The sequence below is a fragment of the Microchirus variegatus genome (assembly GCF_963457635.1).
Source record: "Microchirus variegatus genome assembly, chromosome: 4".
Classification (NCBI taxonomy): domain Eukaryota; kingdom Metazoa; phylum Chordata; class Actinopteri; order Pleuronectiformes; family Soleidae; genus Microchirus; species Microchirus variegatus.
The window spans coordinates 812,427-866,993 of NC_139805.1; the positions used below are offsets into that span (position 1 = coordinate 812,427).

The 54,567-nt window shown below is 41.3% G+C and overlaps 2 protein-coding genes across 2 annotated transcripts; both read right to left on the reverse strand.

The window, feature by feature from the left end:
- Positions 1-28,555: 28,555 nt before the first annotated feature.
- On the reverse strand, positions 28,556-42,065 carry LOC310926379 (RNA-binding protein 38-like; the record flags this gene model as incomplete). Its single annotated transcript, XM_083888500.1, has 4 exons — positions 41,705-42,065; positions 38,104-38,227; positions 36,418-36,472; positions 28,556-28,898 (listed from the first exon to the last, which is right to left on the reverse strand). The coding sequence occupies exons 1-4, from the start codon at positions 41,915-41,917 to the stop codon at positions 28,556-28,558; spliced, it is 735 nt and encodes a 244-aa protein (XP_083744626.1). The 5' UTR covers positions 41,918-42,065.
- Positions 42,066-47,225: 5,160 nt separating this feature from the next.
- Positions 47,226-54,303, reverse strand: rae1 (ribonucleic acid export 1; the record flags this gene model as incomplete). The annotated part of the gene is made up of 12 exons (XM_083888141.1): positions 54,205-54,303; positions 52,896-53,003; positions 52,678-52,782; positions 52,386-52,478; positions 52,201-52,287; positions 52,027-52,113; positions 49,820-49,891; positions 49,615-49,722; positions 49,107-49,243; positions 48,892-48,967; positions 47,415-47,609; positions 47,226-47,315 (listed from the first exon to the last, which is right to left on the reverse strand). The coding sequence occupies exons 2-12, from the start codon at positions 52,983-52,985 to the stop codon at positions 47,226-47,228; spliced, it is 1,140 nt and encodes a 379-aa protein (XP_083744267.1). The 5' UTR covers positions 52,986-53,003; positions 54,205-54,303.
- Positions 54,304-54,567: the final 264 nt, after the last annotated feature.

A 54,567-nucleotide genomic window follows, 5' to 3' on the forward strand; every position in this document is an offset into this window, starting at 1 on the left:
CTTCAAAGACAGTTCTGTTTTCTTTTAAATAGGTTGTATGGGGACACATGTTCTAGACCAGGGGTCTGCAACCTTTAGAGCAAAAAGAACCATTTTTGTCGTCTCTCCACCCAAATAAAATTCTTTTGGAGCCACAAAAAAACCCACAAAATGAAGATAATAACACGTATTAAGGTTTTTATACAGACATACTATACACAATAGCAATAGTCTCTTTCATTTATGACATTTAAGAACAACAACATGTTCAGTTTATACCCAACTTCTTATAAAGTGGAGCAAAAACAAAACACATATTGGCGTAGACCTGGTTCTTCCATTGTTTCATTGTTTGTGGCAAATCAAAGAAATTAAAATGAACCCATTTTGAAATAAACGAAGCAAATATTTGGATTGTATGTCGTTCATCTTTGGATCTTTTTCGGATCCAAAGATGGACAGGACACATCAGAACGTGTACTTAATATTGCATTTTACATTGACGTTGGATGTGATGCACAACATATTGAAACACTTTTATTTGTCGCCTTGATCTCTAAAGCTACAAGGAGCCACTGCAGAGTGGCTGAAGAGCCACATGTGGCTCTAGAGCCGCAGGTTGCAGACCCCTGTTCTAGACAGTAAAAGAGATTTTAGTCACTTGACAAAAGGCTCAGCACAAAATCTATGCCTACTTGACCCTGTGATAAAGCTGTAGTGTGTAACATTTATATGTGTATGTCTGTCATAACCCATTCACACTGGTCAAAAAACTTGTATAATCCCTGACCGTGGGAATACATTTAATCAGCATTCACTCCCGGGTCCAATCACTCTGCACCAGTGGTGGAATGTAACGAAGTACAAATACTTTGTCACTGTAATTAAAGGTGAAGTAAGTAGTTTATAGTGCCATCTAGAGGAGAGGCTGACATTTACAACAAAGAACTGCTCCTCTGCTCACCCCCTCCCTTCCCTGAGCGCTACGGTATCCTCAGCAGGTCAGACAAGAGATTCAGTACTTCTTCCACTGCTCTGCACTGCACGCAGGTTTTTATCAGAACTGACATTAGTGATAAGACCTGGGTGACCACGCTGATTTCTTCTTTGTCTGCTGAATTTTTAGCAGCTATGCAAATTTTCAGCCTCATTTCTGGGGCAACACTAACGACGCTTTTCTGTTCTAGCACTCCTCAGCTCTACTCGACTCGACGCTACACGGTTTGGGTATCAGGCGCGTCGTTTTCCATTACTTTAGCACCTGGTCAACATGGGTGGGGCCATAGCATGGCTGCGCAAAACTGCCGTGACAGCGTTTTAGATGCAGCACAAACTATTGACAGGCAAAGCAGTTGTTTTCACCGTAATGAATCGTTAGAATCTGTAAATTTAAAAGATTTGTGATTGGGCTCAGTGCTGTCACTGAATACAGACTCCAATTGAGATTTTAGAAATGTCCATGTTGATGGAGATTAACACTTGTTTTGGGATTTCAAGTCTTTTTAACTGATCTACAGTTCGGCATTGTTCTGTTGTTCTGACTATTCCAGTGACGACACTATCTGACCAATAGGTGGCCGGCAGTCTGTTGACGTCACATTTAGTATCGGCTCAGCTGATTTGGAACCTTGTCAGAGCAGGTACCAAAAAAAGTACCAGGTACCAGGTAATATTGGTTTAATGGTTTCCACTAATGGAAAAGCAACAATTTTATGTTTTACAACTTGGAACAGTGGTCAATACTTATTTTATCATCTTTCTTCATTTTTCACTCCCAATTTTTTCTTCCTCCTCTGATGTGTCTCCCTCTTTCTTATTTTCTAATATTATATATTTCTATATATATTTTTTACGTTTGTTTTACCTGTTTCTGTTGTGTATGTGTGTCTGTGGAGCACCTCGGTCATCTCAGGTTGTTTTAAATGTGCTACATAAATAAAGTTTGGAAATTCCAAGTTCAACCATTCGTTTGCAACAACAATGTACAGACGAGTCTGACTGAGTTGATTACACCAACACAATCAAGTCAATGACTTGTCTTTGGTTGTTTGTCGACAGGCTTAGACCAGATACTTTTCACTTCACTAAAACTCTCCAAACAGGGAGGGGATACATAAGGCAAATACAGTATATATATATATATATATATATATGTATATAAAGTATATTTGCATGGAGGCTGCCAGATTCAGAAGTCACACAAGAAAAGCATCAACTGCCATGCAAATGAGAGCCAAATGAGATTCAAAACATGCCAAGGGGAAAGGAGTGGCTAAAGAGGGGTAGATAGAGCACAGAATGTGTTTCTGTGTGGTGCTATCTTGCCATTCGTCCATACAGTTATTTGTGCTCATGACTTCAGGCTAATAGGTTTGTCAAGTTTTACGACGACAGCGGCTCGCTGGGCGAGGGACACGGCGATGACATCAGAATAGTGAAAGCAGCACTGAAGACAATAGTTCTCTGTGCAGGAGAAGAGCCGAGGCGTGGCCTGGCTGCACAGAGGCTCCTGTCAGACGAGCAGCAGGGCGTCAAACAGCTGTCTCAACCTCTGTCTGTATCTCTGTCACATACGCTGTGTCAATTCTTCAAGAAAGCTCACACAGCATTAGGACAAAGGATCAACAGATTTATGTAAAGTCCCTTCACCACTTTGAGTGTGTGTGTGTGTGTGTGTGTGTGTGTGTGTTAGCCTCTCTCTGTCCATGCTCATTTACAACTTAGGAACGCAGGGCCGGAGGTGGAGTAGGAGGGGGGCCCTGGAGAGAGAAACATAGTTCCATAGCAAAAACAAAAGAGCCAGTGGACAAATGTCCCCCATGGCTGTGGGTCTGGTGTGATAGTAGCAGAGATACATGTATGAGTGTTTATAACACAGGCCTGCACACATGACAGCAGCATGATTTACACTGAGTTTGTCTTCTCATTATTGCCTGAGGAGATGCAGGAGCTTCCAGGACCATTAAGACCATTAAGATTAAGACTCTCCCTCAAACTCTTGTGAAGGTTTACAGACCATGACAGATAGGAGTGAAGATGCTCACCACATAGATGAATTTCACATGGGGAGAGGAATGTGATCTCCTCGCAGCTCCTTTAGCCACACATGCACGCACGCACACACACACGCACGCACACACACACACACACACACACACACACACACACACACACACACACACACACCACCTGGGTTATGAAAAGCAGCCTGGCAGGCCTTTCAAAAACAAAACAGCTCAATACGGGATGTGCAAACAGCGGATGAGCATGGTTGAGCACGCATCAGCAGTGTATCAACACAAAACCCACCTGCCCTTCAGTGCAAGTCTAATGACAACAAATGCAACAAAAGCCCAGAGCGATACACCCAGTCCTGAGGGGCTGTCACTGCTATCTTTATTCAGCCTCCATTCACCTGTGAGGAGGATTGAGTAGGTTATTCATACACATTGGCTGACGGCATTATGAATTTGTATTGAGCACACCGGTCTAAACTGATGACTGGACCTTTATTGTTGGAGTCTGCAGCCTGGCTGAAAGCTCTGAGCAGTTTTTTGTCTGTTTGTTTGTTTAACCAGTTGATTATTTCCTGAAAACATGTTCCAGTTGTCGTATTTTCAATTCAATCAGGTCCCACAAAAGTACACAATGTGCATTGTGTGTATATTTACAATAATATACTTTTGCTGGACTGCTGAATAAAATGTTATCAGTCATCTAATGCTGTGTTACCATCATGGAACGGTTCGGTTTGGAATACTAAAGCCCTGATTTAGGCTTGTGTGTTGACTGAGAACAGTACATGTACTTGCTAGGTGGGCTGTGCTATGTAGCATGACATCGTACCAGTGTGATGACAACGAACGACGACATCGAACACGACACAACAGACAACAATGGAGGACATCCTGACACTCTGGGTTTAAGGCTGTTTGGGTTTGCCTTGCCTTGAGTCGGTCTAGCTCCAACCGCACTGAACATTTTACTGTGATACCCAGGGAAGGGTGCCAAGGAATGGAACAGTCTGGCTTGTTATGTTGGTACTATTTATATTCTGTGAAATAAATGCAAAAAAGTACCTGTAATCTGTAATATATAATATATTACAGTAAGATATTAACCTGCTTAAATCAAAAACAAGCAGATATTTGTGTTCTGCCTCTGATAAAGCTTTCAGTTTAACGTCTTCCTGTACAAAATATTCCACAAACAAGCAGGATGACGAGCTACATCCTTAAATCTGTGGTGCTTACAACAGGGAGAACTGAATTTGGTCAAATTTAACCTGTAGTCTTCCTGTCAGAGATTTAAATATAAACAAGTAAGTAATGAGATCTAAAAAAAAAATATAACCGTCAACAAATGGCAATATGAGGAACTAATGCAACCTATGCATCACAGGATATAGACTTTTTTCAATGAAGTACAATATGCTGAGCATCCACACCATCACACCTCCTCCTCCTCAGGCTTCATGGTGAGAACCACACACATGTACCACACACACCTTTTCTCCGTCTCACAACAACATGGCAGGTAAAACATCTAAAATTTGTACTCATGAGAAATTTTGTCTGGTCTAATGTGTGATGTAGAAGGATTAATAAATGATTTTGAACAATGCTGTTCACTTAAAGCTCCCATAGAGTGGTCCTGTTGCACATATATGTTAGTTATGGAGGTCTACTTACATACATTTACTTGTTTTTATGATGTTTTATGGTCAAAAACCTCCTAGTTGCTGTAAACAAACCGATAGAAATCCTCTTTTCTGACGGTGTTTCCCAGCCGCGAGATTTGAGACTCAACTCTCACCCAGAAGACAGAGTCTTGTGATTGGCCAATACCTGGAAGTGACATAATCAGCACACCTGCTCTCAATAGCGCAGCTCCCCCCTCTGGAACGGTGGATGCACTGCTCCTCATTATCAAAACATTGTTTTAACAGTGTTTAAAAATAGCTTCTTCACGACTCCCCGCCTCAGTCCCTTTGACGACCTTTGACCCAGAGTCAGACCCAGAGTCAGAAGATACTGTCGCTCGTGAAACACCTCCACAACGGACGTTATTCTTCTTCTGCGGTTCAATGTACGCAACAGGATGTGCCCGGACTAGTGCCCGGAGCAGGAGGATTGCTGTTCAGCAGAACAGCATTTACGTAACCGGACCGGGTTTTTTCAGAGATCTCGCTGAGCCTGAGATTACAATAAAACACAGCGTTCTCAGCAGTGACTGAACTGTTTGTTTAGAACCTTCAGGGCTTCATAAACAAGGTAATGACGCAGATACACACTAAAAAAACAGCGTTAATTGAAACTTCCGGTCTAGGTCCGCTTTAATCATGCCACTATGGTGCCTCCTATCTGAACATCACTGCATAAGGAGAAAACATTCATTCCTTGTCTACTGTTTTATCCTCCATATGAGGGTTGAAGGCAGCTGGAGCCAATACCAGCTTACATGTGGTGAAAGGCGGGGTTTACCCTGGACAGGTCACCAGTCCATCGCAAGGTTAACACACAGAGACGAAAAACCGCTCACTTTCACTTTTCACATTCAGTTCTTAACACCATATGTGAGTGCGTGTGGTGAAGTGCTATCTGATCACTATCTGATCACAGAAAACACATTCTAATGCCAGTCACTCACTCTCAATGAAAACATGCCTGTCAGCTATAGGACACATGAATGAATATTTTCCTTAGAAGTGATGCCACCACATGTAACCGTCTCCCATCTGTAGCCACTAGGCTTTAAAACGTTCCCTTCCTTTCACTTCTGCCTCAGTGGCAAAGTGTTTGAGTATATACTTCATTAGAATCACCCAGCAGTAACTGAGATAAGAGGCACTGTGGATAAGAGAGTGCCATGTTTGGAGTGCTGCTTGTCAAGGGCTGTACGGTTGGACAGCGGAGGTCAAAGCTATTGAGAAACATGATTTGTTTTGCTTTGATGAGATGAGGTATGTAGAGACATATAGGAGGACTTTGTAAGGGCATATTTCTACGTAAGCAGTGTTTCCATCAAGAGATGCAGTGTAGTTCTGCTCACAATGGTCAAATCTGATTTAGCTTGTGTTGTCAGCTAAATAAATAGTGTGACATCACACCAGCACAACACCCTGTAGCCTGGCAATAATTTCATCAAAGATGAACGTGACACAGTAAACACTGCTGAAAACATACATTAAAAACACACAACTGGCACTTGATCCTCTCTCTGTCATAATGCATGGTCATTTAGTGGAACTTTGCAAGTTTGATCGCTTTTTCTCTTCGGAGCCCCCCCCCCCCCCCCGACAGTTTTGGACTAGACCACTGTAAACATCGATCCAGTTAATCCTCACTGTTGTAAAAGCTCACCGTTGACACTCTCTCCTCCCTTCCACTCTCCTGACCATGTACATTTGTTTTCAATGGAGCCATGTCCATGCCAGTCTGCATACATTTTGCATGCTTCTGTGTTTTTCAATTCTCAAAAAAAAAAAAGCCAGTTCGATGTTTGCTCATGTGTTGCTGCCCCTCGCTTGGTCAGACAGTCGTTTCCTCACTTCCTCCAACAATGGTTTCTCTGCTTCCTTTCACACACAAAGGGGTGAAGGTACTTTACATACATGTTCTGTCTAAAATAACCAGTACCTGGCTATTCAATACCTGGCAAGTCCTGATTCTGGACACAATGACTTTAAAGTTATTAAATCAGGGTAAAATCCTGCATAATTCTGCTTAAACATTTTGTGTGTGTTTTTGACGTCATGCTTTTGCCAGGAAGTGAAATAAATTATCTATCAACCAATCCATGGACAGTAGTGTGTATAGCTCCACCCTATAGGTACCAGACCAATGCTAGGTAACCCAACAGAAGGTTTGTCAAAAGTTGGAATGTTAAAGATCAATTATCTTGGTAGGCTACCATTTGCAACTTTTCACAATCAAAATGCAAATAAATCCATAACCTACTGAACTGAACTAAACGTGGCTGTAGATTCACCTCCGTTACATCATGTAGTGGGTAAATAGTAGCAGCAAGGACTGGAAGAGTAACCTCTTGTGAGTTATGTGACTCCAGATGATTGTCAGTGTTCTGTCCCGTGTGGTTGGATGGATTTTGTGCCCATTACTTGGAACTTTCCCCTGAGCTGATGGAGAAGAGAGAGAACATCACCACATCATCACCAACATTGAATAACAGTCTTTGATGAGCAGAGGGGAGACAATGAAAAACACTTCTCTTACCACCCACCATCTCTCTTTAGTTTCCTCTGCTCTGTTATTATCAGCCAGATCATTATCAGACCCACTCTCCCTTTGCTGTGATGGAGAGGAGGACCAGCCTCCCACATGGCTTTGGTGAGAGATTTCCAACAGCAGAGATACAGGAGGGGATGGGGATGGGGGAAGGACGAGAACGAGGCTCAATAAAGTCCATCTAAATATAGAGGCAGCAAAGTCTTTTTTCTCTTGCCCTTATAAAGAGCTCTGCTGGTGAATCTGCATGGACTAGTCTTGTTGTACTGAGCACTGATCACTCCCTCCAGGATCAGGAACATAACTCCTGGAAACACACAAACACACAGGGTCACTTTGTTTTATAAGAGAGAGAGAGAGAGAGAACGAGAGAGGGAGTTTTTTTTTACATGAGAGGCCGACTCATCTAGTGGAACATACTAAAATAGAAGAGGAAACCTCTAAAAAGAAATAATGGGAGAATGAGTGATGGGGGAGGTTTCCTTGGCCTGAGAGTTAAAGACAGTGCAGGACAGGAAAGGAAAAAAGATACAGATGTGACCAAAAATATCTAAGAGGATGGATTATTCATTTGGAATTATATTAATGCAATCATCGTTGTCTATTAAAGAAAGGCCCTCTTTGGCTTTCTTTCCAATCCTGTCTCACTTGCAGTCATCATGGTTTTTCTAAAGACTGTCGACTAAATTTGGATCAGTCTGAAATACTTGCCAAGAGTTAGATTTGAAGACAGGATTTCAATGGTTGATGCCGGGCCTCATCTCCTCTTTATGGTAAAATGGAACTACAGCTAGAAGTCGGTTAGCTTAGCTTAGCATAAAGACAAAAAAATAGCTAGCTGGTTAAGAAAATCCACAATAGGTTCAAAGTTCAAATTGTGGGATTTTCAGCCTGACAATCTAGTCACTGATTAGTTTTGCAATTTGTGGCCCAAAGCAGCAGCTGTTGCTAAATGTGAAATATTCAAAGTCACAGGATATAAGTGTGTCAGTGTGTCTGCCAGGTGTCGCTGCCAAATCTTATTTCCAGCAAACTGAAAATGTGACTCTGCAAAAACTCAAGCCACCACAGACCATCAGACCAGGACAAGGTGATAATGGAGAGAGCAAGAAGAAGAAAAAGGAAAAAGAGCCTGAAAGTGGAATGTAAACTTGGAGCACATCTATAAAGCTCAGATCCTAGAAACTTTGTTGACTCCAGGAAGTCACTTCTCTAAGCCAAGAATTAGTCCAGAGAACATAGTAACTCTTTAACTGCAACCTATAGTTTCTCAAACTTGGACTATTGTAAATATAAAAGAACAAAAGACTAGATATTGAATGTGCTTTAATTATTGTACAAAACCAGGCTAGTTTTCCCTCATCTCCACAGAAGAGTTAAACACATAAAGACCTGGTCATGCACAAAGGAAGTAACACTAGAAAACACTCAAGGAAACTGAAAAACTCAAAAACTATCTGGCAGGGACTGAAGTCTGAACTGAGCTTATACTGCTAGAGAGGTGAATTAACAAGAAACAGGTGGACATGTCTATCAGTCACTGAGGAGCAGGATGAACTGGAAGAGTCGAAAATTAGAGACATTTCAAAATAAAACACAATATGATGAGTAAACCCAAATAAAAAGAAAAAAATGACCTTTGATGTGGCCGGTGATGGACTGGCGACCTGTCCAGGGTGTACCGCCCGCCTTTGTCCTATGTTTGCTGGGATTGGCACCAGCGCCCCCCCCATGACCCTCAGGTAGAGGATAAAGTGGTAGAAAACATAAAAACATGGCTGCCAGCTTAACAAAAGTCTAACATAATAAAATCTAGTCTAGTCTATGATATCATAAGAAGACGTTTGCCGCTTTCTCTTGGTGTCTGCAACAGAAAGTCAAAGTCTTTACTCCACACATTAAAATGATAAAACTCTAACAGCTGCATCATTAGTGAAGGTGACTAATGTGATTTACTCGCAAGTCCTACGTTCTGCTGCTGTCAGTCTGAAGTGCACTTATCAGTGATGGTCTGTTTTGTGTTGTTGAGGTGTGAGACACCAGCAGCTGCTCTCCCTCTCATGCCTTTCATTAAATAACGACCTCAGTACTATACAGGTCATGTGCAGTTTGACACAGACTGTACTGCAGAAGCAGGTCGTTTAGGCTTTATTCACATAGAAACTATTACATTTGAGTATAAACCCTGCACAGTTTTGTTTCTAAGTCATTGTGATGGTTAAATGTCTTGTTGTGGGGAGATTGGGGGCTCTCTCCACTACCCCTTCCATTTGTTAGCGCAAAACCAAGATCAGGGACTGACCTGGAGTCATCAGAATCAAGAGGTTTCCCCACGAGAAACAATAATTGTTTCATGACAACACACACACACACACACACACACACACACACACATTATTGTACTTGATGCATACTGAGGACTGGGTTGCTGACAAAGTGAGGACCAACATTTCCACTTTATAAATCAACACAATTACAAATATCTACTACATGAATGACATCTACAAAGAATTACTGGTTGCATTATAATTTTTTTTTTTAAATTATTTTTGGTCCAAAAGTTTACAAAAACATCATACTATACAATGTCGACCAAAATTTGAAGAAAAAATTTTGACCAAAAATGTTTGGTCCAAAATTTGACAAAAGCTATACTGTCGCCCAGAAAAAAAAAAAGACGCAAAAGTTTTTGTCCAAAATTTGAAAAAAATGTCATACTATACTATGTCATCCAAAATTGGAAAAAAAAATTGACCCAAAAATTGACCCAAAATTTGACAAAAAAATCATACTATACCATGTCATCCAAAATTTCAAAAAATCTTTGACAAAAAATGTTTGGTCCAAAATTTGACAAAAACGTCATACATCATCCAAAATTTTTCATCCAAAATTTTACCCAAAATTTTTCATCCAAAATTTTACCCAAAATTTTTCATCCAAAATTTGACAAAGACGTCATACTATACTATGTCGTCCAAAATTTGAAAAAAAAAAAAAGACGCAAATGTTTTTGTCCAAAATTTTAAAAAAAATGTCATACTATACTATGTCGTCCAAAATGTGAAAAAAATTTGACCCAAAATTTGACAAAAACGTCATACTATACTATGTCGTCGAAAATTTAAAAAAATCTTTGACAAAAAATTTTGGGTCCAAAATTTCACAAAAACGACATACGTCATCCAAAATTTCTCATCCAAAATTTGACCGGCTCCATCGCACAAGGCCAGGAGAGGGAGGAGTTTTAAATGACAGTGAGGATGGACGCATGTTTATGGTGGTGTCGTAAAAATATGTACTCCACTGCTGTAGGGAGAGCTCCATTGGAAAAAAAAGGCGAAAAAGAGACCAGAGTTGCAAAGTTCTCCCTCTAAAACGAGGCCTGTATGTGGCGCTGTAACACTGTTGCAGAAATACACATTATAGACATAAATCAAGTCAAAGGAATGACAACACAACTTAATATAAAGCGAATAGGCCAAACACAAACAAGAGGAAGACAAAGATAGTGACAGCGAATGCAAGCACAAGAGAGAATCATTTTTTTCCCAAAGTAGCAAAAGTGTGGTGTTTTGAGATTTCATCACTCTGAATCCTGTTTAACTGATACAATAAAAAAAACTTCTCCTGAACTCATTTTCATGTGTACGGCCCCTCATGCTTTTTTTTTCTATGCTCAGGGAAGTAAGAAAACAAAAGGTCATTTTCACAGCTGTCCTGAGGTAACAGCACAGGTTCAGAGGTCAGACAGCAGAGAATCCATCAACTGTCACTCACACCTGCTGCTGCTGCTTCCCTGCGGTGTGTTGTGGGTGGCAACAGCAATTATATACACTACTCACAAAATGTTAGGGATGTTTGGCTTTTGGATTCACTTTCAGAATGCACCTAAAATGCACTATAACCTTTACAGGTGAACTTAAAGGGATAGTTCTGAATTTTGAACATAAGACCTATTTTCCTACTCAGTCGGTGTGATGGAGACGTCTGGAGACATTTTCAAGAAATTTCATTCAGTTCTTCTAGTCGCCGAGTTCGCTGATCCTATGCATTAAAAACACTCATACCGACTCCACAGTGCACCAGAGGTGCCGTTACAAATCAATTGTAACGGCAGACTATCGATGTACATATCTGTGTTGATAGAATAATATTTGAAACAAAACTAACGTTGCATCACATGAATTTTTGAGGGACTACTTTCTCACCACTATACTTCCGGCAGCAGAATCAGTCCACCGCTGCCGGAAGTATGACGCGCTGCTGCTGCTGCTGAGACATAAATCCTTCAAATTGCAAGGTTTGTTTTATTGTCATTGAACCAGAAGGTGACAACGAGAGGGAGAGGGCGAGGACGAGGACGAGGACAAGGACGAGGACGAGGGACAGCTCTTCGTGGCCGTGGTATACCTCAGACTTCCTGCTCTGTCAGTGGAGGCGGGACTTCCGCTACAAGTAAAGCGACGCTTGATTTGTTCTCTCGTGTTTGTCCTTACAGGCTCCTGTAGAAACATGGCGTCTCTCTGCTAACAGTGGTTATGCAACAGCGGTTTGTGACCATGTTATTTTACATGACTTTTTGAAACATTACGAAAATGAACTATTATACACAACAAGACAATGCAGGAGCACATAATATGTATAAAAAAGTGGATTTTGAGTCATATAAACCCATAAATACTACACAGTGTCCCTTTAAAGCAGCATAGACCTATTTTACACACAGATTTTTAAGACCAATTAATCACCCGGGCCTTGAGTTTGACACGTGTGCCCTAACGTTTTCGTGAGTATAGTATGTGGACACACACACTCAGAGTAATTATTATATTGTGCTCCAAAGGCAATAACAAAAAAACCTGCATAACGTCACACACACACACACACACACACACACACACTGAACATCAGCATTTGTTACATAAGAGCTGCTCACAGCACAGTCTGACAGAGTCAATGTCAGATCTGCATGAAGGAGAAAATGGTTATAATGTGTGAATGATCATTCAGCTGAAGTCGGCTGATTTCTCTCTCTCTATCTGTGTGTGTTTGCGTGTTCTTGTATGGGTATCTTTGGGAGAACCAAAAAACTTAGGGAACCATAACCATAGGGAGTGAGGACATTTTGGGAAAGTGAGGACATTTTGGTCCTCATGTTCTGTCACTCCTTAAAAGGCTTGGTTTTCAGGTCAGAATTGGGTTTAGGTTAGGGTTAGACATTTAGTTGTGATGGTTAAGGTTAGGCTAATTAGCTGGGGGAATGCATTGCTGCGCAAACGTGTGTGTGTGCGTGCGTGTGTGTGTGTGCTCAGCTCTGTTACCTCTTTTGGACATTTTCTAGGATAAGGTTAGGGTTCAGGATTAATAGGTTGTAGTTTAGACTTTGGAGTCTCATTCCGGAGACTCTGTTTAGAGCTATTAGAGCCCATTCCTGATGAGGTGGCACATCATTTAAACTGTGGTTAAAGTTTGGATTGAGATGATTATTGTTGCTAGATTAAGGTTAAAGCTTTGGTTAGACTGTCCAAGTAAATAGAAGTCAACGCTGTGTCAAAAATAGCTGCACAAACTCTCTGTCTGTCTCTCTCTTGTTCACCATCCCCCAGTTTCCGGGCCTCTCTTTCTAACTCTGATCAACAGGGTTTGGCTGAATTTGAGGTTGTTTGTAGAAACATGTTAGCCAGAGATAAGGAAATATCACAAAGAGAACCCCCCCCCCCTCCACCCCCTTGTTGTTATGTGCAGTTACAGGAACTGCAGGACCCATAAGGCATGGCGGGGGGGAACACACAGGAAGTAGTTTAAGCGTGGTGGTTGTGACTGGCAGGAGTTGCTCCAGTAAAGTTGGAAAACCAAACCTACGGCGACTGTGTGAGCGTGTTATTTAAATGCACCACACGGCATAACATGGTGTCAGGAATGTGATGCTGAGAAGCCACGAAAAACTGCGCACTGACGAGTGATTTCGAGCGAGTCGGTGCAGGACAAAAGTAAGCTACCAGAGAGTGTGTGGGGGTGATGTGCCGGAGAAGACAGTAGAACATCCGAAGTCGTCAACAACTTCGCAAGCAGCATTGAGAAGAAGGTATTCCACAACGAAAAACAGCAATGGATGAGCTAAGTCAACGCTCACTAATGCAGTTCAGTGGCAATCTTGCCGATAACTGGAAACGTTTCAAGCAGAGATTTGGCATATATCTCACTGAGGGACAAATGAAAAAGTGCAAGCACAAATCTTGCTGCATGTAATTGGGGAAGAGGCTCTGGATGTTTACAATAGCTTTCAAATTAAAGATTAAGATTTTAACTGTCCACGGTGATGGACAAATTTTAAGCATATTATGTGCCTACAAAAAACATCACGTTTGAGAGATACAAGTTCTTTTCCTGTGACCAAATGTCTGGAGTTCCATTCGATCAGTATTTAGCTGAGCTGTATACCCTGAGCAAAACGTGTGAGTTTCAAGACCTCAGAGATTCTTTAATGAGATCGCATCGTTTGTGGAATTCCAGACAATAGATTAAAGCGGACCTTGACCAATTAACGCTGTTTTTTTAGTGTGTATCTGCATCATTACCTTGTTTAAGAAGCCCTGAAGGTTCTAAACAAACAGTTCAGCCACTGCTGAGAACGCTGTGTTTTATTGTAATCTCAGGCTCAGTGAGATCTCTGAAAAAACCCGGTCCGGTTACGTAAACAGCGGTTCTCCTGAACAGCAGATCCTCCTGCTCCGGGCACTAGTCCGGGCACATCCGGTTGCGTACATTGAACCACAGAAGAAGAATAACGTGCTCAAGTTCTACGCCCCAAAGAGGAAAACTTCACCCAAGGATTTAACTCTGCCCACTTCTCATCTCTTGCCTTCTTACTGTGATTGGTGTTTCACTGCTACATTAGCTGCTCACATTCACTATCACAGAACAAACAGCCTGTCTCTAAAAAGCTCACTCATCATTTAGTTTGGGGGTGAAACAATTTTTCTGCGTCTGAATGCCGACACCGTCAGACTGGTGCGGTGCAAAATAGACAAGAGAGGAGGATGTGAGGTCGGACGCATCTGTGGTGTCTCAACTCCTCTTGCTGTTGAGAGGTGTGGGGGTTGGATTGGTGGGTTTTGGGCGTCTGAGCGAGTGATCTCAGCACCGCTGTGATGAACGTCTCCAGACTCTGCTTAAGTGAGACAAACAGCTATCAAATTACAGAGCTGCAGACTTAAGTGATCAGAGGGTTGACAGGGAGTGAAGATAACTGCTGATCGAATAGGAGAAATCAACATACGCATACAGACGACAGATATATAAAGTAAAACCCACATATTACTGAGATTGACAAATACATTCACTTAAAGGTGTAATGCATATGCAGACTCAGGAGGCAGGGAAGTGAATACAAAATAACAGGGTTTGTTGAATTTCCTTTGAGTACTGAGACAAAAACAAGGAACATTTTATTTTAGTTCAGGCTGAGAGTAACTGCGAGCAAAATGTGAAAAAGAATTACACTTCAAACAGACAGTTAAGATCAACACAACACTTTTCTGTAGTGGTGATGGTTTGATGGTGAACAGGTGTATTGATTCCCAACTAGGAACAGGTGAGCAGGGGGAAGGGGAACATAAACAAAACACACAACTTAACCCTTTAACACACCTAGACACCTTTTTGTGTTTTTGACTTTTTCTTTTCAGCATATCTTTTTCATTTTTTCATGCATATTGTTCAAAATTTGCTAGGTTGTGTATTTTTGGGTGCTTTAAAAAATTTTCATGTGAATTTTTTTTTTAGTCTATTCTAAACAACTGTGACAAATTTACTCACGTTAACACACCTTTGCACCAAAGTGTGCTCATTGAAACCCATTCAAATCACTATTTTTGATCCTGCTCAAATGTAAAGTAAAAAACATGAATCATCTAATTTTTTCACATCATTTGAAGCAAAAGGCTTTAAATGTGTGCTCTGACACATTTCCATCAAGATTACGTCATTTTTCTTTTTTTGGCACATGGAGAAAAAAACTGCTTTTTCTGATCGAGGGCACTCCCACTAAACCCCACCCCCTCCCTCTCCACATAAGGTCTGAGGCAGAAATTTTGTATGGGTGTGTGAGTACATGTGTGTGGGCATGTGTGCATGTGAGTGTGCGCGTGTGCACATGCACGTGCGCGCGTGCACGTGCCTTTAACGTGCACAGTGCATTTACAGTGTGACACAATGCGTAAAAGCGCAGGTGGCTTTCAAGTGGCACCTTTTCCATGCCCTCCTTTCATGTAAAAAAATTTTTTTAAAACTTTCAAAGCACCAAAACTTCAAAGTACAGTCTCCAAAGCACCCCGACATCTAAATTGTGGGGTCCCCACAGCTTTTGAAATATCCATAATGCAGGCGATTTCCCAGCACATGAAATGTACAGCAAAAATTGGAGCCAAAACAAACCCCGATCTGTGCACCTGTGCACTGCGCTGCAATGATCACAGGTATACAGGTGATGAGGTGTCTGTGCAGAGCTAAGGAGCATAGCTGGACTTTGCATGTCAAACCACACACAATGAAGCATCACAGCGGCACCACGGAGGCGCTAAACATGGTCATTGAAGACGAGCGCACGGAGCGCAATGCGTTCCATCAGCTTTGGACACCGACACAGCCGATGAAGAGTACTTCCCGGAGGCTTTCCAGTGTCCCACCAACTCCACTGACTCTTCTGACTTTGGGGAAGAGGTGACACTAGCGGACCTTTTATGGAAATCCAAAAACGGAGCGATCTGGGCACCCACAAACACCCTGATGCTCCAGTTCAAGCCTCCAGACTCAGGACTAACTCCAGAACCTCCCCGCCATGCCGTGGCCATTGTTAGTGAGCTGATTGACACTTTTTATTTATTTTTCACCACGGAGATCACAAAACTTATCATGGAATGAACCAAACTGCATGGGAGAAGGACAGTGCCCGAGTGGAAGGACCTCGATAACCACCACCGTGCGGGCTTAGTTTGGACTCCTTCTGTTGGCGTCTATTGGGCAGCTGTTGCGCTGCAGAAACAAAACCAAGGACAGAGAGGGTCGTGTTGGACATGACGGAGGGGCTGGGAGGGTGACTGTGACTATTGATCATTTATTTTCCTCATTTGGGCTGGCAGAGGAGCTGCTGCGACGAAAGATCACCATTTTTGGCACAATGCGTAAAAACTGACCAGAGCTTCCCCCTCAGCTCCCGAGGCTCCTCCATCTCTTCATTTACTCACACCCTGCTGTCCTACACTCCGAAGCAGGACAAAAATGTCCTCCTGCTCAGCAACAAACACCGGGAGCCGGAGATCAGCAACGGGAAAAAAAAAGAGGCCCAGAAGCCCCAGATCATTCTGATTATAACCTCTGCAAAGGAGAGGATACCAAGAGTGGAAGTTCTTCATTACAGCACAAAACATTTTTTTTTTAATTTTATTTGGTATCTATAATGAGGTCTAATGTTGGTCTAAGAAATAAGAAAATAAAAAAACAAAAATACATATGTACACAATTTGTATAGCTTGTATTTGTATGAGCACACGTTGGTGCTATAGGTGTGTTAACTGAATATTTTATGAAATCTAACATTATAAAATAATAATAATGCAATTTTTTTTCTGCTAATCTTTCACATATACTAGGCTGCAATAATCCCAAAGAAAAAAAATCCAGTTTGCATGAATTATATTGAAAATATTTAATTTTTTGTCTTTTTTTTTTCATAAAATTAGGTGCATCATGACTAAACATGGCAATTTAAGGGTTAAAAATATAAAAAATATATTAATATTTGATATGTATGGAAAGAACAGATGTTGGTCTAAAACCTAAAAAAAAAAAATTCAAAATATAAATGTATAATTTTTTTTATAGCTGTGTACTTTATGAGCACCATTTGGTGCTCTGGGTGTGTTATCGTGATTTTATGAGACAATCTGACATAACAGAAAAAAAAAGAATGAACATTTTTTTTTTTTCTGCTAATCTTTCACATGTACCAGGATGCAATTATCCAAACAAAAAAAATCCAGTTTGCATGAATTTTATTAAAAATAATTAATTTTTTGTGTTTTTTAGATCTTAAAATAAGGTGCATCATGACTAAACCTGGCAATTTGAGGGTTAAAAATAAAAAATATATATTAATATTTGATATGAATGGAAAGAAGAGATGTTGGTCTAAAATCTAAAAAAAAAAAAAAGGCAAAAATACAGATGTATACTATTTTTATAGATGTGTACTTTATGAGCACCATTTGGTGTGCTGGGTGTGTTAACGTGAGTGTTTTAGGCCATCTGACATTACAAAAAAAATAATAATGCAAAAAAAAAATGTTTCTGCTAATCTTTCACATATACCAGGCTGCAATAATCCAGACAAAAAAATTCCAGTTTCCATGAAGTATATTGAAAATAATTCATTTTTTGTGTTTTTTAGATCTTAAAATAAGGTGCATCATGACTAAACCTGGCAATTTGAGGGTTAAAAATAAAAAATATATATTAATATTTGATATGGATGGAAAGATGAGATGTTGGTCTAAAACCTAAAAAAAAAAAAAAGGCAAAAATACAGATGTATACTATTTTTATAGCTGTGTACTTTATGAGCACCATTTGGTGTGCTGGGTGTGTTAACGTGAGTGTTTTAGGCCATCTGACATTACAAAAAAAATAATAATGCAAAAAAAAAATGATTCTGCTAATCTTTCACATATACCAGGTTGCAATAATCCAAACAAAAAAATTCCAGTTTCCATGAAGTATATTGAAAATAATTCATTTTTTGTGTTTTTTAGATCATAAAATCAAGGTGCATCATGAATAAACCTGGAAATTTAAGGGTTAAAAATAAAAAATATATATTAATATTTGATATGGATGGAAAGATGAGATGTTGGTCTAAAACCTAAAAAAAAAAAAAAGGCAAAAATACAGATGTATACTATTTTTATAGCTGTGTACTTTCATGCGCACCATTTGGTGTGCTGGGTGTGTTAACGTGATTTTTTTAAAGGCGCGTTTAAGGGTTAAGGCCACATTATACTTCTACAACTGCGTAATGCGTTGTCCAAATGCGTAACCACGGAGACCCCTCAAGCCCTATATAGGCGTCTCCCCGACAGGCTCTCGGGCGACATAGAGGGGTCTCCGTAACCGACGTAGAGCACTTAACGCAGGAGTATAAATTGGGCTTCACACTGATGTGTCAGAAAGGCCCAATAAGTAACATTCTGCCTCAAAATATATCAAGACACAAAAGTTACCTTTTTAAACATACAAATGGTGTCGTTCACCTTGAACATTCCTCCATCAGATCCACAACCTGTTAAAAGATTTCAGAAAACTCCAATATCAGAAAGTCCTGTTCACGACGTGTACGTCATGATCATGAAATACAGCAACACATTTGCCATTATCACTCTATATGATAGACAATTATTCAGAGCTCTATGGATTTACTTCAAAATAACACCTGTTCTTTTGGCTAATAAGGCTCCAGACATGGAGTTAGATACAGTGAGGAGGTGTGAAAGAGCTCCCAAAAGACTCTGGCTCCTCCTCTTCTCCCCCTGGACTTGTGGAATTAGTGATTTGAACACGCATGATAGCTCACTGGCGTTAGCTCTCACCTTAGCTTTTGTTTTTGGTCTGATTGTGATGTCCAGTGTCAAAGTTTTGCATATTGGACCTTCACACACAACATGTTCCATCTGTTGTTTGGTCTTTCTGTTTCTGCCTGGGTATCCAAAAAAAAAAACGTATCCTAATTTACTCACATTATCTATGATAAACATTTGCCACATATTATCAGTTGAGTATGACACTATCTCCTCTGGATCATCTCACAATCACCAGCCACAGCTTAAGTGATAGGACTGGAGCTGTGAGAGTGAATGAAGGGTCAATGGAGCCGATAAGATGATGCCTGCTGTTGGATAAGCACTTGTTTCTGCCAGAGTCCAGATCCCACAATTAAGTTGCAATCAACCCCATAAATGACAATTGTATCGTAGACTTGTCAGTACAATTCACATTAACATTTTAATTGAATCCAACTCAGTGTCAACAGAACAGAATATAGAGTACAAAGCCCAATTTATACTCCTGCGTAAAGTGCTCTACGTAGGCTACGCAGAGATTCTGCGTCGACGCAGAACCTGTTGTAGAGCCTCTGCGTCGTCCCCGACTGCACAAAATATTCGTGTCATGTCCGTCAAGGGACAACGGAGACGGCAAGAGCTGCGATTGGTCCTCAGGACAGGCCGAGCTAAGCTGCTCTGTGCCGGCTCACAGTGAGCACCAAGCGTCCACAGAGGCGGAGCTCATCCCCGCCGAGAACGTCGCTGCCAAACTATAAATACGTCATATCTTAACACACACAACACATGTTTAGACTCTAAATGGACAATTTCTCGCCTCAAATTATCTTAAAACTGCGTTCAGTGACACAGAAAAGTGAGAAACGGCCACTGTTTCAACAACAACAGTCTTTCTCTCTCTTTCTTTCTCGGACGCCATTGCTCACTGTAGCCAAAAGCACAACAACCTTGCACAGCGACCCCTACTGATCGGGCGGGAAATTGCAGCGCCTATCCGTCACCACGACGCAGAAGTATAAAGGCTCGAGTGGTCTACGTGGTGACGCAGACGGATAACGCATTACGCAGTCGGAGAAGTATAATGTGGCCTTAAGTATTACATACATACATACAAAGCCACGTCACATGTTGGAACACTCAGTGTGTTTACATGCATGTTAAATGTTTGATTTCAGTCAGACTAAGACAATAACTGGGTCATGTAAACACATTAGTCTGACCAACATTGAGCTAGTCTTAATCACTCTAACATAATGTGATTCATAGTCCGATAAATCTGAATGTATACGCTTAGTTAGACTGTAGACTGGAGTCTACTAGGCGTTGTGTGCGTGCACCAGAATTCCCGACCCGTTCTTAGAACCAGAAGTAGACAAAGTATAAACTGTGGTGACAGATTCTGAGTCATGCTCCATCTAATGTGTATCACAATGAACATGTACAGCAGGTACAAAACATACAGAACCACAGCACAATCCATCTCACCGTCCATATTGCCGTTAGCTGTCGTAGCTGTTTTTCAACAGTTTTTCAAAAGTCACCAGTAAACTGACTCAATACGCACTGGCTTATAGAGAGATACAGCAGCACCTATGGAGGCGGAGTCAAACTAGCCAATAAATGGATTTTATCCTTAAAAAGGAGTTGCCCAATTGCCTGTCTTAGTAGGACTAAGGCCTTAGCTTCATTAAACTGTTCATGTAAACCTACTGACAGAGCACTAAAGCCATGTTTCCACCACACACGTACTTTTTTGCATTTTCATTAGTCATACAATCAAAATAGCCCCAACTGTTCCATTCGTAAGGGATTGTTTACATTTCATTTCAGTGTAGTTAAGGCCTAAGAGGCTGTAAAACCCTCACCAATCATTGGCTGTGTATTATTTGTTGAGTCATGTCATTTGCATCGTTTTGATTGGTCAGAAACTCTTACAGTTATGACATGTCTTTGATTCACTCACTGCACACACTGCATTCCTGTCTCGACAATAGAACATCAGCCTTTAAAAACAACAATTTCACACAAACACTGACATGTTTACAGAGAACACAAAAGTGTGTTTGTTTTTTCTGTTATTTTTTTTTTTTTTAAGGCTGTGGTGTTCCCAGTTTTACTGGTTGAACTAGCAGAGCTTGTAATGAGTTATTGGCAACTTTGTGACCAGCTGAACTACTTTTAAATCTTATTTCCTCATGACTCCTTTTCCATTTTCAGGATTGTCACACATCGGGATTTCATTTTAGTTCATAAAAATGTGTATTTGATGAAGAATTTAAAACTAACACCTGTCACTGAGGCTCTTGTTTGTTTGCAATCATTGTTCTGTCTTAACATGGGGACTTTAACGCTTTCTCCCAGATCTGTGTCTGTTATCTGAATAGATTATTGTTGCGGGAAAAAGCCACAGCAGAGAGTTTGCAATGGGTTTCTGGAGTGTGATCGCTGGGTAAATATAGCCTGAATCTGAGTCCTTTCTCAGTGCTGACACTCACCAGGTCCAGATAAACTCATGTATGATGGCAGGAGTTTGACATGCAACACAAAGACACAGGAGGATCTGTTCAAATGTTTTTTTATTATTATTTGCTTATCTTTACAGAAACAACAAAGGCATGCATTTGTAACAAACAAGTAACAGTCTGTGACACATTCAAAGTATTTTCTAAAATAAAATGTTCCATGTTGGTAGTTTAGATTAGAATAATAAAAGGTTAATAGAGATGAAGGTTCCAGTCAGGTGTAAAATGCTCAGTTTGGCTTGAGAATTCATCTAATGAGGGAACGTGCATGAAATAATATTCAGCGAGATCTCTGAAAAAACCCGGTCCGGTTACATAAACACTGGTTCTCTTAGTACCCGGAGAAGGACGAAAAGCAGATCCTCCTGCTCCGGGCACTAGTCCGGGCACATCCGGTTGCGTACATTGAACCGCAGAAGAAGAATAACGTCCGTTGTGGAGGTGTTTCACGAGCGACAGTGTCTTCTGACTCTGGGTCAAAGGTCGTCAAAGGGACTGAGGCGGGGAGTCGTGAAGAAGCTATTTTTAAACACTGTTAAATCAATGTTTTGATAATGAGTAGCAGTGCATCCACCGTTCCAGAGGGGGGCGCTGTGCTTCTGAGAGCGGGTGCACTTCCAGGTATTGGCCAATCACAAGACTCTGTCTTCTGGGTGAGAGAGTTGAGTCTCAAATCTCGCGGCTGGGAAAGCATCAGAAAAGAGGATTTCTATCGGCTCGTTTACAGCAACTAGGAGGTTTTTGAGCATAAAAACAAGTTAATGTATGTAAGTAGACCTCCATAACTAACATATATGTGCAACAGGACCACTCTATGTGACCTTTAGATATATACAAATCCAACAAATTAAGTTGTACAACTCTACCTTCTTCAGATGAAATTAACCCGACTGTTACATTTGATTATAAATCAACATAACCTTGGCAAAAAAGAATACCTCTGGCTTTATAGATGAAATCAATAGTAAAACAAACTGTTTGACTTGAAATGTGGGGCCATTGTTAAGGCCACATTATACTTCTCCGACTGCGTATGCGTTATCCGTCTGCGTCACCACGGAGACGCCTCGAGCCTTTATACTTCTGCGTCGTGGTGGCGGATAGGCGCTGCAATTTCCTGCCCGATCTGTAGGGGTCGCTGCGCAAGGTTGTTGTGCTTTTGGCTACAGTGAGCAATGGCGTCCGAGGGAGAAAGAGAGAGAAAGACTGTTGTTGTTGAAACAGTGGCCGTTTCTCACTTTTCTGTGTGACGGAACGCAGTTTTAAGATCATTTGAGTCGAGAAATTGGCCATTTAGAGTCTAAACATGTGCTGTGTGTGTTAAGATATGACGTATTTATAGTTTGGCAGCGGCGTTATCGGCGGGGATCGGCTCCGCCTCTGTGGACGCTCGGTGCTCACTGTGAGTCGGCACAGAGCAGCTTCGCTCAGCCTGTCCTGAGGACCAATCGCAGCTCTTGCTGTCTCCGTTGTCCTTTGACGGAGTGACGGACACTTAAAAAATATTTCTTGCAGACGGAGACGACGCAGAGACTCTACAACAGGTTCTGCGTCGACGCAGAGGACTCTGCGTAACCTACGCAGAGCACTTTACGCAGGAGTATAAATTGGGCTTAAGGCCCTTCTGACAACAGAGTGAGAATCACGTGGAGAGTGAGATTTGACTGAACCTTTTTTGTATGTTCACGTGAAAGTGACAGAGAGAGAGAGAGAGAGAGAGAGAGTGACAGAGGGAGAGAGAGAGAGGGAGAGAGAGAGAGAGAGAGGTCTTCTGGTGACAGGTCAGCTGGACCTGACATGACACACAGCTCTGTTTCTGCTCCTCATTGGTGTGATTCATAGGGAACATGTGAGAATGAAAAGATCAGAGGAAAACAAAGATGTTAGGAAGAGAGAGAGAGAGAAACAATGGAATGAGAGAAGAACCAGGATAGAGAAGGGGGGGGAGAGGGGGGGGGGTAGCAGCACAAGTGACAAGCAGAAAAGTTGAGCAAATAAATGTGAGAGTGAGATCACAAATAAAGCAGAGGGAGATAAACACTGGCCCAATGAACAAAGCGACCAGAGCTGAGGCACTAACAACCATTAGAAACAGCACAGACATCATCTCTGCTGAATATAAGGGTGTTTAAAAATCTGACATGATCCACTCGTAAAAACTGCAACCTGTCCTCTGGCCACCTCTTTTCTAACACTGCATGGTTCATATCAAGGTTCTTGTAAAATACAAACACACCAAGGCCGTATGAGTTTGTGCTTGAAGTCAAGTAGTTGAGGTCAGAAGATTTGGGGCCTTTACAAGGAAAAGAGGAAGAAAAAAAACAAAAGACACAGAGCCCAGCGTTCACTGTCATGTGACTGAGTGATTAAACAATAAATGAGAATCAGAGACAAGGTTCAGAGTTCAGAACACACACACAATGTGTCCACTTCATGGCAAGTCTTTGGTCGTATCCACACGGAAACAGAACATATTATCTTCTCCTTTGTTTTCTGTAAATACAGTAATTGAATCAGATTTGTGCAAATTGTACTCATGAGCATAACAACACACCTGGCGGGCAAATTGTCCACATGAGCACAAAGATTTAACCACCGCATGCATGAGGTGTCTGACATTACACCAGGGACTGTACATTTACAGTACTTTAATATGGAGTTGGTCCCCCTTTTGCAGCTTTTACGGCTTCCACACTTCTTGGAAGACTTTCCTGAAATGCAACGGGAATTTGTGCCCATTCATTCCGTAGAGCATTAATGAGGTCAGGCAGTGTTTTGAGGAAAGTCCTGGCTCACAATCTCTGTTCTAATTCACCCCAAAGGTGCTTGACGGGGTTAAGGCCACTCAACTTCTTCCACACCAAACTTGTCAAACCATGTCGTTCTAGTCCTTGCTTTGTGCACCGCCATGTTGGAATAGAAAAGAGCTGTTGCCACAAAGTTGGAAACTAGCATTGTCCAAAAACTGCTGAAGCATTAACATTGGTCTTCATTTGAGATAAAGGCCCAAAGCCTGATTGAAACACCACACGTCACTCGCTAACCGCAGGCACGTAACTGGTGCGTTCAAGGTGTCCCTCCAGCATAGGAATTTACACATGCGATCAACAACAAAGGGCTTGTGAAGCTTGTGAACATTTTTTTCATAAATAAAATACATCCACTGGACACAAAAATCTTCTGAGGCTGGAAGTTTGTGTAAAACACTGTGCTCCGCTGTGCAGCCACTCTTCCTCCCTCGCCTGCACTCTCGTATTTCACAGGGACAAGGGGGAGCTACGGTGGAGCTGTGAAGTACTCTGTGCAGTACTCTGTAAAGTACTCTCTAAAGTACTCTGTGAAGTACTCTGTGAAGTACTATGTGAAGTACTCTGTGAAGTACTCTGCCTGGCGGGGTGCCAACATTCACGGTGAAATGTCCGCACTGTCGTCACTTGGTCGGGAGGTGTAAACATTGCATGTTTTATCGCCTATACTTACACAAAGTGGAACCACTAAAACATGACTGAGTCTTGTTTTTTCACATTTTGGGGACTGGTATGGCCCACTGAGTCCCAAATATAAGTACTAAAAGATCAAAAAGTTGATTTTAATTAACCTTTAATAACCTTTACCAGGTCAGAGTGTGGAAGTACTGCTTTTATTTTGGCAACTGATTTAATGTAATGGAAGCAGTACTGCACATTTGTTTTGAGGTACGAGCTAAACCAAATGAAAGTCCTGACACTGAGTCTTTATTTTTACACCCCTGGCAACTGAGAAAACCTCAGTAGAAATGATCAGTGCACAAATGCGTTGGGTAAAAGAACAGCGTGTTCATGTAATTGCAAGAGTAAATGAGACCTGAATGTACTTCTGTCAAAACAAAGCACCACAGACACACATGCACCGAACCACGGCCATGTTGTAAATCATGACGGAGTGAATAGATTACACACTGAGGAAGAACAGAAAGATAATGGCTGTGTTTTTGTGTTAGCCTGTGTGTTGCGTTCTCTGGGGCTAAGTGGGGTTTAGAAGTGACACATCTGAGGAGCTGACGTAAGCACAAAGTAGAGAAGGCTGCTGGTAAACAAGAGCTGGCTGAGCTTGTTAGACGACGAGGAAGAAATACTTGTAGCTCTGTTTTTAACGGGGTTTCAAAACCAAACTCTCAGAGAGAGAGAGAGAGTAAATGCACATGTCGGCCAAGGGAACACCCAGCCCCGCTGGCAGGTGGTGGTGTTGTGGCTTGATAAAGGTCTGGGCCTCTACAGAGCAGGATGCAGCAGCACACACTGCCTTGATAACAAGCACACGCACTTTCAATAAGTGAACCAGTTCACCCCACAGGGTCTTCAGCCTCTGCCCCTCAGTTTTTTCCAGTATGTACACACACAGTGACACAGTAATAAAACAGACCTGTACACACAAATAACTTAAGCAGTTTCATTTGAACTGGACTGTGCTCTCTCTCTCTCTCTCTGGTTGTTTATACTTGTGAGTCTCTCTGTGTGTCATCCAGATAAAATGTGGTCTTGAGACACCAACTGTAGTGACAACTTCATGTGAAGTGTTGCATGTTGCAGCTGATTATTCCACACCTCACATTTTCCTTCAAAGCTTTTTAGGAGATTCCACAACCGCCCAAGGCATAAGGAAACTAAGCAGCTGCAATAAGTGTGTGGAAAAACAACATTTGATCATATTATAGACATTGTTATATCTTTATATATACTGTATTTACATGTCTTAATAGGGTTGGGCTGAGGTTATTTTGTTGTTGTTTTTTGAAGTTGAGGATTTTCCATCTGTTCTAAGTTTTAAAAAAACACTTATTAATTCAAGTTCAGAATCACATCACTGAGTGCTTCACTTTAAATACAAAAATTCAAATTAATACCAGGACACCTGTGTCATTTTAATGTCCTTACTGTCCAAAACAAGAGTAAGAACAATGTATAGTGTTACATTAGTGTCAATAATAGTCAAGTACTGGCTACTCTGAGGTGGTGGGATGGGGGTCCCCCCGATCAAATTCTGCCTAGGGCCGGCACTGGGAGAACATATGATAGACTTCATGCATTTAGTTTGTCCACTGTGGGCTACTGTAGAATAGTTGTCCAACAAGACGATGCATAATCACTTTGTATCCAATGTTGTTGCCAAATGGAAATTCTTTCACAATCTTACACACTAGATCTTTAATTCCACAGAGGTGGTGGAGGTGGGTGAAGGGTTAGGGTTAGTGTGTGTGTGTCTGTGGACAGATTCTCCCGAATCCGACTGAGTCACAGAAATGCACAGGTGTTGAGTCGAGATAAAAAAATAAAGGCTGCGTTTGAAGACGGGTGTGGTTCCACCGATGAGCACCGAGTGCTCATGTAACAGTGACTAGAGAGTTCTCATGGGGCGGAACGTCAACATGTTGATGGGAACCGACGGAACAACTGACCCAACGTCTCAAGCATCTTGTCTAACTCTGATATCACAGCCTTTAAGTACAAATATCAGTCTGATAGTCTTTTAAAACCAAATATACAAGCTGTGTCACATTTGTGTTACTGCATTTACCAGCAAAAACAGATAAACCACAACATGACTCAAATATCTTATGTATAACATTGAGAAATAGTTGTAATCACATGACCGCTGTGGTGGATGTGCATGGTGATTCATTTTATTTTGTGGTTATGACCAATATTGGACCGATACTGAGTGTCAACATCATTCAAAGAACACACAAGGCGTGTTTCTGTACAAATTCTTTATTTTTATTTGTTTTTTTTGGTATGGCTTATTTTCAAGGGACTGTAAAAGACATTTTAATTGCTGATGCAAACAGTCAAATGAACATCTATTCTAGTTTTGTGCAGCCGGGCAAATCCACTGATATTGTGACAGAACAGGTCAAAATCAACACCTGTGGGTCTGCAGGTTAAATTACATCAATGCCTCAGCTACGGTCATTGTAAAAAAAAAAGAAAAAAAAAAAAGAAAGAAGTTATTTTAACCTAGTACCTATTATAAATACTTACATATAAATATTGTGAATGTACTGGATGAATGAAAACATTTTAAAATGCTGTACATGAAAGTCCTTTAGAGAGCAACAGTGAGAAAAGAAGAAATCCACTGGTGTTTGAGCTCAGTGTTCAGCTACCGTTCAACCTGGATACACAGCGCTCTTGGTCTCCATCACCAACGTACTGCATGTGATTATCTACATCCATCTGAAATGATCAAAACCCAAGTAAAAGTATGATTGACGTCATCGACTGTTGACACAGTCTGACCAGTTACGAGGGGCTTTTTGTATTTGGTTCAGTGATGGAGCTGGAAGAATCAAGAGATTCAAAAGGTTTCTCTTTATTAAGGCCTCTTTAATTAGAAATGATATATATATAAAAAAATGTAGTCCTGACATCACATTCACAATCCAATGGCGCTGCCACAGTCTCATACTTTGAATTTTTTTTTTTTTCCTTGAGGTGAAATCTCTTGCCGTCCTTCTGCATGGCAATGAACGCTGTAGGTTTTTACTCATGTGGCAGACGTGCTCTACCTCACTGTGGATAGCACCGGGGGTGAGGACGTGGTCGTGTAGTACCCAGAGTCACCACTCTGCACCTCCATCCACATCCGTGCCCTTCATATCCGTCCAACACACCGTGTCGTCGGCAGGAAAGAGGTGCTACGTGTCCCAGACAGCTGTCACAACAGCAATATGTACCATGGACACACTTAACTTCCACTGACTGAGCCACAACCTATGATAACATTGTGTATAAACAAAACAAATTATGACAATGACATTAATACAATAATAAAGGGCAATAAAAATAATAATAATAATAATAATAATAATAATTAAAAATGAAGTGTCAGCTCCTGGAAGCCCTTGGAAGCAACCATATACTTTATGCTGTTGAGCTTCCCAACCTGAACCTCGACAGTCCTCAAATCCCACCCACCACTTTTTTTGTTTAACCCTTTAACCAATGAGCACGGGGCTCTTCCTGATCGTATAGTGCAATAGTCCTACCCTTTTCTTCCCGAAACCCCCCTGTTGATGACAGCTGGGTCATCCCGTCAGGTGTTTCACCATCGTCCGTTCAAAAGGTCAGCGACCACAACCCCCCCAATCTCCTCCACTTCCTCCTCCTCCTCCACCTGAACCACCCTCTCTCTCTTTCAAGTGTCAAGCTCAGGCTCACTGCATACGGTCTGGCTGGATGTGGTGCTGTGGGGCGTAGTGCAGGTAGGCGGCAGCTGGGCCAGCGGCAGAGGGGAGGGCTGGGTGGACAGTAGACGGAGCAGTGGCGGCGGCGGCCGGGCCAGCGGAGACCGTGGGACTGGCGGTGTAGCTGTAGCCTAGGAAGCCAGCTGGGGAGGCGGAGTACGGATACTGCTGCTCATAGGCAGCCTGGGCGTACTGGCTGTAGGCGGCGCTGTAGTCCAGGTAGGGGCTGCTGCTGACGGAGGTGGAAACCTGAGTGGGCAGCACCAAGCTGGGCTGCACAAAGGCTTGTGGGTAAACGTATGGCTGGGCCAACCTGCACATAGACACAAAGACCAAACAGAGATGAGAGGTTAGACTGCAGTCACACAGAGAAATCCCAGGTCCTGGCTTCTCTTTGTTTACATTGCTCCCTAAGGGAAAGCTTGTTGGGAATATAAACTCTCTGTAGGTGTGAACTTGGAAATGTTCTCACTCATCCACGGTTATTAAAGACTAAACAGCAGATGAGAGGCAGAGGAGGAGGTCAGGAGGGGAAGGTGACTCAGCCCTCAGTCTGTGTCAGTTAGTGAAACCTACAGAACCTGTTGGTTAAGGCTGCTGAAGTAGACGGGAGAGGACAAGGGGGGGTTGAACGATAGTCAGCCGTTACTGGCAGGTTTTCAAGCTCAGGCATCGACAGAGTGTTTTAACAGCTGCTGCTCTTCACCTGCTGGGAATACACGCACACGCACACACACACACACACACACACACACACACACACACTCGAAGTACACAAAGGCAGAACAGAAGTTCCCATCTCCCTGTTCTCATTTGCTGTGGAAGTCTCACTCAGATTATCACAGGTGATGATAACTAACTGGGGGGAAGGAGGTAATGGTGGCGGGGGAGGCTCGTTGGGGCCTCATGGGTCACCTCTCAGATGTAGATGATTAGAGCGGGGGGGGGGGGGGTCTGGGGACTGCAACGTCTCTCCTTCTTTGTCTGTTTTTGCTTTGCCACTTCATCCATATAAGACAGGGTTTAGTGAAGAGGACTTTTGCCTGGTCTTTTTTTTTTGTTTATGTCTGGCCTGACGTATCTCAGGAGAGATACTGTCATGGGTTTGGGGGGGAGGGGGGGGAGAAAAGTCCCTATTCAACAAAAAGGGTGATGCAACAACTGACTGCTTTTTGAGAGGCTTTTGTGTGAAAAACATCTACACACACACACACACTCTTGTACTTACTGCATACTGAGGACCAGCATTTCCACTTTATAAATCAACATAATTACAAATATCTACTTCATGAATGACATCTACAAAGAACTTCTGGTTGCAGTATCATAAAATGTCTGCAGGTGGAGCCCCAGAGCCGAAAGGGCCGGAAATTTTTTTTCGATTTTTTTTTTTTTTTTTAATTGTCCCAAAATATGAAAAAATAATTTGACCCAACATTTGAAAAAAAATTTGACCAAAATTTGAATTTTTTTTTTACCAAAATTTGAATTTTTTTTTTACCAAAATTTGAAAAAAAAAATTGACCAAAATTTGAAAAAAAAAAATTGACCCAACATTTGAAAAAAAAAATTGACCCAACATTTGAAATTTTTTTTTGACAAAAACGTCCTATGTTGTCCAAAATATGATTTTTTTTTGACAAATTGAGTATAGCATGTTTACGACCTAAGGAAGTTATTTCAATAAAAACAAAGTGAGGACCGGCCAAAATGTCCTCACTCCGTAAAAATGACCTCACTTTGTTGGTTAAAAACTCTCACTGGTCCTCAGTATGCCGCAAGTACAAGTACAAGAACACACACGCACGCACACGCACACACGCACACGCACACACACACGCACACACTAAGGCTACATCCATACTTCTACATTTGCAGCTCTGTCTCAGGAGTAATAACACACCTGGAAATGTGCATCACATGATCATTCAGGTAATACTGATCATGCACATGCTGGTGTAAACAGGAGGATGGTTCTCTCCTCTGCAGTCGTTTCAGGAAGTACTAAAAGTGAGGATTTGTGTGAGGAGGTGAATATGAAAGTAAGCTTTCTGTTCACAGTCAAAGTTGTGGTTGATAAGAACCATTCAGGAAGCAAATGCAGGTTAAGTTTTCCAAGGGTTCCCATTTTTTTTTTTTTACATGTCCCATCTAAAAGGCAGCCCCAGAGTTTTTCAAACAAAAGCGGAGCCAGTAGCGTTTTCACACTTTTGACGTTGAGAATAGTGTTTCCGCAAAACGTACACATTTCTAAACAAAAACGTAGTGTGGATGGTTGTAGCCAAAGACAAGACAGTTAAAACAAAGCATCACATCGACTCTTCAGCTGCATCTCAGTGCTGATTTAAGTCTTTTCATGGACTGTATTTGAATTTGGGTCTTAGCCCCCTAGCCCCCCCCCCCCAAACACTGATTCAGTCCGTTATAACAGGATCGGTAATGAGAGGCAGTCATGAAGTCAACAAAGCAAAATCTGGAAGCATGCATGGATAAGGATGTTATCACACCACACACACTCCCTAGTTCTCTCCCTCCCCCAACACACACACCCACACACACACCAGTTAACACTGCAAACACAAACCATGCCATAATAGGGAAAGAGTCACACTGCAACCAGAATAACCTCTTTGGTTCATATCACACAAGAGGGAAATGATAAAAAAGCCACTTCAGTCCATCACAGCACACTGCACTGCACTCTCAAGCCATCACTGGCACCTTGGTGTGAGAGGCTGAGGGAGGAGGAGGAGGAGGAGGAGGAGGAAGAGGAGGAGCGTGAAGGACAGAAGGACATGTCCTGTCAAACCTCCTCCCCAGGACTAGTCTTGTACTGTGGTCGTCTTCTGATCCTCTGCTGGGGCACATGGGTCAGCTGGCAGCAGGGACAGCAGTGATTAATGTCAGGGATAAAAACTCAAGGTCCTGAAGTGTCATCAAGGTCAAGACAAGGTTGTGTTCAAAGAAAATCTGGGTCTAGAAAAACCTGCAATTTTACAGAACTAAGACAGTCCTACTTGAGACATATGAACGTCCATGTGTGGTCACATCAAGGAGGGCGGACAAAAATCATAAGCAGTATTACCACTCAACGGTGTTTGTGCAGTTCAGCTTGTGTATGTTGGATGGTGTGAGCTGCGTAAATAAATAAAGGGAATGTGACACATTTGCTGTGGTGTAAAGACAATATTCAATATTATAGAAACAAACAAAAGTGGATCATACGCAAATGAAGGCAACCCCCCCCCCCCCTCAAGGGCTCAACCTACATTTTGCCCTTGCACAGCTACTCACAAAGAGGCATTCACCCTCACCCACAGCTTTCAAAAGATGACCATACATTAATGTTGTGGGGGCACATGTGCTTTCACTCTGCCATCTCTGTGGCCTTGGCAGTGTCGCCACAGGCATCTTTGTGCTGTAATCTGGGTTCAAAATCAAGTGACCTTGTGTAAATCGAATGTAAATAATGCAAATGCCATGAGGAGAAAGGGAGTCGAGGGACAAAGCATTTCTGTGTAAGAGCTTGTATGAGGCAAAAGGAGAATTTTGTTTTTTCTTTTAAAGCAAAGTTATATGCGGTTATATGATATGAGGACTAAGTTAGGGACACAAATGTGCTTCCAGGGCGAACTGATGCCAGATGTCAAGTTGACTGCTGGACAATGGCATTGGTGGGTATATGACCGCTACAAAGGGTTATAATTGAGCTGGATTCGTGCTGACGGCCAGTCGGTGCGTGTATGACATAGTGTCACTGTGTGGATGGCAGGTTTTCAACACTGTAGAGATGTGCTAACCAGAAAAAACTGTATATTCCCATTAGGGATGCAACGGTACAGTTTTCCCACGGTTCTGTATGCATCACGGTATCTGTATGGTTTAGATATCAATATAAAACTACTCAGACTAGCAAAGGTAATATTGCATTGTAAAAACAATTAAAAGCACAGATATAATCAAACCACAAACTTTATTTAAACAATAGTGCACTATCAGATCAAATTAACAGCAAACATAAAACCACACAAATTCAACATAAAGTTTAGTTGCTATCCCATACAAATAAACAACATTTTAACCCACTCATAGAAACTACAGCTACAAATACACTGAAAGAGACGGTGATGACAACATAAGTGAGAGTCTTGCTCAGAGTCACACTGTAGGTGAATGTGATGCGAAGAAGACGTTTACCTGGAGCGAATCATGTCTTTCAACATCCAACTTAAAACTAACTTCACTGCGGCTCATAACCTAAGCTTGCGACATCATTCTTGCACACCGTGGTTTGTTTGTCGACAGTCCTTTTCTCATTCTCATCATAGTTTGCGCTCAATCCAAAATAATCCCACACTTAAACGGACTAAAACAAAGACGGTGTCTCTTCATACTCGAGTCTTGTTCACTCGCCTTTGTTTCTGCGGCGTGAGCAGCTCATGGCACTGAGTGCAGCGCTGCGCTCGTGTCTCCGTGCTTGAGTGGATCCAGTCTGAAGTATTGATAACGTTTTGTGACGGGGCGGAACGTACCGAAATACCGTAGTTTGCTGTTGTGCGTTGAACCGAACGGTTCGGTAAAATACCGAATACCGTTGCATCCCTACTGCTCATATAAACACACAGATGCCAGTGAGCCTTAGAACATAACAAACCAGGCTGGAGTACTAATCACTAATGAAGGCCACATAATGAGTTAATGTGAAAAGCCTGGGTGATACCACACCGAGCAGCTAAATATTTCTGCGCGATAACACGAGTGACCTTCAGTGCATGACTCACAAAGTGTGAAATGAGGGAGGACTGGACCGGGTGGTTAACAATGGCACCTGAAGGGAAAGTGAATATATGTATATATATGTATATATATAAAATAACATGTATAATCCACACGCATGCTCTTTTTAATACTTGCATGAGGACATGATATTCTCCTTTGTTTCAGAAGACTTGATAGGATGGAAAAAAACGTGTTGTTTGACACCTGAAGGTGTTTCCTAGGGAGCAAACTGCCTCATTAAGCATTAGTCCCTAAACACACCCTGCCCCCTCAATCCTCTCTTTTGAACCCCCCCCTTCCCTTCCCACTCCCACTCTCAAAGGTGTCGGTTTTCTATGTCTGTCTCAGGCAAGATAAAAAAGGGATAGTTGAGGTTTTTTGAAGGGTGTTTATATGGCGGTAACCAACACGTGGTCAGAACCGACTCAATCAAGAGATCCACCATCTACGAGACCCAGTGTCAGACAGAGATGCTCGTTATTGAAAACATGGCCGTCACCAGGGACACAAGGAACAGACTGGTCAATGTATCCTGCACAGTCCATAGAGAAAATCTACCATTTTAGTTTACTGGTAAACACAAGTGCTGCTGTTCAGCTGAGGTCTGGTTTGGCAAGTTTGTGTCACTGTGGTCAATCCAAACAAAGGATTTCAAACACAAAAGTCACAAGATAAAACAGTTGCACTTAATATTTGAGACAATAGTGGATCAACAACACCCGTGTGCCTGCATATACAATCACAGATTCTCTCTAAGGACTGTGGTAGGGAGACACAAACTTCAGATTCCAGTTAGGAAAAGCTTTCTAACATCATGATAAAGCAGCAAACACATTCTGAAGCTATTGTTGACTACAGCAGGTATACATCTTTGAAGGCAACCCTTTAGTGGACTGGCTAAAAATAACATTTGTGTTCCCAGTGGCAGCCACGTTTTCAGTAAAAGCAAGTGCACAGCTTGTTGACTGTGTGCTCAACAAAGTCATACAAACACACTTCAAAAAAGCAGAATTATCATGAGGTTAAAGACTGCACGTGTGATGCGCGAGGGTGGATGAATCTTCATGCATACTGACAGGTTGCTGTCCTCCCTATCAAAACTGATCGTGGCCTCAGTGACCTCCCCCCTCTAGCTCTCACAGTCTACAGCATCTGCTGACCACAGCTAAACACGCACACACACACACACACACACACTAGCAAGTCCAAACCAGCAAACCAGCGCTACACACACACACACACAACACTCTGACATGGTCTGAAAATCCTTCTTCAGATCATCACGTCCTCACACCATGTGTTGTCGAGGGGGTTGGGGGCAGCTGAAAGAAAAGCTACTTGGCATCTTAGGGAGGTCTGTGTCTGTCGCCCGCCCAAAGGAGGGAAGCCAGAGCTGGGCAGACAGGTGCTCTATGTGCTGCTCTGGGGGTGATGGTCATGGAAGCTTAAGGAGGGACAGTGTAAAGAGCTGTAACACAACCCAGCACCTGTCAGACACATGCATCACTGCAGCACTGAGCTTCACATTTCAAAACTTGTACTATCCATGCTCACTGTGGTAGCACATGCATGGAGGACACCAGTGTCCTAATTGGAATATGAATGGACTAGTTTACTGGACTTCTCCTAGTATTTAACTCCTCCACACAGAGCTGAGGTCGTGTATGTAAACTCTGAACGGTCAGTGGACAGGAGGTATGCGTGGGGTGAGAGGATCATTACTGCAGTGTAATGCTCATTAGCTGCTCAGTGGACCATGGCCAGGCAGCTCTGTCCAAGGCAGTTTCTACATCACATCCTCTTAAAGGAAGCCATTTAAGGCTGCATCCATACTGCTATGGTTTCATTAGAACAGTTTCAAAAACGAAAACATGATCTAAAGGCCACATTATACTTCTCCGACTGCGTATGCGTTATCCGTCTGCGTCACCACGGAGACGCCTCGAGCATTTATACTTCTGCGTCGTGGTGACGGACACTCGCTGCAATTTCCCGCCCGATCAGTAGGGGTCGCTGCGCAAGGTTGTTGTGCTTCTGGCTACAGTGAGCAATGGCGTACGAGAAAGAAAGAGAGAGAAAGTCTGTTGTTGTTGAAACAGCGCCCGTTTCTCACTTTTCTGTGTGACGGAAAGCAGTTATAAGATAATTTGAGGCGAGAAATTGGCCATTTAGAGTCTAAACATGTGCTGTGTGTGTTAAGATATGACGTATTTATAGTTCGGCAGCGGCGTTATCAGCGGGGATCAGCTCCGCCTCTGTCAGGACGCCCGGAGCGCACTGTGAGCCGGCACAGAGCAGCTTCACTCGGCCTGTCCTGAGGACCAATCGCAGCTCTTGCCGTCTCCGTTGTCCCTTGACGGAGTGACGGACACTTAAAAAATATTTTGTGCACCCGGAGACGACGCAGAGTCTCTACGTAGCCTACGCAGAGCACTTTACGCAGAAGTATAAATTGGGCTTAAGTCCAATTGAGAATGTGTCCTGAAAACGTATATCATAACACGTGAAAACTGTGTCAGATGAACATCCAGGACTACTCTGTATACATGAGCGAGGAGGATTCTCTCCTTTGCAGCTGTTACATTTCTGAAAAGTTCTACTCATGAGAAACAACAGTGATGAGCGTTAATAAGAAACAATGAGGTTAAACAAACTGAAACCAAATGTAAACAAAGCTTTTCATACTCAGGGCTTTAAAAAGGACCAGGGTGACGAGGACAGAAGGCGTCGCTGAAGCAGAATTAACGCTAATGAAAATGCAACAGTGTGGATGTGGCCTCATTAACAGAGCACACGAGTTGAAGAGTCCCTGAGCAAAGTTAACACGGGAGTCAAACATTCACAGCTGGAATGCTCTTCCATTATCACAAACATGTGAACCATCTCCCTCGACTCAAATATGCTAACTGATGACTTGTGGAGTTGAACGCGGTCACAGAAACTGACATGTACTTTCCAGAGGCACCGTTTGTCAAATAAATTGTAGGCTCGTGGTGTGTCCCACAGAGCGTGAGACAAGAGAACACAACAAGCGCCCACTCCCGCTCACTTACCCATACTGCCTCTGGATGAGTGCTGGGTGAATGGGCTGCACTCCGATGGATATGCCTGGAAGATAAGAGGCCGGCTGTCAGACACACACACACACATTTGCATTTACAGAGGAGGACGGAGAACAATACACAGAGTCAGCATCAGAGACACACACACAAACAACAGCTTCAAGTGTGTAACATCCAACTGTAAACAACATACAAAGAGGAAGCTGTATTATTTATATGTAAATATATAAGCTGCTGCATATTAAGAGTATGGAATTTGGAATCAGTATCAGTCCAGTGCAGGTCAAAAATCATCAAATTCATAGAAAAAAAAGTTAAATGCAACACAAAACAATCTGTTAACACACACAAAAAAAACATGGTTTTCTAAAGCAAAGTCGTGTCCCTGTTGGAGCCTTGTTTTTTTAAATAGCTGGTTATGGCTGGGTAAATAAATAAAGACTTATTGGTAGGGCTATTCCAGTAATAACAAAAATGTGACGGGTCAGGCCTTCAGTTCTGACAGCAACAATAACTGCACTGGTGGAAGAGAAGCAGTGCTGGTGGACGCAGATGTGCCCAAGTAACGTATTGGGTCACTTCCTCTTTCAGCGACCGATTCATCGACTAAACTAATTTTACTATTGTGGATAATGATTCGCTTTGCATACACTCGTATAGTTTAAATCATCATACCTCTCACTAATTCAGTCATAACTAGTAGATTCACATTTAAGAGATCTGACAATCTGGTAGTTTGTATCCCAGAGCGGTTTGCCAAGACGGCGGCTAAAGAGTTTTGCTCGTCTCTGCCAAACTATAAATGTGTGACATCTTGATACACAAAACTGGGTTCTGCGACACAGAAAGTGTTTCATTTCAAGTTCTGATCCAGCGGATGATTTCAATAGGACAGGCCAAGGTAAATACACACTTCTGAGCGCTGCTCTTCACCTCTGGCAACATCCACCAAACTAAATACGTCATATCTTCAAACACATACTTGAATCGAACAAGTTCTAGCTTTAATATTATTTTGGAGAGTATTATATTGGACAGTAAAACAGAAATTACCAGTTAAGACTGTGCTATTTGTTTGTTTTTTTCATTCTTATTTGTAAGAGAAGATGATTGAATAAAATAGTAGTGACACGTTTTCAATATTTATTATGGGTACATTCATCGTTATAAAAGAATAATAATTAGGATATCTGATAGAAAAATACATTTTATGTGCGGCCCTTATAGATATCACTTATCAAACTTTTTGTGGATACTTCTTTGTATTTTAAAATAACTCTGTTTGCTGCCACTTGACAGAATGCAAATCACATCCACTTTGCGCTAAACTGACAAAAGCAGGGTCGTGTAGAGCTGATAAACTTAGACATCATTGTGTGAACTCACTTGACAAGAGTGTGAAGGCAAAGGACATCAACGCTTATCGTACTACAGTTTTAATACTGCATGTCTCACACACACACACACACACACTGATGAGAAACAACGTTGTCTTTTAGCCCTGAGGGCCATGACGACACAAACTACATTTTGAATGGGAATTTATTACACCATTTGTTGGTTAACCAGGGCAAGCAGAGACACCTTCCTTACAGCGACAATGACTAACGGACACAGCATATTTTAACCAAGAAGTCGACTTAAATAAAGCTTAAAAACAACATATATATATCTCACCTGTCTGTATGCTGCGAGGCTTAGCGCCCAGGTAAGCCAGGTTGACGTTGGCCTTCCTGCCGTCGATGATGGGGTTGGAGTCTTTACAGGCTCTCTCTGCTGCTCCTCGGTCCGTCATCGTCACCTGAGGAACAGAGACGCACTCGTCAACATGTTCTTGCAAAAAAAGGACCATAATTAATCAATCTCGTATTGTAGAATGGAGAGAAGAAGGGAGGTCTGCAGCTGCTGACTGGGGATTGGATTAAACTGGTTTATTTGTGGCAGCGAATTTCCATTAATAGAATAATCACAAAGGAGAAAATCATTAATGTTACAAGTGAACGTCTGCTGGCGAACTAGACAGCATTTACAAGTCCGTCTTGGGATGAAGTACTGAAGGGGGAGCCAGCATCTTACAATCATTCCAGGACTTCATGGTTTATGATAAACACGTTTTTCCACTTCACAGTGTTTACTAAAAACACAAACATGTCATACTCACATTTTATTGTAACGTAAATAATGATCTTTGTAATATTACTAGTTTTCAGTAAATGTGCACAAAGGTTGTGCCTGTTTAAACTTACAAATCAACAAACAAATTGCAATTATTGTGGTTAAGGATATTCATGTATTCATGTAACCCCTCCAAAAAGAAGAAAATAATAAAACAAAAGGTGGGACGGTCGAGTCTCATTAATTCTCCCTACAGGCATTTCACTGTTCACATTCTGTTTCTTTGGAGAAGAAGTTAAAACTACAAACAAAGCACAATGATAAGCTTTGAAAACTGCCCACAGCAGCAGTAGTCAGCCTCTTGACTGCCACTCAGTCATGGGCAGAGCTGCTGAAATATGGATCTGGGAAGGAGCAACAAGGAGCTTATCCAATTAGGGACAAAATATTAAGGAGATTGGCATTAGTCTGCCCCTCCTCTCTCCCTCCTGGCATTAGACGAGTCCTTCTGCTTTTTAACCATGTTCTTGCCAACTCATAGGGTTCAGTAACCTTGATGTGTGTGAACAAAGCATTGTTTAAGAGGACTTTTTTTTATAAAGTTATCCATAGTGGAAGGATTGGGAACAAAGCCCACTCCAGGCCTTGTGTTGTGAACACAGGAAGGAACGAGGTGGTGTTTACACTGTGAAGAGCCTTTGCTGTGGGGGTTCTACTAATCCACCTCTGAAGTGAGTTTAGAAAAAGAGGTGTGCTCAGCTCTGGGACAAACCCCCCCCCCCCCTCCCTCCTCCCTCCCTCCCCCACTGCTGACTACCTATCCAACTGGAACACTCAGAAACAGACAGTCACAGGTTGCCTCACGCCTCACAAAAAAAAAAACGTATGAAGAACACAAAGAGCTGATCGTTTCACTGCCGCGGCAGAAGGTTTTCTCCCGTGCAGCAGCACCCACATGGTCCTGAGCCTGTTTAACCTGAAACACCAGCCTCAGAACGCAGCCGTTTGATACCAACGGGACTCATGGAAGAGCTTTCCGCTGAATTAGGGAGCTGGTGTGTAAACACAGTGACCAATTGTCTTGCAATTCTAGCATGAGAAGTAAACTCGCACACACGCGCAAGTTTTCCATTCCTTCTTTGGCCTGATAATACTTTAGTGCCGAATGTGTCCATTCAAAGTTCTGGTAAATATTTGCATTTCTTGCATTGCTTCTGTTCTTTGTAGCAGAGTGAGTGAGGAAAGCAGCGTGTATATGCCTGAAATAGGATACGTCGCATATTAATGAAGATTTAAATAAGGCATTACTACAGTTATGGGAAATGACCAAGTTAAGATGAATGTACTTCATGTCACTCTTCTACATCTTGGACTGAAATCAGACGACAGGTTCCAGATCACCTTTTCTTCCACATTACCGATGATGTTTGTCCCAGTCGTTCATTTTGGAATTTGGAAGTTGTTATATTTCTAATCTACAATGATGTTATAATGGAGGACAGGTGAAGGTCCTCACTGCTCCAACACAACCATAAGAGGGCAAGATGTAAACACACACACACAACAGCAGTGTGTCATAAATTAACCTACACATGTTTGCGCTGTGTTTTATAGTTCCTTCTCCCCCTCTTGGTGACAAAGGGACAACAAATGTTGATTTAACACAAAAGCCTATTTTATCTTTGTTTGAGATCAAGTCATTTATTAGTGCTTTCACAGTCGTTTGTCATTACTAATTATCCTGTTTCTGGATTATGTTCTAAAAGAGTTCACATATTATCGCATAGAAGTCAGCACTTTACTGGTGATATGCAAATGAATGTTGGAGATATTACAGTAAATAATACTTAAAATACACAAGGGGTGACTGAGGCGGGGGGGGGGGGGTGGTTCTTTGGAAGGTTTGAGGACATCAGACATATGTTGAAATATAATCTTCTTATTTACTCATCAACTTGTGTGATCCCTCATCCTTATTAGGCTAAAATAACAGACAGACAGCCGGGGAAAAAAAAACTGAGAGATGCTGATGCGCAACTGTGAATACAAGCCTCAGTGGGGGTTGTGCCGGGAAAAGCAGACAATTGCCCGGCTGAGAGGGGGCCCCTGAAATGGGCTGAGTACATTAAGCTGCTTTCAGACATGCATTGAAGTCCAGATATTTAAATTGTCTGAAGGGGAGAATGCAAATGTCAGCACAGGGAGCTCTGGACCTTTTCCACAATCTCCCTGGTCAAGTTTTCTGAATTTCAGGGCCATTCTGCTGCTGCTGTGAACTCATCTGACCCAGACAGATATTCTCAGGCTGTGCATATAAATTGTGAATTACATTTTTTTTTTCAGGATTCTGTAAAAATACCCAAGGCCAATTGTATACAGTTTCCTCAGTAATGACATTAAATGGAACTGCTGATCCATCAGTAGACTAACTTGCATCCGTGTCTGCTTGATTTTGTTGACAGACCAGCTGGTCTGAGTATTTCTGAAACTGCTGGTCCACTGGGATTTTCACTCACAACCATCTTTACAAAGAAAGTTCTCCGTTTGAAAAAAAAACAGAAAACAAAAACATGCTTAAGTTGGAGGGCTAAGAAGAATGAGCAGGCTGGTTTGAAATCATAAAAAGGCATCTCACTTGACAGTAGCTCACCTTGATGCAGATGGGCTACAGAGGCACACCTGGTCTTCTCCCTACTGAGTGTCCAGTGAGTGTAGATGCTCAACTTGACACCCAAAAATTCAGAAAATGCTAATACAGATCTACCTTGCGTTTTATATTTCAACCAGGGAACGGATTTGTTAATACAAAATCCACGAAGAGAAGACACTTTATTATTTGGTGTCCTGTGAACCCAATAAAGTAGAACGGTGAGTTAACATTCCCATCGGTAGTCTAATGTATTTATTTATTTTTTTAGCTTTTAAAAGCATTTCAATGTTTAATTCATTCACTTAATTGACACTTATGCCAGCATACACCCCCCCCCCCCCACCCCGAATTTTCTCGAAACGCCCCTGGACATCGACATGTGAAAAGACAGAAAGATAACAAACTAAGCGGAAGTAAGACAAATAAAAGTGTACTAGTCATGTAGGAAGTTGTGAATGGCATGAGTGTGTGTGTGTGTGTGTGTGTGTGTGTGACAGACTCGTCAGTACTCACAAAGCCGTATCCTCGTGATTTACCGGTCTGTCTGTCCGTTATCACCACCGCCTCGTCGATGTCCCCGAAGGCCTCGAAGTATTTCCTCAGGGAGGCGTCGGTGGTGTGGTACGGTAACCCGCCCACGAAGATCTTGGTGAAGGTCGTGTCTTTCTGGAGCGGCGATGGATGCATGACGTCCACACCTCCGTTCATGAACTGATGCAGAAGCATTGGTCAGCCGTGGAGAGAAGCGACACGCGCGCACACGCACACACACACACACACACGGACACACACTGAGGGACAAACACGACACTCTTTTACTTTAACGCGGTCCCAGCATCACTTTTCCTCCGCTAACAACCTCCTGACATCTGTGTCTCTCTCTCTCTCTCACACACACACACTCTCTGTGTCTCTCTCTCTTGTGTTCTAACCCTGAGTAACTGTTGCCGCCGCCTCGGTCATCTTTTTATATGCCGTGTGTATAGCCACGCCCACATCCAACTATTGACCAATCCGCGTAGCCCATGAGTGCCAACTTGGGCAGCGGCTTTCCCCGTTGGCCCCGCCCCCTCCGAAGCTGAGCTGCACCTGCTTTTGTCCGTCACGACACACAAAGAAACGGCGAAAAAAGAAAAGAAGAAGCCACATGTTTTAATGACGCTCATGGAGAAGTGATCACTGACCACAATTCATCTTTATGAAGTTTAATAAGCAGCAGTTTGAATGTGCTTTATCATTTTTATGAACTAACACAGCGATAGTTAGTTTAAATGTCACCAGTTTCCACTACAGACGAAACAAAAGAACAGCAATGAACAGTGAAGACCAACAGTAAACCGCATCGTGATGGTCTTTTATTCAAATAATAATAATAATAATAATAATAATAATAATAATGTTAGCACTGACAAAGCAAACATCTGTACAAATTGTGATAGTGAACTGGATTTGAAAAATTACAAAACACCACAGTACACATTGCATTTGCTGCAATCGAAACTGGTGTAATTGTATTGGCTTTTAAAACTCAGAAAAAAAGATGTGCAGTTTTCAACTACAAAATAAAACCAAATAACAATATTTAGACGTACACATGTCTCTATAGGCATTACGATTGCTTTAACATGATCAATTGATTTGTTTTTTCAGGAGCCCCCAAGCAGCTGTTTAGTCCACTTATGACTTGTGGAGTTTGATTTTAACCCACAGTGCAGGTAATACTCATCAAAGTTCAAATCTAAGCTTAAGAACAGCAGATATTACATCATTAGGTGATACATAACCACTGGTGTTCAGTCGAATATTCAGTCACACTTTAATTTAAGGCTGACAAAACAGACCAAGTTTAGGGAAACGTTTGCTCAAGAGACAAAAGGGTTTAAAGTCAGCAGTAAAAGCAGATAAATTAACTCATGCCTTTTTTTTTTGATACAGTGCTTTTTCAATGCCCTCAACGAGTGGAATCATCTTTTGTTTGTTTCTCTCTGGTGACTTTGTTTCAGAATTGTATTGTATTCGTTTGACTTCACCGACAACTCACTCCCTCTGTTGTCAATTTTCACTTTTGTCCCCCAAATGTTTACAAGCCCCGGACTGAGCACAGCTACTCCTGACATGACAAACAATGTTGTCATGACGATAACGCCAGTGAGTGGCTACTGTGCACAGGGAGAAGTGAGTGTCCTTCAAAACAAAAGAATTAAGAGGAGCTTGACTTGACCAGAGGAAAAAAACAACAACTATAAACCTAATGTACTATATCTATGTATATGAACTATACTATATATATAAATATCTAATTCATATAATCCTTTATAAAAACCTGATGGGCCTACAAATTAAACAACATATCTCAGTACATGTTACCATAAAAGCCAATGACCCAACCAAAATAACTAAAGGGCTACAACTAATGATTTTATTTCAAAATTAATTGATTTGTTGTTTCTCTCTCTCTCTCACACACACACTATATATATATATATATATGAGTTTCCTGAAACCTCTAACTGATGTCCTCAATTTCTTTTTAACATTTTGAATATCAATGAATGTTTCCCATGTTTGTCTACTCTCAAACACTAAAAACCTCTGTGCAGGATCAACAGGTCAATTCATTTGTCAATTGATATTATTTCTCGAGCATCCAGGGAAACTATTGTGCCTCAGTGTCTACAGAAGCCAGTGAGACAATCTCTCATTAAGACCCTTGAGGGCAATCGGCTGCTGGACCTTCTGCTCGGCCAGTTGAAAGCAGAGACATCAGTCTGGAGGAGTGATACCAGCATCACCCCCATGAAAAGTTGAGACGAGCCAGTGAATTGCGGCAGCGGCGTCATCTTCCCGCCCTCGGTGCCTTGCAGTTCCACTGCTAAGTACCAAGGGTCAGGCTGACGGTGAGGTGACACTCTAATGACCTCAATAAAGAGGCATTTCATTCACACCTTCTCCGCTATGAACTGGTTCACCTTTCACACATGGTCTTTGTAGCTGCCCACACCACCTCGTTCATATCCTCCTGATAAATCCCCCCCATTTCCAGCTGTGTCCTCCGTCAAAGTCACTTAACCTGAATAAAGAACCCTTACTGCGCTTGCTTTGATCTCATGTGTCCTCTGTGTGAGTCCACAGCTCCTCTTCTCTTGTTTCAGGAGGACAGGGCACAAGGCTCCCCCTGCTGGTTAACATGGTGTAAGACAAGCAGACAGAAGGGGGTCATTGTGACACAGGTGCTGTTCAGAGGTTCTTGATTTAGTGATTACAGCTAAAATATACAAGATAGTGGTTTTGCATGCACGTTACATTTCCCCATCAAACATATACACAGCAAACACACTTGGTTGTTTTTTATGCCGCTTACTCCCTCGAGTTGGAATAAACATGTTGACATCTAAGAGTATGCACATTGTTATTTTATTTTACATCCCACTTCAATGAATGGAGCTGAACCACGGATTGAAATTAAATCAAAAAGAATGAAGTCTTTGGGAAATAGAAAACAATAGAGGAGTTGGACACTTAAAAAAAAGAATATCAAAACATCAAGGTGAACGACAAATAAAGCCCTCCCCTTCTATGATGACCAATGAGGCCTATTTTCACGCAGTTGTCATCAACACCAGGTTGAGTGGGCCCCTCAGATTGGTCCATGCACCGTTCACGCAGCACCACAGCATTGGTCCAGGTGTTTTCCCCAAAGGAAGGAGTCTGTCTCGAGCGTATACACACACTAAAGCAGCAGGTCTTCCGCATTTCCTCACAACAGATGCGACTCAGCACGATGAATCTAAAGACAGGAGGGAGCAGTCAGTCACAAAGAACATATTTCCAGATTTCTTTTTTGGTTTATTTCTGGAAGGGTTTTTAAATCACTGTGTCCACCCTTTTTGCACAGTCATCACAATCACTCATCAGCAGAAAAGAAGAAATCCTAGCAAATGGTGTTGATTCATTGATACACGTTGCTTCCTTACATTCAGCAATCCCTGAATCATTGCATTTTCAACATCATGACTTAAACAGGCAGGATAGGTTGAAAAATAGCCGACTGCTGAGTTTCAGCAGCAGGTTATTAAGATTAAGATTCCCTTAGTCCTGAGTTATTAGGCTCTCTGTCCAAAGCTCCTCTCATTAAATGACCATAGACCTACTTGTCTAAGATAATAATACAGGGATTATTGTTTTAAATAGGGGTGGGTATAATCTGTGAGCAATAATTCATGACTTTTTACAATTCATATCAAAAGTTTAAAAGGTAGAGTCGAATTATTGCCCCAAAAGTTACGTTTTTTCAGAAACTAAAAGCCAGTTTTCACTGAGCTTTTCATTCACAGGTGAAAGTCAAGTCATAGCCAATAATAACCGATCAGAAAGCAAATACAGGAGCACTTCACTGCATATCGCTTTCATCCACATGGAAATGGTGTTTTAGGCATTTTAAAAAGAGTCTCAGGATGGAAACATCTCATAACGTCATCCTCACTTTTTCATGAAGACAATGAATACGTTTAAATGCAGTTGAACTGAGCTGCAGTACATAGGTGGAGTTGTATCTCTCTATTAGCTAGTGCGTATTGAATCAGTTTCCTGTTGACCTTTTATGTCACAGAAAAACAAACAAGAGACGGTGAGACAGATAGTGCTGTGGTTCTGTATGCTTTGTACCTACTGTACATGATAATCATGATACAAATTAGATCAAGCGTGGTTGCTGTGTTGTCTCCCTGCAGACACCTCTGCTGTATTATTATTATTTCTTGCAACAGTACTGCAGTTTATACTTATACCGTCAAAGACGGGGGATACTTTTGGTGCATGCCAAGTCCGACTCCAGTCTGACTAAGCGTATATATGCAGGAGTAATCAGACTATGTTGACATATGACTATGTATTAATTTTTTTTTTTTAAATATTTTTATAGGCACGTAAACACACTGTACGCATCTCTCTCAGTCTACAGTCAGCCCGACAGCAGTAAATACAATATATGTATATATATACATACATATATATATACACTCATACACATACACAGTGTGTATATGTATATATATATGTATATATATACATACATACATATATATATACTCATAAACATACACAGTGTGTATATGTATATATATGTGTGTATATATATATATATATATATATATATATATATACATATATATATATATACACATATACATATATATGTATATATATATATATGTGTATATATATATATATATATATATATGTATATATATATATATATGTATGTATATATGTATATATATATATATATATATATATATGTATATATATATATATATATATGTATATATATATATATGTATATATATGTATATATATATATATATATATGTATATATATATATAGCTACATTTACCAAAAAAAAACAAAAAAACACACACACACATATATATATATATATATGTGTGTGTGTGTGTGTTTTTTTGGTAAATGTAGCTAAATATACTCACTAAGTTCTGGGTTTCCTGTGGATGTGTTTACTGGGAACTTTTTCAAAACAACGAAAAATATAGTTCATGTTTTGTTCCGTTTCTGTGTGGATAGGGCCTAAGGCTACTTCATTTACATGCTGAAGGGTAATCCTGCCTATTGTACCTTCAACAAATAAGTCCTTAAAAACACTTCGGCACTTCACACTAATTGTTCTACTAACAAGCTTCATTGTGAAAAAGCCAGTCGAGTTCAGCTCTCAACAACATCCTGACAGTACAGGTGCAGAGACAGCTCATCTACGCTATTACAGTAGAAGATCCAAAAGCCTTCAACACGACTTCACTAAAGGCCAGCACAGAACCAATCACATTTTTAACAACGGCTACTTGTAGCAGGGCATTGATATGCTGAGAAGTGAATCATATCAGCATCTTCATAGCCCCATCCAGGCAAGAAAGATGGGGCCTCGGCAGACCCCACAGCAAGTCACAAGGGCAGTGGAAGTGTGCCGGCCCTGAACACTGACCGTGATCTCCAGATTTACACACAGTGCCAGCTCTTCTCTCACCATTTCTTGTTACGAGGCTTCAGCTCCTCTGCGGCGTTCCTCAGGAAGATGTAGTTCTTTTTCTGGGGGTTGTAGTACTCATGGCCCTGAGTGAGAAAAAAAAAACAGTTGAAAAGAGATTATTTACAAAATACAAACACCTGTTAAATCATTTGGTAAAGATCTTATATATATATATATTCTACCTTAGACCAGTCATAACTGGAAGCATATGCAAAGATGTTGCCATTGTTGTTGAAGCAGCAGGCTGTGATTGGCTGGTCAAGCTGCTCCGATGTCTTCAACTTGGTGCGGGCGTCTTTGTCCCAGAAGCTGAAGCGTCCATCCGAGCCCACAGTGGCCAGTGTGCCATGGACGGGATGAAAGGAGATGGCATTCACCTGGTGGAAGAATATGAAAATGCGAGACACAGATTTATGATTCTTCTTCTTCTTCTTTTGGCTTCTTCCTTAAGGAGTCGCCACAGCGAACCACCTGTCCTTCACATCCATTAACCTTCTCTGTGGTCTTTCCTCTTCTTCCTACCCAGCAGCTCCATCTTCAACATCATTTCTCCAATATAATCACTATCCCAACTCTAAAGCTATGTCAACCTTTACCCTGCTAGTTAATTTCCAAATAAGAAACAGAATTACAACTGATTCTGTGAAATAATACACAAAATCAGCTGTGTGATTTGAAAAAAGGTCTGGAAAGTCAAACATAAATACAAGAAGCTTTTTCCTAAAGACACCTATATCATAACAAGAAAGTAAAGATGTAAATAAAATGACTTGGTGTCAAGCCATGCTTATTAAAGGGATAGTTCATGATGTTTGTGTGGTCACATGACACACTGACACATTATTACCACTGATGTCACCATGCACACTGCTTAAAACCAGCCAGAAAACACAGCTGTCAGTGAGTACACAGGTACAAACAGACTTTAGCCATATCACAAAAGGTTACCAAACTAATTCTACATGCCTCTGAAAGCTAAAACACTATTCTCTATGAGCGCTTGAGCAGATCACTAACTTCAGTTTCCATTCAGAAAAGCCTGTCTAAATGTAGTCTAGATGTAGAAGCAGGCATTGCTCTCATTTAGTTATTAGGTGGGTAAACTCCATGTGTTTTTGTGTCCCTGCTGGCAGCCATGTTTTCAGTGAGGTTATGAAGGGCTGATTTCATACACTGAAAATGGAGCTTAATTAAAAAAAAAAAAAAAAAAAAAAAAAAATTCAAATGAGAGCAGGAAAAGCACAGTTGGAATTGGTAAAAAGAAAAACAACTTAAAATCTTTATATTTCTTAGGGCCTTCATTACAGGGCACCCACATTTTTTTTCCACCAATTTTAAGTTCGCTTTTTTGTCATTTCCCACATACATTCATTCTTAGATATTTATTGATTGTGATGACTGTTTATTACTGTAAACAACATGTTTGTCTTCATCAGAAGCACACATACAGTGTGTGTACACATTAAATGGTGACATTACTTGACTTTGATCAACAGATCAAACCAGTTTTGTAGTGGTTTTATGGTGAATTTAGGACGGTATATAAACGATAAACAAAATGAACGGTAGGTGGCAAATCAGCTGATATTCTGTGTGTGTGCACGTGTCTGTGTGTATACATTTCTTTCATAACGTCAACACACAGTCGGTACTACTTACAGCGTAGATGTCCTGTGGAGTGGTTGTGTTGGTTCCATTGGACCTGTGGCACTTAAAGGTGAAGTTGTCTTTGGCTCTGGAAGACATCAGCAAACTCATTCAGGGTGAAATTATATAAACAAGACAGTACTGTTTAGTGAATTATGATTAGCCTTGAACGAATTCAAGGATCCGTTATAAATGATGAGCAGGGCTTCCAAAAACTACACACTCACGGGTTTGGAGGGTTGATATAGTGGATGGCCACTCGACCCTCGATACTCCCCAGTGCAAAGCCTGTGGGCTTGTTCTGCTTGTCCTTGAAAATGGCTACACACCGGTGCTGCAAGACCACGACAGAAAAGAACATTAGCTCAAAAGGCCACAGTGCATGAAAAATGTAATATCTTACTGAAATGGCTGTATTATCTTTGTCACAGAAAATTAATCTGGTTGTATTTCAAAAGAACTGGGCTATGACACATGCTATGTACAAAGATTCGCTCTCACTGAAAACATGGCACCTAATAAAATCTATGCCTGCTTAAATGTAACAATTTTAGAAAACCACTTCCCTTCCTACACCAAAGTCCATTGAGGAAATCTGATCACCTGGTCTAATGCTGCCTCGTGTGGTAAATTTGTGGTACTTAGGTTAATCTCAATAAAGGATTTCAAACACAGAAGTCACAAAATAACACAATTGAATTTACTGACAGAGGCAGCAGTGGATTAACAATTCACCTGATGTTTGAGAGGAGAGTCTATTCTGCGGAATTCAGATGGCTGATTCTCCAGTTGGTACACAATCAGGCCTCTCTCAGCTGTGGCAACCACAGCCATGGGGTAAACCTACGTGTAAGAATACCGGAGGAACAAAGTCAATCAACAATCATCCAATTATTGCAAATTGAAATGTGTCCTATGAGTGATATTATAAACCACGTACGACATCTGCACAGTAGCATCTCTCTGGCATCTGCAGAGACATCATGGGATTGGGAGAGCGTGTGTCCCAGAACTGAGGAGAAACGCACAATACAAAGTGTGAGATGGTTTATAAAAGTCCAATTTACACTGTTCCTGACTAACTTTTTGCATTGGTCACACTAGTGCACCTATAAACTTTTTTATTTAGGTGCACCCACATTAGGGCTGTAACGATACACAAACTCACAATTCGATTTGTATCACATTTTTGACCCATGGTTCGATACATTCCACGATTTTTTATTTTAAATATATATTTTTTGCTTCTATAACAACTTAATGTGACATTTAATAACAATATCTTGGAACAATGTGAACAGATTTGAACATAAATAAATAACCAAAGATTTCTCTCTTTTCTGTAACAAAACAATAATGTTGAAAAATACAAAGTAAATGATCAATCGGACTGGGATTTGTCCCCAAAGCATGCTGGGAAGTGTAGTTCTTCATGAGAAGCAGTTTTGTTCTAGTGGAAATAACTTGTTTTGATAAACAGCAAAGGTAAGACAACATTTCTGCTTGTATTTCTTGAAAGTCAGTTGTTGTTTTGCTCTTATTTTGGGGCTGGATCAATGAATCTTGGTCGTAGAGTGATAAAAATGGTACCACTGGAATCTGTGAATTCTCTGCTGTTTACATAATCACGGTGACGCTCTGGTGCAGCTTTTAAACATGTGAGCTGTAACAGTTTTTTCACCTCCTGCGGGTTTGATCCATCTGTGTTTTAACTATGTTTGGTGAACATAATAATGGTTTATATGAGCTTTTAGCTGAGTTTCTGACCTTTCTGTGGGTATGCAGCATGTCTGTGTTTGTTAAAGTTAGACAAGGTTTTATGGCGCTTTTGTCGCTGCGTCTGACGCTGCCCCCGGTACTGAGGACATCAGTAAAGAAGAGATTAACGCGATTAAAAAACATAACGTTGTGTTAATGATGACTGTAATTAATTAATCACAATTAACGCGATAGTTTGACACCCCTAATAAAAATAATAGTCATTTGATAAGTTTGGTAGCACTAACAGCTCATCGTGTGGCTGACTGGAAAAATAACTGGGAGTTAGAAAAGGCGTTTCACAATTCTGTTTTCTCACGCCACGAGACAGGTTCGCGGCTCCGAGTGTCGCGATTTTGATACGCATATCGTTACAGCCCTAATCCACATTTATCAACACGCTGACTTCAGCGCCCCAATTTTAAGAATTGCTCTTTTGCCATTTCTTACGTTAACGATTGTTAACAAGAATAAGGTAAATGCATGTCTTCATTTTAAGTACAAATATAGTGTGTATGTACACACAAATGCACATTAAATGGTGACATTGCTTAGCTGGTTAAATATACAGGGGAAATCCTGACTGTTTTGTTAGTGGTTATATGGTTAATATAGGCTGGCATACAAATAATCCAGAAACAAAATTAATACCAGACTTTATTCAATTATTACAACCAACTACTATTGAAAATATTATACTAAATAACGTAAAAAATGCCGCGCTTCACTCGTTAGACAACAAACAGGGATGGAGATCGCTTTGATACTGTGCCGTGTCTGAGTTTACCAACAGAGAAGGTGCTAGCAAGCTAATACTATGTAATCAACTCACAAACCAAGATGCTTGTAGCAGAAAAACACACATTGGTCTTGTGAAAATTGACACAATGAATGATGATGCATCAAATCCAGTTTAAATTTTGTTTGTTTTCATGTCTCTAGGTCCACAGCTGAACATTTACTGCAGAGCCAACATCAGTGCTCCCTTTTTTTCCTTCTCTCTGACAAACTTGTGCTGTTGTCCAGGTTTCAGGTGAAAACACGTCATTAAATGTGGACTGCATTGGGGTCTCCACAGACCGATCACATGCCAATTCAAGAGCGTTTAGCTGTGACTCACAAAACTAATCGGCCACTGGATGATCAAGCAGAACATTGTGTTGTGTAAACTGGGCTTCAATTGTCCTAAATCATTACAAGAAAGATGATATTTGTCTCAGGAATTAAAAAAATATGTAAAAAATACAAATCAGACACTCCTGTCTGTCCAAACATGGCCTCAGCTTATGATCCTGCGCATTAAAAACTTAGGGGCAATACTGTTATGGAAATGATGTAATGATTAAAACTGCTCAAAAAATATCTGCCACTAAGAAAATGTGTTTGTACCTTCAGTGTTTTGTCCCAACTGCCAGTCATGATACAGCTGTAGTTGGGGGCCTTTATCCAGTGGATAGATTTGATTGGACCTTCATGCTGTGAAAAAAAAAAAACTGTGAGATATGTGAGCCAATTATATGTCAGGATATGAGCACACAGTTGATTTGGAGGATCTCATCCAACCTGTGCAATCTGCATTGCTTGATTGCTGTTAAGATCCCACATCTTGGCCGTCTTGTCACAAGAAGCCGTGAACACTTTGCTACCATCCTGTTTAAATAGAAAAGCATGTCATAAATTACTCAATGACTCAGCGGAGAGCGAGTACTACCTGCAGTGCTGAAACTACCCCGCATGATGAGACTCACATCACTCCAGCAAGCATCCAGCACTGGACCTGTGTGCATCTGCTGGGCTTTGGGGACAGTCTGTCCATTGTCCTGCACTTCCCAGCACCTGACCTGAGTGTCAGACAGCACAACACAGTTACAGCACACTACAAACAGGGGATGGGTGATCACAAGCAGCATCTTAAAATACCCACAGCTTAATTCCCCCCAAAAAAGAAAATCTACTGCACAGACCTACAGCTTTTCTTCCTCTACTAAATATACACACACTGTATTTCACTAACGTGCAACATTTTTGTGAAGGACTCACATCATTAGCCCACGATCCTCCAATGAGGAAATTTCCTGGTAAAGTGGGCGGACTGAAAGCCAGGCAGCTGATGCTGTCATCAGGAGGTGAAGTCACTTCAACATCCTTTAGCACGAGCAGGTCAAACAAACAAACGAAAAAAAAAAAAAAAAAAATTAGGTTGTCAGAGAAAAATGTGAAGGCCCAGTTCAGTAAGAAACAGTTGTTAACAGACTTACCTTCATAGGATTGTGGCTGTCTGTTGTTGTGCTTCCAAAGACACTGGTCCCTCCTGTTCCAAACCCAGAGGTCGTCCCAAACAAACTCATGGTCTACAAACGTTATCCCTAATGTCCACAAGAGAGAAAAGACACAGGAACAGTGTGTTAGATTTTTGGAATAAAAAAAGTATGATCAGACTTCTCTTGTTATAGCTTTGTTCCTCATTTTGTTTAGGATTAGGATTTCAGACATGTGTGCAGGTATGACAGGGCTCTAATTGTTGTCCTTTTTTTATGTGATGTCAAAATGGCTATGATTTTTAAAAAAATGTTCAAACATGACAATAGACAATAATAATTGAATTGAATTGAATGACTTTATTCCTCCCCCGGGGGGAAAACACACATTTACAACAGCTCAATTAAGGCGACAAGAGGTGCAGAAAATGTGCAAGGGCATAATAAGTAAGAAGAAAGACAACGTAAAGATAAGAGTAAAAATAGGGTAAAAAATAAAATACAATATGGTAAACAAATCACACTCTAAATATAAGTAAGACTCTAATAAAATAAAATACAATAAGGTAAAAATACGCTCTAATATAAGTAAAAAGAAGTAAAATGTAAGATAGAGTAAGAAATAGAATAAAATAAAATACAATATGCTCTAATATAAGTAAAAAGAAGTAAAATGTAAGATAAGAGTAAAAAAATAGAATAAAAATAAAATACATATAATAATAATAATATTTAATTAAATTAAATTACACACTCTAATGTAGGGTAAGTAATTCAGTAGAGATAAGAATAAAAATAAGACAAGAGTGCACAATATCCAAGTAGTACACACAGTGTAGAAAGGAACTAAACCGAGATGTGCACTCAGTACAGAAGATGGTGCATTATTCTTTGCTACTAGACTCTTTTTTTTTAATATATATATATATGTATAATTGCAGTCTGATTTAAAATAGCACGTTAATGTCACACAGTATATAAATGTCATCAGACACATGACCAGACTGAGCTAATGCTAACACTATCCTCCATCAGCTAGCGCTGTTAGCCTCCAAACACCTGTGCGTGGCTAACGTGTTCCGTGTGTACGTGACGTTTAATCGTGTCAGACTTGTGTAACTAACTCTCAATGAATGCGTTATTAATCCAACCGTAACGTGGACCAGAACATCGGTAAACCGGGGTAATCAAATGCTCGCTAACGCTAGCTAAATCGGCTCCTGAGTCTGATCTACCGTATTCGCGTATTCGCAGTGTTTCCTGTAGCCTCCACATATAAACACTCTCACATATATATTCACATACATACCAGCAGAATAGTTTTGGCCGTGGTCGAGGACGATAATGCTGAAAATTACCCTAAATTATTTCGCAGCCCCAAAAAAATGTGGCGCTATTTCCACCGTTCTGTCGCAGTTTGGTGACGTAACAGCACCAGTCAATGGGTCGTGTTTTAAAAGTCAACGCCAGGTGGCAGCACATCACCTAAATACACTTAAAAGGAAAAACCGCTCTGTTGTTCAGTGGGTGATACCACTGTGTCCATGTGTGGGTTATTCCTGACCATCCACTTAAAGTGGACGACACCATAGTTTAGAGCAGGGGTGTCAAACTGAAATGACCTGCGGGCCAATGAGCGTCTAGTCTGGTTAAGAGGGCAAGGGTTAGGGGT